This window comes from Sciurus carolinensis, chromosome 16, assembly GCF_902686445.1.
Source record: "Sciurus carolinensis chromosome 16, mSciCar1.2, whole genome shotgun sequence".
Lineage (NCBI taxonomy): Eukaryota > Metazoa > Chordata > Mammalia > Rodentia > Sciuridae > Sciurus > Sciurus carolinensis.
Window position 1 is genome coordinate 63665246 of NC_062228.1, and position 58128 is coordinate 63723373.

Below are 58128 nucleotides of genomic sequence, written 5' to 3' on the forward strand. Positions count from 1 at the left end.
CCTGGACAAGCAGAGCTCCCTTCTCTGCACCCCCTTTGGCAACCAGCAGGTGCATGGAGGAGAGCGATCCCTTCCAGGAATCCTCTCTGCTGAGGGTCTCAGGGGGTTGAGGGCTAAGGAAAAAAGATATCAATTACTTAGGACAATCCTGTCTCAAAAATAAAAGGGGTTCGGGATGTGACTCAATAATAACTCTCCCCTAGGTTTCATCCCCACTATGAAAGGAAAGAGAAGGGACCTATTTGTTGCTGAAAGTTTGGTCCTTGTCCCCTCCAATCCCAAAAGGAGGGCACGGTTTTATTGCTTTACTAGCAGAGGAGAAACACAGGGGACCCCTCTCCCACTGGCTGGTATTCTGCTTTTTTTTTTTTTTTTTTTTTCTTTTCTGCAGTGCTGGGGATCAAACCCAGGGCCCTGTGCTTGCGAGGCAAACACTCTACCAACTGAACTATCTCCCCAGCCTGGAACAGGGACTTTTAAAGAGGTGATTCAAAGGCTCCATTCCATGTGTTCTCTGTAGGAGTGTAATTCCCTGTTAATTTGGAAGATAGTGATTTCCCAGATATTCTGGTACCATCCCCACAGTCTGGATTACTTCATTCCTATGGTGGGTGTGTGCTCAGGGACAGATAACTGTCTAGGATGGGAAGAAAGGAAACCCTGCTTCACCTCAGATTAGGGATGGGGAAAGATCAGGGAGGAGCAGGGAGAGACAATGAGAAAGAAACATGTCCATTTTAAAATAAGTTGCAGTGGCAGAGTAGCAAGGGGTTTATTCAAAGTACAAAGTGGACACTGTTACATTTCCCCACTGTCAATTTCTACACTCCATTTCTATGGAAAAGTGGGCAACCACATCTCCAAACTGTTTCCTGATGAAAGGGAGTGAAGTTGGGGGAAGTAACCCAAAGTCTTGTTCTCTATCAGGTGAGGAGTGGCCAGTTAAGGGCATTCAGCATCAGAGTAGTCCAGAGGTCCACAGTGGCAGATGGCAGGTGACTGGACAAGGCATCCATAGGCAGGGATCTTGCTAAGACAACAATGAAAACACCACAGCATTACTTTTTAGTAAATAATTGGCACAAAAACAATTAGTATTTCAGCCAGTCTCTGAAAACCATGAAGACAGTAACTCACAATCTTATTAGTGAAAAACAGATCAAGTCCATCAATGTAAGAGGTTAGGAAGGTTGATAAGACTATGAAATCAGACTCAAATTAACTCAGGAGACCTTTAACTCTTTGACTCAGGAGACAAATTAACTCTTGTGACCTTTATTATTAGGCGCTCTCACACAAGAACCCTTCCGTTATAGCCTCCAGCTTTACTTATTTTTGGTAGGGCTGACACAAGTGTACATCTTAAGTTACATTTTTTAAAAAATTGTTTTTCCTTTTAATGTCGATGCAGGACTGTGCTCAGGCTATACTCTCCTGCCAAGTGTTTAAGACCGAGTTGGTCAAAACTGACCTTCTTCCTATCTACTCTTAAGAGGCAGCTGAGATTCCTCAGAGGTCACTGATGGGGATGTGTGTGAAGCCTCCTCACTCCTTTAGGTTTCCTCTACCCATGGTGCCACTTGCCAGGGTGGGTCAGGGTCTGGATGACCATGCGTGGCTTCTTGTAGAAGTATCACAAACACTTCCATCTCCAATGATCCTCTTCTCCCTGTTCTCTAGGGTCCTCTTGATCTCCCTGATCAACTGATCTGGTGACTCACCAGAGTTGCACAGCCGTGGTATGTGTGTGGGGGTCCCATCCTTCTCTGGGTCCTGGCCTTCTCTGGTCCTGGCCAGTATTAGAGGGCAAGGGTCAAAGTATTGGCTGCTTTTTTCTTGGTCTTTTTAATTCCTTGACTTTGGTATCCAAGTTTTTGCTTTTAAATACCCAGCAAGCCAGTTTCACCAGTCTGAAAGGGGGAGTAGTAGGTTATAATTTCAATATCTATACTTTTACAGATACCACTTTCATTTAATTGGGATTAGTGTTAGTAGTGGTCATCAACATTAGATAACTATCTGTTCTGTGGGTGATGGCTTATTATCTCAAATTAACCCAGGTTGGTTTTTATTTTTAGAAGCAGTACTTCTGCAAAACACTAACAGGCAACAGGAATAAAGCATACAAGGAAAATACAAAATGAAATTAACAGCAAAAATCATAGTGTGTGTAATAGCTATGACTAAATAAAAAAATGACTTATAAATTTGACCCTTTTTTTAGTTATATAGTATATCCCCTGTTTGAGATCAGAGTACTCTTTACAACAAAAACCCATCTTTTGATACAACTTACATGAGCTGAGAGTCTAGCCTATTTTGGAGCCATTTTAACTTGGTGTGAGTGGGAGGCAGTCTCATTTCAGGTAAGGAGGGGCTCTTCACCAATAAAGCCCAGCTTTACATCTGACACATGAATCAGAGAAAGACTAAGAGAGCTTTTAACTTTCTTTTCTGGAAAAAGTGACAGAATGCTTCCACATTTTACAGTGTCACCTTTAAGTCAATCAGGATCTCCTTATCTTCCAAAGTGCATTTAATTCCAATTCCAGTGTGAAGAGTAACACAAAATTGTACAGATAACTTATTTATAACACCAAATGAAATGAATAAATGCAAACCAAATGTGTTATTTTAATACTAATCCAAGACTTTCTACACATAATTTTAGTTTAGAGAACACCAAGTTGGCAAAATGCTCCCTTAAGCTTTACATTTAACTAAGTTTAACTTTTAACTTTTATTGTTACCAGAGTGTATGGTAACAATAATCACAGGTCTGCATGGGTTGACAAAAATCAAAGGATAGCCTTAATAAGAGTATTCATTTAGGAAACTGTTAATGATCAGAAATTGACTTAGTCGAAGCAACAGATATAAGACGCCTCTTCAAATGGCAGTGGGGCCCTTCTGTGTCAGATGCAATGAATAAACAAGAGCACTTATTAGTTATCTTGCCAGTAAACTTACATAAACCTTCATTTTATAAGCTTTTACATAACACTTAGACAAGACTTAGACAGATAGAGCTCTCAGATGCATACATATACCTAGTCACATATATTTAGGTTGTTAACTATATTATAACCTAAATAAGTTGTTTGTTTAACCAGTTACAAAGTAATCACATATGACTTTAAAACAGGTACAAGGGGCTAGGGATACAGCTGAGTTGGTAAAGTACTTGCCTAGCAAGCACAAAGCCCTGGGTACAATCCCCAGAACCACCCCCACCCCCCAAAAAGAAAAAACAAAAAACAGGAAAAAAACCCACAAAAACAGATACAAACACTAATTCCTTTAAGACTTAGTTTTCCCAAAGTACTAAAACCTAACAAATACAAGAAAATTATCTTGATAGATAAGAGCAGATCAATGTTTCAGACTTTGCTTCATATCAGTACATTAAAGTTCAAATAACTTCAACTGATTGCTAATTATGGACAATTTAATTGCAAACACAGCTTTTGAGATTTACCTTTCACAAAGCTTCTGCAACTTACTTAGACATTCTCAACTTTACATCCTTAGTTTTGTCCTCTTTCATTTTGGACTTTAGCCCAAGAATATTACTTTACCAGACAAAATATTTTCTCATTCAGAAACATTTCTTTTACCTTTCAATTTTTTGTACTAAAGCATATTTCCATACCTATAACTATTATCTTTTCTAGTTTAGAACGCTTTCTTAAATTCACATTCTGAAACAATCCTTATGGATGTTTTCTGTGCATTTAATTTACACAACAAATTTCATCCCAGGAGAGGGTTGGACAATCCAGCATATACAAAAATTGAGCCTTAATCTTTTTTATCCCAGGTTGCATTCAAGGGATTATTTTTGAGCCTGACCTGTCTCCGTTACCATTACTACAATACCATCAACTTGAAGTGAGTTCCGCACATTCAGCTGTACCAGAGGCTCCTTTGAGGTCTTTTTCTTATATTAGGCACATTGATATTCGATGGAGGAGCCCTTTCCATCCTTTTCTTTAAACTTCCTTGAAGATCCCTTTACAGAGGCTGCCTACAAAGCACGGGTTGGCCTTAGTTTCTGTCTTTTTCTTTTTCTGGGTACAGTTACTTATTCTGTCAATCTCCCCAGGCATTTAGTTGGATGTATTTGAGTAACAGTTGCTTTGCCCCAGTGATGAATATCCCCTAGCCAAGCCAACTCTGGTGTCCTGTCAGTTCTTAAAAGAGACCTTTCATGTCCCCAGGTCATAAACTGACAGTGCTGGAACCTACTACCACATCCTTTGTAGCCAGCAGCCTCCCGCCCCTGGGGGAGGGATGGGGGACAGAAGGGGCTGGAAGGCAGGCGGAGCCCAGGTTCTCTTTGGCCATTTTCTACAGCTCAGGCAGCCTTCTGGGGTTTTCTCCCCCAGCTTAGGACTGGTGTCCCTGACCCACAGTGAGAAGATCTGCAGCCGCCTGGGGCCAGGCTGAGAGCAGTGCTGGAGTGGCGGCACGGGGTTAAAAGATCTACGTGGTTCTAACCCCTTCTTCTGGGGTCCTGCTGTCCTTGCACACCAGGGGCAGTGCCTCCGTCCTGCCCTTTACTGGAGGAACAGCTCCTCTGGCCCGACCCCAGGCAAACTCACCCATCTCCTAACTCTCCTGCAGTTGGCTCTCAACAGGGTCACCTCACATCCTCCGCATAGAAGTCAGGTTCCTTAGAGGGCCAGGCCTGTCCTCTTTATGTCTCACACGCTGGCCTTGTCCTGGACCCAAAACCAACGGGGCCGACCGTGACTAAAGCCTCCAAAACCACAAGCCAAAAAACCCCTCACTCTTTCCAAGTTGCCTGAGGTACTTTTTACAGTAACCAAAGGTAACACCATCTGGTGGCCAGTGTGGAGGCTCTAGTGATTCTTCTGTCCTGATCTACACGCCCAGTGATGTGTGTATCCAGTTCAGATGTGTAAATTGCAGGGCTCACATGTGTGAACCAGTTCATTTATGGAAAATCACCAAGTGTTTAATTGAAATATAAACTCAAGACAACTGATAGGATAAAACTAGAAAGCACAGAGATGTAAGCACTGAAGATGCAGATTATAACCCAGTGCCTGGGAGCATTTGACCATTCAGCAGTGGGACTGTCCCCCTGAGAGTAGAGTGCAGAATGACTGGTACTTCACTCTTTCTTGCATGTCTTTACTCTTTATTGCAGCACCAGGGTGGGACCCAGGGCCTTGTGCATGGCACCCCACCATTGAGCTACACGCCCAGCCCTCTTCTTTGTAGTCTGCATGGTTGATGTGAGTACCTCTGTTCATACTGGGAATCAGTCCTGCCTGTTGGACATTTGCCACTGAGAGGAGACTGTGTTCAAAAGCAGCGCTGGTGGGAGTGATGGCCACAGGGAGCAGGAAACATCCCTGAGTTTATAGCTGGAGTCTGGAGGTTGACTTGGCTGTCATGGATGCAGAGAGGCTACCACGTGGAACTGTGGGGAGGTCTGGAAGGGCAGAGGGTGAGACCTCGGGAGGGACGCTGCCTCTGTCACTCGATGGTTCGGGATAGGGGTGTCTGTGGGTATGTTTGAGAATCGGGTGGCCTTGGAATGCAGTGAACTAGTTTTACTTCAGAATGGTAGCACACTGGATTTCTCAGAGAGGGTGGACCTTTGGTTTGATGAAGGTCCCAGCTACAAATGTCCTAAAACATGGGGAAGAGTTGAGTGCAGGAACCAGTGATGGGCAGGAGGTTATGAACCCCAGAACCTTTATCAGCAGATGTTATCCAGCAGTGCTCAAGGAGAATCAAGTCACCTCTCCAAGGCCAAGAGGGTATAATCTTGGGCAGTTCTCCTCTTTCCAAAAAATAAAGACTGTTCAGTTGCACACCAACTCACACAACCAAAAGGACCTCACATTAAATGATTGTTTTTATTAATTAGCTTCCAACACACACACAAAAAAAGACAAGACGAGGGACAGTTCCCTGGATACACAGGAAAGACAGAGGTCAATGGACTCAGGAGGCCTTCTGAGCACAGGGAGGCAACACCCTCCGGGAGTGAGCCTTCACCCAGGGGTGCACCAGGATCTGAGCCAGGGGCAGCCGCTCTGAGGGCTGGAACCTAAGAAGCTTGGAGACCAGGTCCTGAGCCCCCACGGGCATTGAGGGAGGAAACGTCACATCCACCTGATGAGGTCAAGGAAGAAAAAGAGGTTAACTTCTTTGCCCAGTGTTCTCTGCCTTCTTTGAGTCTCTTCAAGGCACTCTTCTGATCTTAGCAGGTCACCTCAGGTGTGTGCTCCAATCCCTGCAGGCTGAGCAGCTATGCCCAACCAGCTCCCTGCCATGAACGCCTGCGGAGGGCCATCCCACCTTGAGGATGCGCCTCTGGGTCTCACTCTGAGAGGCGCTCTCAAAGGGCGGCTTGCCCACCAGCAGCTCATAGCAGAGCACGCCAACACACCACAGGTCCACCTTCTCATCGTACATTCTGCCTTCGACGATCTCTGGGGACAAGTAGTCCAGGGTCCCACACATTGTCTGTCTCCTAGAGGAGGGCAGAAGGGACTGCTGGGTAGAGGCCTAGAACAAGGGACCTCCTGGACAGTCCCCTCACAAGCACTGGGGTTTGACCACACCAGCGTTTAATGTGGACCAAGGTTCAGAGAAAGCAAGTACTGGGACCCATTACCACTGTTTGAAATTCATGCAATTATTTAGCTCATGATCCAGAACTCTTTTGCAAAACTATTCTCAGCATCAAGAAAGATTTGAGGGGCTGGGGAGATAGCTCAGTCGGTAGAGTGCTTGCCTTGTAAGCACAAGGCCCTGGGTTCAATCTCCAGCACCTCCCCCCCCCCAAAAAAAAAAAGAAAGAAAGATTTGAAACAAAGTGATGATACACTAAGGACTGAGTGAATGTATTATAATCTATTCATACAGAAAAATACTCTGCTGGAAGTATGGGACGATGGATTTTAAGTTATTTACATGGAATCTGATTGCTAAAGTTATATATCAACAAAGATCAGAAAATAAAAGTTCCAGTTGGGCCACATTAAGTGCGTGTGTTTAAATTTTATTCACAGTACTGGGGATTGAACCAGAGCTCCACGTATGCTAGACAAGCACTCTACCACTCAGCTATATCCCCACCCCTGCAACTAATTTGTAATTTATCTACTTGAAAAGGCAGTGTTCAGGTACAAACCCAGGTTTGTATCTGAGTTTTACATTTGCAATGAGTTCAACTGGATCATTCCTCACTGGCACCTGGGCCCCGCCCCACCACAGTCTGACCTACCTGAGGGAGGGGGCATGCACAGACCAGCCAAAGTCTGCGATCTTCACCTCACCCATCAGTCCCAGCAGCAGATTCTCTGGCTTAATATCCCTGTGAATCACCTTCTTCTTGTGGCAGTATGTCAGGGCATCTGCCAGCTCCTCCATTATCTGTGAACAAAGCCAGAGCCGTCTGGAAGGGAAGCCTTCCACACCTCCCCGTGAGACAGAATGCTCACTGTGAACCTCGGGGGTGCAGAGGAATCTTGTTCTTGGCAACTCACTCCAATACTCCTTTTAGTGGTGCCACAGGTACAGTTTGGGAAGAATTTCCTCTCCCCCACTTTGTGAGGTAGAAAAGGATGGATGCTGAAAGGGACAGATTCTATTGCCCTCCCACAGCATGTAGCCAGACAGAGAATCTCCAATGAGCCAATCACATGATTTACCAAAAACCTGAGCCCTGAATGAGGGAATAAGAGAATCAGGAGGCAGCATGGAGTCATCCATCCTGAGGGCAAGCTGACCCAAACACTACTGTTGGGATGACCATGGCTGAGGGTCCCTTTCTGGTGCCCTCTAGAAATCTCAAGTTACCAGTTCTACTCATTTATTCAGTAAATCCCTCATAGCCTTTCAATATGTGTGTTTTTTTGTTTTCATATTTTGTATAACATAGTGAAGCTAGATTCTGTTGATTACGAGAAATGAATCCAACTTTATACACACAATATTCTGGAGACACACTGGGGGTAATTAAGGTATGAAAACACATCTATATAAGATATACAGATAAAATTCAGAAATGATCTTTTGAAAAGCAACCTAACCAACCACAGAGCCCCCACACCCACCACAGGCCCGCAGTAAACCCAAGGCCCCCAGAGTTCAGGGTCCCCTCACCGTAGCCGTGCGCTGCTCATCTAAGGGGCCGCTTTTCTGCAAAAAGTTGTAGAGCTCACCCCTGGGAGCATATTCCAGAATCAGGTATATCCGGCGAGCATCATGGAAATAGTTGTACAGGCGTAGGATGTTTGGGTGTCTGCAGGAGGGATGGAGGGTGGGTCAAACTTCTCCCTGAGCCCAAAACAAGATGCTACTATTATCAGTGACTGGTCACACAAGTGGCAAAGTGTGCTGGGACCAGAATGAAAGCAGGAGCAAGTGACAGGAATCATGGAACAGACATCAGGATTGGGATGTCGACCAGGGGAAGAAACTTTATATAATTTAACCGGAATGAGCAGCACAGAAAAATCAAAGTCAAGGGATACTAAATGGGGGTAGTGGGAAAGGCAGAGTTCAGATGTCAGAGCAGGAAGAAAAAGTAGGGAGGAGAGCCTGTCCTTACTGAAGATGCGCCTGGATCTCGACTTCCCTGCGCAGCTGGTGCTCCAGTCCCGCCTTCTCAAGCTGGGACTTGAAGAGGACCTTCAGGGCCACGATGAAATGGTTCTTCTTCAGTCGAGCCAGGTAGACGTTCCCAAATTTACCTTTGCCCAGAGGACGTCCGATTTCAAAGTCATCGATTGTGAAGTGCCTCCTGAGCGGATAGGTTGTTTTTTTGTTTGTTTGTTTGTTTTGGTGCTGGGGATCGAACCCAGGGCCTTAGTGCTTACAAAGCAAGCACTCTACCAACTGAGCTATCTCCCCAGCCCTCCTGAGCGGATAGGAAGAACGGAGTCCCAGTTCTGGAGACGGTGGAGTGGTGTAGGGGACCCGAATGCTCCTCTTTCCCCTCTCTCTTCATCCTCCCATCTCCAGGGCCCAGCCAGGGGTGTTTGGTTGGCAAACGGCAGCGCACGTCCAGGAGCCAACACTCCGCTCGTCACCGCTCTTCACCCTGGGACGCCCTCCATGCCCCGTCCGGACGCCAAGGCAAAGGCACTCACCTGGATGGGTTGCTGGGTTGCATTTGGCCTGCTGCAGCTCCTCAGAAACGAGAGCAGATGGAAAGGAGGGAGGGAAAGGGAGGGCAGGAAAGAGAGGGGTGTCAACTCTTTCTTCAACACACCCCGGACCTCCACGGACTGGCCCTTTCGCCCCTGCCCACAGGTCCTGCAGTTTCTCTCCTCACCTGTGAACCCGCGCTGTACGCGAGAGGACCGCCGCCTCTGTTTGGAAGCTGAGAAAGGTGAGGGTAAGTCAGTGCCCTTCTGTGCCTTTTGAAGCTGGCCGTCAGGGTCCATGTGGTCGTGAAAACCTGCCAGGAGGCAATGCGAACCCCGACCGAGGTCTCCTGCCAGGAAGCCCTGAGCGGCTCAGGATCAGGCCTTTTATAGTCGCTGCCCCAGCCTTGGGGCGGGGCTGATGGTTCCTCATTCCCATTGGTCGAAGCCTCTGCCGCCATCGGCAGCGTACCCAATGGAAGACAAGAGGTGGGGCGGGCGCATCCCTCAGAGCACGTGCCAATGAGACAGAATGGGTGGCCTGGGCAGGGGCGAGGCAGCGGAGGCAGGCTGTGAGCACGGGGGCAGGCCTGTTGGGGTCACCCTGGGAGTGCAAGTCCCAGCCCGCCAGGTCCTGCTGTCCGCTGCCGGTGTCTTTGCGAACCCTGTAATCAGTTTGCATTGTTGGTTTCACATGTAGTAAAATCAGGGCACATATTTATTTGTTTGGCAGGTGTGGAGTCTTCCAGAAACATTTGAAATCGAATAGTTTTAGACGTGAAATGGAATATATCGTTTAAGTATAATTGGAAAAAAGAAAAGAGTCTCCCTAACCAACAGATGATAGAGCCTGAGAGCTCCTGTTGGGGAAAGATCATTAAAAACGCTATCTTATCCCCCCCTCCCCCCAAAAAAAGTCTTGCCACAAATGTAGTAGAGAATGAAAGCAGGTTCTTTTGGTTTGGTTTGGGTGGCGGGGATGGGGGGGTGGGCGGCATGTGGGTGTTTGGTGTTGCAGGTTGAACTCAGGGCATTAAGCAATCTCAGCACTCAACTACATGTCTCCTCCTTTCTATTTCTGAGTTTTGGTCTTACTGAATTGCTGAGACCTGCCTTGATCTTGTGATCCTTCTGCCTGGGCTTCCAAATTAGCTGGGATTACAGGTGTGCACCACCACACCCAATTTAAGAAAAGTTGTCTTATTGAATAAACACTGAAATCAGAATGTGATTCATATCCCAGGCTATACAGTAAGACACTGCAAAGACAGTAAAATCTCACCCTTTCATATGCTCAAGCAGACACAGACCATCGTTTGCTGTTCGCAAATAACAGTCTTCAAGTGAGGGAGTTGTCATATAGTTCATCCTAACTTAACGGTGACTCTCAGTTTTCTCATGAGGGAAAAAGAAACTTCTTTCTTTACGATAGCTGATAGTTTGCAACTTGAATCATGGTGCCCAGGGAAGCCAGGCTCCTTCCCTTACACAGATACTGAGAGATAATGTGCTGCCTCCCTCCATGTGTCACAGAGATGAAAGTAATTCTGGGTTGCAAAACTGGTAAGAGGCTTCCAACAAGATTCACATACATATCACAGCTACTCTGGAAGATGAGGGAGGAGGATTCCAAGTTGGAGCCCAGCAATTTAAGAACTTCAGCAACTTTATGAGACTCAGTCTCCAAATAAAACAGTAAAAGGGCTGGGTATGTAACTCAATGGTAAAGCATCCCTGGGTTCAATCCCCAGTACTGGAAGAAAAAAAATACATTCCCCCGCCCCCCAGCCCCACAATCCCATAGGGGCAGAGAAAGAATTCACAGTGGCAGGGATTCTAAACCACAAAGTTGTGTGTGTGCGTGTGTGTGTGTGTGTGTGTGTGTGTGTGTTGCCGAGGATGGAACCCAGGGCCACCAGTGGTGCTGTGTGACTGAGCTACACCCCTGTCCTCACTTATTCATTTAGAGATGGGGTCTCACTGCATTGTCCAAAAGATCCCCCTGCCTCAGTCTCCTGAGTAGCTGGGACCTCAGGTGCAGGGCACAGCTCAGCTGGGAACCATTTGCTGACCTTATTTAAGTCACGTGGAGACAGAGGCTTTGAAACGTTCCACTGGCTGACAGTAGGCATTGGCATGCAGGTCTACAGCACCGTAAATGTCAGGACCAGGGAGATAAAGCTGGGTGTCGGTAGGCAAAGGGGTAACAGACTCAAGAATGCATATGAGGGAGAGCAAAGCAGGCCAGGGACAGAATCTAGAAATTCTAGCACAGCATAGGTGGCCAGCCACGAATGAGCCAGGAGGTTAAAGGGGGAGTGATATAGGAGAAGGATGTACAGAACCAGGGAAAGGGTATGTCAAGGGTGGAGGAAGTGGTCAACAGGGCAGGACAGCCCAAGAAACACAAGGATGTATGTAACCGTGTCCCCTAGGCTTTGAATGTAGCCCTTGCATTTCTGCCACTGCAACTTATTTTTAAATGGACATGTTTCTTTCTCTTTCTCTCTCCTTTGCCTCCCTAACCTCTCCCCCTATCTAAATCAGTGAAACAGGGTTTCCTTTCTTCCCCATCCTAGGCAGAGTTCTGTCCCTGAGCACACACCCACCATAGGAAGGAAGTAATCCAGACTTTGGAGATGGACCAGAATATCTCGGAAATGACTGTCTCCCAAAAAAGACAAGTGAATTGCAACTCCAACAGAGAACACATGGAAGGGAGCCTTTGAATCTCCTCTTTAAAAGTCTCGTGTGTCTTTTGTTCTGTCTTCCACCTTATGAAATAATCGTGAGGGAGCCGACGTGTGTCCATGGCTCCCTGCGCCTTGTGCACTGTGTCACAGGGCACGCTGCAGATGCAGGGTGAGGCTGGGTGGGGTGGTCTGCAGCCTGCTCCCAGTAACTGGGGAGGGTGAGAGAGAAAGTCCCAGGGTCAAGGACAGCCCGGGCAGCTTAGAGAGACCCTGAGCAACTTAGAGAGACTGTATCACCAAATACAAAATAGAAAGGGCTGCACATGGAGCTCAGTGGAAGAGCACACCGGCTCCATCCCAGTACTGAGGACGCTGGGCCCTGTGACACAGGTGAGCAGGCAGAGGTCCAGAGGAGAGCATGACCTGCCTCAGACAAGCTCATGACGCCCAGCACCTGCAAAGGGCTCAGCACACAGGCAGCAAGGGCTGCATGGGACAGAGAGGACACTGAGCTGCCTCCTCTCCCCTCCTCAGGAACAGGGAGGGCCAGGCACAGTGGAACACGGCTATAACTCAGGAGTCTGAGGCAGGAGGATCAAAGTTTGAGGCCAGCCCTGGCCATTTAAAGAATCCCTGTCTCAAAATAAAAAATAAAAATAAAAAGGGCTGGGGATGTAGCTCCGTGGTACTCAGTGCCCTGAGCTCAATCCCCACCCCACTACCACACACACACACACACACTCACACACACGCGCGTGCACACACACAGGGAAAAAAAGAAAGGAAAGAAAGGAAAAGGAAGAAAGAATGCAGAATGCCCTTGGTCATGCATCTGGCCCTCGCCACTCAGGTCTCATGTCCACTGTCTCGTCCCCGGTTGTGAGCACCTGCTACTCACCCCATTCATGAAGGGGAGATCTGTCACCCCACCTGGTATGAGGTGGCTGGCAGGGGACACCCAGCACTGGGTGGATGACACTGACAACAGTTCATTGGCCACATGCAGTGGTCCTGCTTACCCACAGGGGACTCGCTCCAGACCCCAAGAAGGAGCCTGAAACTGCAGTTAGGACTAAACCCTATATATTCCAGATTTTCCCCCTGTACACACATACCCATAATAAAGCTTAATGTACAAATCAGATGCAGTAAGAGATCAACAAGAACCAACAGCAAAATAGAATGATTATAACAAGATTCTGTCATAAGATTCACGAGGCACATCCAAACTGCCAGCACTGCTACTCTCGTGCTTTGGGGCCACTGCCCAGTAAAGTAAGGACGACCTGAACACCAGTACCGCAGGGCTGCAGTGGTGGCTCTGATGACTGAGCGGGCTCGAGAGGCCTGACGGGGAGGTGGCACACACAGGGTGGACCGCTGGACCAAGGGCGGTTCACATCCTGGGTGGAACGGGAGCGTGGCCTCAGACTTCTCCATGCCGCTATGATGCGGGCAACTGAAAACTTAGCAATTACTTATTTCTGGAAAATTCCAGTTAATATTTTCAGACCATGGTTGACTGTGGGCCACTGAAACCACAGAAAGTGACACAGAGAAGGGCGACCCCTTAGGCCCATGGCCTGGGGGATAGGGACGCCGCCCACCAGGAGGAGTCACACAAGAGTCACACGGTTACCTGGGGACTGAGTGGACCAGCAAGGGCAGGTGCTGCCTGGCTCTCAAGAGAGAATGGGATTGGCTTGTTTGAATGATTTCCTGGGCTGGCAGGAGGGAAAGCTGTTGGGCTGGCCACCAGGCAGGGTGCGGCTGGTCCCCACAACAGGAGAACTGGCCCCTGGGAGCCATCCCTGCCCCAGGGCCCAGGTTTCACACTTAACTTCTGCCACTCATTATCTGAGGTCACAGTGGCTGTCGATTTCCTTGCACCTGCTCCACACAGCACTGGAACACAAGCTCAGGGGCGAGGACAGGCTGGGAGGTGAGGCGAGTCCCGGTCGCTCCGGGCAGGGGGTGCTCAGGGGAGCGAAGCAGCCTGGAGATGTAAGAGTAGCTACTGTGGCCTCTGCGCTTGCTGATCCCCCAAAGTTTCTCTTCCAGTTACTCCAGCGGGTGGTTGGTGCTCACTTGGAAGTCCATCAGCAGGCCTTGTGGAAGTCTGTCCCGACACTCCAAGGAAAGGTGAGGCTGGCACCAGGTGCCCATCAGTCACGTGGGACCACCCACCTGGCTGAGGGTTAACGCCACCGCAGACGGACTTCCTCCTGTGCTTCAGGTCAGGCAAGCTCTGTCTGTGGGCACGTGTCCCCACACTGGTCATCTCAGGGCTGGATGATGGCTACGAGGACCTCCCCCAGTGAATCCTGAGCAGGGACCAAGGGGAGGGCCAAGCCCTCCATCCTCAAGGGCTCAAGAGTCTGTCACTTAGCCAGGGGTGGTGGTGCACGCCTGCAAATCCAGACACTCTGGAGGCTGAAGCAGGAGGATCCCAAGACCAAGACCAGCCTGGCCAACTCTGAGACCATGTCTCAAAATAAAATAAGAGAATAAAAGAGTCTGTCACTTTATCCAGATGAATTCCCTGCAATGAGCTCTCTGGCCCTTAGCCGTCATGCTGGTGGGGCTACTGACCAGGACTGGGGTCCACACACATCCCAGACCTGCCACTGGTGTAGGGAGCAAGCCTGCTCAGGATGGCTTTGGCAAGCTGTAGTTCACCCTCTGGGGCTTGTGAAGGGCCAGCATTCACCATTCACGAGGACCGTGGTCAGCATCCACTGCTGAGAGAATCCTGTAGGTGGGGAGGAAACGGGGCTCTGGGTGCTGGGATGTGGCTCCCGGGAAAGTGCTTGGCCAAATGCAGAGGATCTGGGTTCCATCCCAGCACCCAGAAAACAAAACAAAAGCAAATTAAATTAATTTTAAGAGACGATTTCATTAAATTCAATACACCTCAAGTATTATTTCAACTTGTGAACAATATGAAATACTATTGATTAGGTAATTTTTAGTTGTTTTTTTTTTTTTTTGTACTAGGGATTGAACCCAGGAGTCCTCCATCACCTGAAACACATCCCCCGCATGTTTTATTTGAAACAGGGTCTCACTAAGTTCCTTATGGCCTTACCAAGCTGCTGAGGTTGGACTTGAACTTGTGCTCCTCCTGCCTCAGCCTCCTGAGTCTCTGGGATCACAGAAGGGCTCCACTGTGCCAGACACTAATTCACATTTTTTCATACTCTCTTCAACATCTGGTGTAGCTTACACTGAACGCACACCTCATTTCAATTTCTAAATTTTAACTCATCATACTTGGTTCATATTTAGGTTTCATAGGAATTCGAGTTGAAAAACGAGACTCACATACACAAGTTGTTCAGTGGCTTGCACCAACTCTCAAGTTTTATCTCAGTAGAGTCTCATTAAAATTGCAGGGTGTGGTGCAGGCCTGTGATCCCAGCTCCTCCGAAGGCTGAGGCAGGAGGATCCCAAGTCCAGGCCAGCCTGGGCACCTAGCAAGAGCCAGTCTCAAAATAAGAAGCAGGGAGAGCTGGGATGAAGTCGGTGGAGCAGCCCTGCGTTCCAGCCCCGCAGCTAAGGAGTAAACACTGAGCTAGGGTCCAGTCCTTCTTGCACTTGGCACATGGCAGGGCTCAGTGTCCCGGGGCCCCTGGCAGCCCCACGCTGACAGCCCAGCTGAAGTGCCAGCAGGCAGAGGAGGGACAGACTGGGCCAGGAGCTGTGTGGCCCAGCCCTCAGCTGGAGCTCCCCTCTCTGCCCCCGCGGCAGGCAGTGCTGGACAACCTCCCTCTGGCTGGAGAGCCTCAGTGCCCGTCTGTGTGTCGCCAGAGTCTGTTTCCCCTCCAGTGCGCTCGGGCCCTGGTTTCCACTGGGGCCTGTGTGCCCCTCCCTGCCGGGGCCCTGGAGCAAGAGCCTGGGCAGGATCCAGTCTGTGGGCTGAGGTGCAGGGGCTGGCAGGTCACAGCCCTGAGGGGGACAGCGGCCCACAGTGTCTGGCCCAGAGACCTGTGTCCTCCAGGCAGTGCAGAGCATGAGGGGTTCCGCTGTGCTGGCTTGTGTTCAGTGGTGTTGGTGGCTGGGGATGGAACCCAGGGGCCTGCACACACGAGGCCAGGGCTCCGCCACTGAGCCACCCCAGCCCCATTAATATCATGTTTAACTGACTCGTCACCATCGTGTACATTCAAGGGATTCCATGTGCGATTTGGATACAGGTACACATAGTGGGACGACTGAGGCAGACTAATTAGCATGGGCACACAGTGTTCACGCAGCAGTTTTGTGGTGAGACATAGGAAATTCCCTGTGAAGTTTGCATCATTGCCAACTAGAGTCACTCTGCTGCACCATAGGTCTCAAGACTGTTCCTCGGGCTGCCTGACACTTGATGCACTTGGCCACATCCCCCTCCACACCCACCAGGCTCTGGTCGGCTGCCCTCGCTCCTGCCAGGCAGACTCCACACACAAGGGAGATCTGCAGGGCCTCTCTGTGCCCACATTCTTCACTTAGCATGTCCTCCAGGTGGTCCCTGTTGTCACAAATGTCAGGAACGGGTGCCAGGAGCCAGCTCCAACAACTCAAAGTGTCCCCGAAGGATGGGTGGAGTTGGCAGAAGAATAACACGAACCCCTGGAGCAACTTGAAGCTGCTCAGATTTATTTAGCTCTTCTTTGATAGTATTAAGTAAAGCAGGATTAAACAAGATCCAAGTTATAGAGAAATTACCACAAGATTTGTCATTAACCGCACTCTCCAGCAGGTGTCTAACAGAGTGGGTACATTAAGGCCAACTTTCTATATTTACTGAAAGTTACTCCCATAAGCAAATTACAGTGAAAGGTACTTTCCTCTTTTCACCCCACTGGCCTTTGTTCACCCTCTGGTGTCAGACCTATTGTCAGCATAGTGACTCTATTTTGTTTTAAGCTAAATTTACCAAACTGCTAAGCAAAACATGCACTAATCTTTAGCTCATATTATTATGTTTTTGATTTAACCTTAAAGGTCTACTCTATTACCTAAACAAGCTCAGTTAGACTAAGTTAAGTTATTTACTGCCAAACAAGCAGTGTGAGTGCTTCATTTTTATCCTAATATTCTTTACGTTATTGATTCATCCTCCACCTACTGTAATACATATGTGAGACCTAAGCCAGCGTAAACCACTCATAACCAGTTAACATGCAATGAGGGCATTTGATCTTAAGATAATGTTTTTCTAGTTGTTTGCATATGCTGTTTATTTGTTCTTTAGTCCTACATTTCCAGGGTGGCCCTTGACGTCCAAACCTTTGAAGGAAGGACAAATATTGGACATTTGTCCATTTACCATTAATATTAACTATTCATTCACCATTTTCATTGTACAGTCCTGTATAGGGAGGAGGTGGCTCTGTTGGAGGTGGGTCCTTATACTTATCTGCTTGTTTCCCTCTAGGTGGGTTCCATAAATGTCCCCCAATCTTGTAAGCTAAGTAGGGCTGTCCTGGCACTGTGGGGACAATAAGTCTCCTATTCTGTTTGTTAGGCTGTTTACTGGTAAAGCATTACCTGGGGCAGGTGTGGTCAGCATAGGAGCAAGCAGTTCCTGTAACCGTAGTTTATGAAGAACTCCTCAAACTCTGTACCTCAGACTTATTATGTGTGATTCTGGTGCTTTTTTTTTTTTTTTTTTTTTTTTTTTTTTTTTTGGGTGCTGGGGATCGAACCCAGGGCCTTGTGCTCTGGTGCATTTTTTAAAGCATTCCTCATCCTCCCCCAAGCTCCGCAGACTCATTGAGGTAAAATTCTTATCACAACAATCAGGGCATATGATTTGCAGTTGCATAGTTAGAAGTATGATAATTACAAGAAAACGTCCAATTCCTAGGAGAGATGACAGCAGCAGTTTCCTGGAATGGTGGCCTTGCTGAGTCCTTCCCCATGCTCGGACCTTGTCAAGCAGCATGGCGGAAACAGTCCCTGCCAATCAGGGCTGTCAGTGGCGTTCCATGGAATCCTACCATATTTCATTATGTGCTCATCTGAGGCTGGGCACTGAAGCTGGCTCCTTTTTTTTTTTTTTTTTTTGAGAAAAAGGAAAAGGATGGTGTGTTAATTTGCTAGCAAAAGAGAAACACAGGGGACTCCTGTCCCAAAGGCTGTGATTCTGCCCCTCATGGGTAACAGGGGATTTTAAGGAGGTGGTTCAGAGAAATTGAGATTATGGAGCAGTGATCAGGAAGGAAACACTTAAGTGTTAAGTTAGAGAAAAGAAACACTTAAGTGTCAAAGCGACAAGGGACATAGTCGGAGGATCAAGTGAACCCCTGCTTCAATTTCCCACTGCCGATCTCTACATTCCATTTCTATGGAAAGTAGGAAGCAACATCGCCAAGCTACTTCCTGCTGAAAGAGGTGAAGTTGGGGGAAGTGACCCAAAGTCCTGTCCTCTGTTGGGTGGGGCGTGGACAGTTAAGGGCATTCAACATCATAGGTTCCCAGGGCAGATGGCGGGCGACTGGACAAGGCCTACATAGGGCAGGGATCTTTTTTACCCTTTCTTCTGTCCTGTTATCCTTGCACACCAGAGGCAGTGATTTTGGTACCTTAAACTTAGTTCCTGAGGGTTCAGACCCCTTATCATGCAACTGCATAAATGCCTGTACAGACAGTCTCTTTCATATGTTTTTCCCATGACAGACCAACAACTTCAATGTCAAGATTGCATAATAAAAACCAAAGACTGAATATTTTCCTGATAAGTGCATGACAATATATAATGAGGGGGGTGGTGGGGGGAAGAGAAGAATGAAGGAACTTTGGATGGTGTAGAGGAAAATGGGGTGGGAAGGGGTGGGGGATGGAAAAACAGTAGAATGAAACAGGCAGTATTACCCTATGTAGATGTATGATTACATGAATGGTGTGAATCTACATTGTGTACAACCATAGAAATGAAAAGTCCTTCCTCATTTGTGTACAATGAATCAAAATGCAGTCTGTAAAAATAAAAAAATTTGAATAAAAAATATACTAAAAAAAATTATATAATAATCCAGAAAAACCCTTCAGAGGCCAGATTGTGTTACAGTAAACCCTCTGTCTTTTACACAGGCTTATCCCTATAGGCGACCCATGCAGCCAAGATCGCTCTGCTCAAGAGACTACCAGTAAGATCAATGCAGCATGGTCCCTGTCTTAAAGGGCCAGTAAAGACAAAAAACAGATGAGAGAGGATCACCGAAACCAGGGCTGAGAGATGGGACTTTTAAACAGACCTGCAGGTACAAATTTCTTCCACTTACTTTACCTTTGATGGACCAACTCCAACTGTAAGATTGTACAATAATCTAGGAAACTATTTAAAATCCAGATCATTACAGTAAAGAACATTATCTTAGACAGACTTATAGGTGGCCCTCTCTTCAACTGACTTTACCTCTGACAGACCAACTCCAATTGCAAGATTGTACAGATAGAGAGAGACAGAGAGAGAGAGAGAGAGAGAGAGAGACAGAGAGAGACAGAGAGAGACAGAGAGAGAGACAGAGAGAGAGAGAGAGAGAGAGGCAGCCAGACAGGAGGCCCAAACCGAGGCCAACAGATGGGAACCTTTAAATTGACCAGCCAAGTTCTTCCCAAAGACGACCTATAGACTCACTGCAGTACTGGCTGTGTCCTAAAAGGGGCAGTAGCAGATACACACAAAACACACAACCAGACAGAATCCCCAAGTCTGAGCCAACAAACAGGTGAGCACCTAGAACAGATCAGAAGGGAGTACTTATCCATAGGTTCTCAGAGTCCCACTGAACTCTGACTCCTACACCACGGGCACCACAGCTATCCCCCAAAAGAGGGACCAGATGTTCCCACAAACAGGAACAAGTGTGTGGAGTCAAGTGTCTCAGCCTGCACATCCGGGGACTTACCAAATGGCCAAGGGTGTCGTGGCTTCCCTGAGTTTGGTTTCCTTTTTTTCCAAGTAGCGCAAATGATGGAACAACTTCTGCAGTTCAGAGAGACAAGGCAGAAGTTCCCTGAAGCAAGAAGAGCTTCAGCAGCTGCTGGGAGGGTCCCTCAGTTCCTCCCTTACTCACAGCAACGGCTCCTCTGGTTTGGTCTGAGACAAACTCAGAATTTCTCCAGCAGTAGCCTCTCAACAAAGTCACCAGCCACTGTGTATCCTCAGCATGGAAATGGGGTCACGTGGAGTGCCAGACCTGCCCAAGAAAGCTGGAATGGGGGCTGCTCTCAGGTCCCATCTGGGGTGCCAAATTTGTCTGAAAACTCAGTCCTTGTACTTGATGCCAATCCAATAAGGAGGAAATGGTTATGAGAAAAAGGAAAGAGAAGATTAATTGGTTTGCTAACACAGGAGAAACACAGGGGACTCTTGTCCCAAAGCTGTGATTCCCAAGGCTGATTGCTTATCTTGGCATTGTGAAGAGAGCTGAGGTCACCCCATTCACTGTCCTAGACTATTTATAGATGTCCATGCAAGCAGGCTTTCCCCCAGTGATGTACAAGGGTGATGTGTGTGTGCAGCTGCTGAATTTCCAGGTCGGATTCCATAAACAACAAAGACACTCACTTTATATAAGATAGTGCTTATTTAAAAAATAATACAGAAGCAACAGCAAAACCAAAAATGCAAATGCAAGAGTGAGAGAAGAATATATGGCACCAGATCCAGGAAACACCAAAACCTGAAGCCATGCAGCTGGGGAGTCCCAGGGAAGCTTTTCAGGTCCCAACTGGGAAGCCCCAGGCAAAGTGTCTTTCCACAGGTGAGACTCCAAAGTCCTATTCCCAGGGGGGCTCCATAAATACAAGTCAGAACAGAAACTTGTGTTCCAGCAACCTGTATCACCTGGTATGCCCTCGAGGACACTTCATGTCCCCAAAGACTGGCCAGATTCCCGCAAGGGAGGAAGGGATGGTCTCCAGATACCTGATTGACTCAGTTCTCCTGGGAGAGTCACACCCACAAAGAAGGCAGCAATCTGTAGATGCTCCATCAAGGGTGTGGGAAGGTCTTAGCAGGCACATGTAGAGGGAAGATCTTTAATGTTTTCCTTAACCCTCGACCCCCTGAGACCCTCAGCAGAGGATTCCTGGAAGGGATCACTCTCCTCCATGCAGGAATGCACCTGCTGGTTGCCAAAGGGGGTGCAGAGAAGGGAGCTCTGCTTGTCCAGCTAGTCAGGGGTTCTGTTGGGATGCAGGCTCTGTTCAGCATCCAGCCAGCTCCCTGGAGATGATGCTGACTGAGTAGGAGGCACAGGGTGTGTTCTTACCTACAAGGGCACGTTAAAGCCTCAGCTTCCCGTGACTAGGCAAGGTGTCCATAGAGAAGAACCAAGGTCCTCAGACTCCGTCTAGAAAACGGTTCCAAGGACACTGAAGGACAGGCAGGAGCTAGACCCAGAGTTGATTCCTTGCTGATGAGTCTCCCACGGATCCCCCCTTGCTCCCCTCTAGATCCCCGGGAAACCTACAGGGACTATATCCGCAGGAAATTCCGGCTGATGGAGGACCGCAATGCGCGCCTCGGGGAATGCGTCAACCTCAGCCGCAGGTACACCCGGCTGCTCCTGGTGAAGGAGCACGCCGATCCCATGCGGGCCCAGCAGAAGCTTTTGGACACAGGCCGGGGACACGCGAGAGCCATGGGACACCAGCCCAGCCCCATCCAGATAGAGACCGTCTTTGAGCCAGACGAGGAGCGCCCAGAACCACCACGCACCGTGGTCTTGCAGGGGCCAGCGGGGATGGGGGAGTCCATGCTGGCCCACAAGCTCATGCTGGACTGGGCGGACGGGAGGCTCTTCCGAGACAGGTTTGATTATCTTTTCTACATTAACTGCCGGGAGCTGAACCGGAGCGCGGACGAGCAGAGCCCGCAAGACCTCCTCTCCGGCTGCTGGCCGGAGTCCAGGGTGCCCCTGCGGGAGCTCGCCTGCGCCCCCGAGCGCCTGCTGCTCATCCTCGACGACTTCGACGAGCTCAAGCCTGCTTTCCACGATCCCCAGGGACCCTGGTGCGTCCGCTGGGAGGAAAGACGTCCCACCGCGCTGCTCCTTGGCAGCCTGATTCGGAAGAAGCTGCTGCCCGAGATGTCCCTGCTCATCACCACGCGGCCCTCGGCCTTGGAGAAGCTGCACCGCTTGCTGGAGCACCCCAGGCACGTGGAGATCCTGGGCTTCTCCAAGGAGGAAAGGGAGGAGTACTTCTCCAAGTATTTCCGCAGTGCGGAGCAGGCCAGCCAAGTCTCGAGTTTCGTGAGGGACAACGAGCCCCTCTTCACCATGTGCTTTGTCCCCATGGTGTGCTGCGTCAAGCAGTAGCTGGAGGGCGGGGGCCTCTTGAGACAGCCTTCCAGGATCACCACCGCCATGTACATGCTCTACCTCCTGAGTCTAATGCAACCCAGACCAGGGACCCCGACCCTCAAACGCCCTCTTAACCCCAGGGGGCTGTGCTCTCTGGCAGCAGAGGGCCTGTGGCATCAGAAAATCCTGTTTGAGGAGCAGGACCTCCAGAAACACGGCCTGGATGGGGTGGATGTCTCTGCCTTCCTCAATACCACCCTCTTCCAGAAGGACATAGACTGTGAAAAGTCCTACAGCTTCATCCACCTGAGCTTCCAGGAGTTCTTTGCGGCCATGCACTACGTCCTCGAGGGTGCAGGGAGTGGGCCAGGCCCAGGCCAGACCCTGGCTGGGCTGTTGACTGAATATGGGTTTTCAGAAAGGAGTTTCCTTGCGCTCACGGTCCGCTTCCTGTTTGGGCTACTGAATGAGGAGCTGAGAAGCCACCTGGAGAAGCATCTTTGCTGGAAGGTCTCCCCGCACGTCAAGATGCACCTGCTGGAGTGGATCCAAAGCCAAGCTGGGAGCCAGGGCTCCACCCTGCAGCAGGGCTCCCTGGAACTCTTCAGCTGCCTCTATGAGATCCAGGAGGAGGAATTCATACAACAGGCCCTGAGCCACGTCCAGGTGGTGGTGGTCAGCGACATTGCCACCAGGATGGAGCACATGGTCTGCTCCTTCTGTGCCAGGAGCTGCAAGAGGGTCCTGGTCCTGCACTTGAATGGAGCTGCCCACAGTGCCGACCAGGAGGGCAGCTCCAGGCGGACTTCCAGGACATAGGCACCCTCAGTGCGATCGTAAGTACCCTCGGGCTGGCCTCCAAGTTCACACCCTCACCTAGTGGTTCTCCTAGGGGGATTTGCAGCCTTCATGTCATTATTGTCAAGACACTTGGCAATGACCTGGACACATTGGGAGATAATTGGGCAGCAGAGTGACTTGACTGACATCTAGTGGTGAGAAGCCAGCGGTGCTGCAGAGCATCCCACAAAGCACAGGCCAGTCCCAGAAAGATGTGGCCCCAGAATAGTAATGCTAGAGCTGAGAACCTGCTCCTGAACAACTGGCACTGGGATAGACTGGGGTCGATGGCAAGGAGAATATTCCACAAGAAAGGCCTCCAGGCACGGGGCACGCACGTGTAATCCCAGGGACTCATGAGAGTGAGGAAGGAGGTCACACGTTCAAGACCAGCCTGGACAATTTAGTGAGAGGCTGTCTCAAAATAATATAGAAAGGGCTGGGAGTGAAGCAGAGGCAGAGCACTTGGCAAGCAGGTGTAAGGCCTTGGGTTCAAGACCAGTGTCGCAAAATGAGAAGAGAGAGAGAGAGAGAGAGAGAGAGAGAGAGAGAGAGAGAGAGAGAGAGAGAGAGAGAAAGGAAGGAAGATAGGAAGGAAGGAAGGAAGGAAGGAAGGAAGGAAGGAAGGAAGGAAGGAAGGAAGGAAGGAAAAGCAAAGCAAAGCAGCAAACAGGGCAACAAGCCATCCAAAGAGTGAGAGTTCCAGAGAGGGGTAAGTGCTTGAGGAAACTCTGCCAGGATGATGGAGCAGGCGGTGGGGGTGGGGAGGTGGACCCTGCAGCTGCTCACCAGGTGGGAGGTGCTGAGGAGGCGCAAGTGGTGAGGGAGGAGAGACTTGGTTCTGTGTAGTCCCAGCTCCTCAAGGGCCTGGGACAGGAGGATGACACGTTGGAGGCGAGGCTCAGCAACTTAGTGAGACCCTGTCTCTAAGTAAAACAAATAAAAGCTCAGTGATTAAGTGTCCCTGGGTTCCATCCCCAGTTCAGGGTTGGGGACGGGGGTCCCTGGGCTCCATCAGAGAGAGAGAAAGAGAGGGAATGAAGACAGGAGGGGAAAGCAGCATCTGGGAGGATCCAGCTCTCCTCTGCCCCACTCAGCAAGGGAGCCAGCTCCATGTCAGTGCTGAGAACTTCAGGCTGGCACTGAGCTCCAGCCCTCCCAGGCAGCCCTGCAGACGTCTACTAGGGACATCAGTGGTGATGAGCGGGAGACAGCTGTGGAGAATTCAGGAAGGAGGGATTGCAGGAGGCGGGAAAGGCGACCCCGGGCTGCAGGGGAGGCTTGGGCTGCCCAGCCTCTCTGACTTGGGCTCATTTCCAGCAGTCAGACTGCCTGGCTGCTGGAGGCTCTGCCCCTCCTGGAATCATGATTCTAACTAGATCCCTCACTGGAGAGAAAGGCCGCACACAAGTGTCACGTCTTTCTCTCTCTCGCTCTCTCTCTTTTTTTTTAGGGCCGAGTGTCAAGGACTTTAAATTAATGGGCAGGTGGAACGTCCATCCCCCAAATGCTTGGGACCAGAAATGTCTCAGATTTCAGGTTTTTTAACTTTAGAATATTTGCAAGTACATAAGGAGGAAGCTCAAGGACGGGAACCCAGTCTAAGCACAGAACCCGTAGGTTTCACTGCGCCTCATTTTCCTCCCTCTGCAGTGCTGAGGGCGGCCCAGGGCCTCAGGCGGCTCAGGCTGGCCTCCTACTCACCAAGGCCCAGCCTGCACTGCTCTCTCCCCCAGGAAGTCTCCCAGTGAGTCGGTGTTACTCTTAGTAAACCTGCAGTCTTGTCTTCCACATCGCTACTGGAGCGTCACAGTTGAACATAGCAACCGGTTCTGTTGCCACCTGTCCGCATGTCGCACCACACGACAGTACAATCTGGCCAATATCACTCCCCTGTGCTTTCCCCTCCCGGCCCTCTCACCCCTGGGCCCCTCTCCTCTCCTGATCTCCCTTCAATTTCCCTGAGATCCCCCACCCCACCTTTCTCTTCCTTTTCCCTCTCCAGCTTCCACATGAGGGAAAACATGTGACCCTTGACGTTCTGAGTTTGACTTATTTTGCTAACATAATGTTCCCCAGTTCCATTCATTTTCCTGAAAATGCCATAGTTCCTTTCTTCTTGATGTTTGGATAAAACTCCATTTTTGTGCACGCACGTGCCAGTTCTTATCCATTCTCCCTTTGAAGGACGCCTGGGCTGGTTCCGTAGGCCGCTGTTGTGGACTGTGCTGCTCTAACACGGGTGGGCCTGCCTCACTGTAGCATGATGGCTGATCTTCAGGGTCCAAACTGAGGAGCGGTGCAGCTGGGTCACATGGCGGTTCCCTGCCTGGTCCTCTGAGGAACCTCAAGCTGATTTCCTTAGTGCTTGTACTGATCACAGCCCCCCCACCGTGTGAGAGTGGTCCCCTTCCTCACACCCTCCCCAGCTTTCCTACTGTCTGTATCTTGATGGCTGCCACTCTGCCTGGTGCCCACACTCTTCATAGCGCACCTGCCTGAGGCTGGTCGCTGGACGTCAGCCGTGGAAGTTTCCAGTTGTGGCTTCATCCTGGCCCTGCAGAAGTTTTGTATTCTGGAGTCTTTTGGATTTTCCCATTGGGGATGCCGAGCGCGTGTGTGGGGGACAGTAGGAGTGGTGACTAGTAGCCTGGTCTCTGCCGGGAGCAGTGGAGCACTCCTATAATCAATTCCAGTGACTCAGGAGGCTGAACAGGAGAATCGCAAGTTCAAGACCAGCCTCCACAACTTAGCACTATCCTGTCTCAAAATGAAAAAATACAAAGGGCTGGGCTGCAGCTCCGTGATGGAACGCTCCTGGGTTCCACCTGCAGTGTCTCTGCCCACCCACTCCTCCCAATAGCCTGCGCTGTGGAATCCAGACTCCCATTGGGTGGAATTCCAGCTCTGCTGCTCACTAGCTGTGTGACCTTGGGCAAGACGTGTCTCCCTGTAGAATCACTTTTTCTGCTTGGAAAATGAGAATTTTAACGTCTATCCATTAGATAGGGTGATTGTTGTTATTCTTTTTTTTTTTTTTTTTTTTTATGGTGCTGGGGATTGAAACCCAGGGTCTTGTGCTTGCAAGGCAAGTACTCTACCCACTGAGCTTCATCCCCAGCCCCATGTGTTACTCATTTTTTGCTTTTGCAATGAAATCAATCAGAGGGAATCTGTAGATGAAATCTTCTCCATCCCTGATCCAAGGATTCGAGTCTGACTTGCTTGCTGTTCACTAGCTGCAGGTAACTCAGTTAATTCAGAAGCTCAGTTGAAATAGAAATGGCCAGGTGCAGGGAGTTGACACACTCTTATAATCCCAGCAGCTTGGTAGGCAGAGAAAGTAGGATTGCAAGTTCAAAACAGCCTCAACAACTTAGCAAGGCCCTGAAAAACTTAGTGAGTCCCTGTCTCAAAATAAAAAATAAAAAGGGCTGGGGAGGTGGCTCACTGGATGAGGACCCTGGGTTCAATACCTGGTGAAAAAAAAAGAAAGAAAGAAAGAAAGAAAGGAAAGAAAGAAAGAAAGAAAGAAAGAAAGAAAGAAAGAAAATGAAAAACAAAAAAAGAAAGATTAAACCATGCATTCTTGTATATAACAAAATGCTGCTTTAAAATAGACATGCCAGGCAGCGAATGCATCCCCAAGACAGAGCACTGGACTAGCAAGAGGAGGCCCTGGTTTGATCCCCAGGGCTGCACAAAAAATAAACACTAAACGAAAATCTATGTAATTGTAGAATGACAAAATCCAGCTACTCAATATATTACCTTAGAAAGCTATCATCTTTATGGTGAGATCATTTAAAATCTACTCTTAGCATTTTTCAGGAATATCATTTGTAACATTATTAAAAATCAAATTCACATACCAGAAAATTCAGTCCGTGTGTCAATGTTGAAGCATTTTAGCATATTCACAGTTATGCAAACTTCATTACCATGTTCATAACATTTTCCTAACTCCAGAATGAAACCCCATACCCATAAGGAGCTCTCCACCACCACAACCCACCAGTCCCTAACACCAGAATGTCCTTTTATTTATTGGCCCTGGGGATTGAACCCTGGGGTGCTTAAGGACTGAACCACATCCCCAACCCTTTTACTTTTTGGAGACAGGGTCTCACTAAATCGCTGAGACTGTCCTGGAACTTGCAATCCGCCTGCCTCAGCCTCTGGCCTCACTGGAGTACGGTGTGCACCACCACACCCCACCTGTTTTACTTGTGCATTGCTGGGCCCAGGGTTTCATGCATGCTGGCAGGTGCTCTACTGTCGCTCTCGCCAGCAAGAACGACCCGGAGACGTGATGGGTGGCAAACTTCCCTATTAACAGCTGATTCTTCTTTTTATTTCTTCTTTTTCTGGGAAGTTCTTGTCACTTATATAGGTTATATCAACTAATTAGAATATTCACGATATGTGGGGAAAAGATAGACGTATATGGGTATAACTTGAAGCACCTAAGAATCACGCAAGAATCATGCAGAGGCCTTGACCAATTACTGAGACTTCCTCAAGGTGAAGTTAGTTGTATACGTGCAGAATAGCAGTTTTTCAACTGCACTGGCAGCTTGCCAGGCGCCATCTTGGCCAGGCTCCACCTAGGGCCAGGGGTCCGTACGCAACCCCGACAGTTCCCCCTTTTTTCTTTTAAAAGAAAAGCTCGGGACCAAGCCTGTCTTAGGCGGAGTGGTCAACTACCGTCCTTACCCGTCATCGGATAACTGCAGAGCATGCTACAGCTCCTGTCTTAGGTCGGTACGGAGTTACCTACTACCTTACCCATCTGGTCAATGGTCCAGCCTCGCGAGCCACACTTGTGGGGAGCTGCCGGCCTCTAGGGCAGCCATGGCCTGATGGAAGATGATACGATCTCTCGCTTGACTCTGACGCACACGCATGATAGTGCGTGAGAGGAAGATAACAGCAATGATCATAAGCATGCATAATGCTCCCATACCAGCCCACTGCTTAATAAAACTGAAAGAGGAGGATAACCAATTTAACACTTCAGACATTGGAGCTACATCAACTCTAGTAGCATTAAGGCTAACAATTTGAGATCTAAGAATAGCAGTAAGATTATCAAATTCATAAGACCAGTTGGTACGTAGCTGAGCAGACAAGATTCTAGACAAGTTTGCTGCATAGCTGAAGTTATGGTAAGCTACAGGTGTAACGCACAGTCCCGCCAGATGATAAATACATCCCACGTTTAACAGTTCCTGTAAAATGTCCATTTGTTCTTGAAGTAAGTCCACTCGCTGGTTCATAAGGAGTATGCCTGCTGTTAGATGTTGGTTTAGGGTCTCTTTAGTCTGTAAGGCTGCAGCTATATTTTCGGCCAAGTGATTGACTGCTGTTGCTGTAGGTATGGCAGTTGCTAGTGCTGCTGTTGCAGAAACCACTATTGCAGTGACCATAGCCGCTGTGATGTCAAATTCTCTCCTGTTTCTTGATAGTAACACTGGCAATTTTGCATCTGTAACAGAGACTGGGACTGGTAGGAAGGTAGGAACACACATTAAGTCTGCCAGCAGGAACCTAGAAGCATTTTAGCACAAATCTAAAGTACAATTGAAAGAAGCAGTTGTTTTGTTACATAGTTGAACTGTTCCTCCTAAGAGACTAAAAAGAGGTAGTAAGTTAGTTTATTCCGTGGAAACACACAAACTGAGCCACAGCTCCAGTAAAGCACCGAGTTACCCTTATTACTCAGAGTTAAAAAACCCCAAACAAAGAGACAAAGAGAAAGTTTATCTTTAGGGGACCTGAAGGTCTCCTCTATTCCCCCTTTTTGTTTATAAAGAACATTTTTGAGGGTGAGATGTGTATGTTCAACAATACCTTGTTTTTGTGGGTTATAAGGTACATCTGTGGTTAGAGTTATTTTAATTTTAGTGAGGAATTGGTTCTTACCAATTTTAGTTTTTAAAGAAAAATTTAGACTTTATAACGTAGTACAATCTTTAACAGTTGTTTAATCATAATTGTATAAACCCCTATTTTTAAGACAATTGTTCTAAAGAATAAAACTTAAGAGACACAAAGTTAAGAATGAATTGGTGTTTTTAAGAAAACTTTGTTATTTTACCATGTCATTTTACCATATAGATTAAACTTTGGCTTATATCAGAACATTAGTATTTCACCTTAGGAAAAACCTTAAATAGCTTTAGCTGTTTTACATACATACAACCAACTTAGTTACACACAGATTTGTTGAAGCTTGTCCTTTGTTACACACAGACTTTCTTATCCAGAAACATTTCCTTTTACCTTTTACTAAATATATTTCTATACCCAGAACCTTTTATTTATTTATTTATTTATTTATTTTTATCTGTTGACACCTTTTAGTTCACATTTTGAAACAACTCTTATGAAATTTCTGAATTTAGATAAATCACCCTATTTTAATAAGATTAAATATTTTGTTGTTTATAGTACCCTAATTGAAACACAGTTGAAACTTTTGGGACCCTTTATATATAGAATTCCACTTGTTAGGACATAACTTTTAGTAACCTTGTTTTTAGTTTAGTGATGGCACAAAGCAAGTTTAACCCCTTTTTATTTACCAACCTATGAAAACACCAATAATGTTTAAGTATGATACCCCATGGAATTTGAGGAGTTAAAAGTACTTGATGTTATTTAACAATTAGCATTTTAACTTTGTAAATTAACCAGACGTCTCTACAAACACATTTGAGTAATCCCATACATGTTAACTCCAATTTATTTATTTTATAAAAACCAAGATATCAGACAAGTGTCCTGAACAGGATCTGCTGCCTCTTTCCTGTTGAAGAAAAGTCCTAGAAGCAATTGATATTAGACATTGTTTAACATTAACATTTCATTAGTTTGACCACCTGGAAACTTGCAAGTTATTTTTAAAAATATTTTACTTTTATTAGTTTACCCAATTTAAATTGAACCTTTTTAAATCACGTGAATAAAAGTATTTGGATCCATTTTTAAATTTTAATTTTAAGAGCTCTCAGTTTTGATGCAGATAAGACATAACACCAGACAGTACGACATACAAATAACACAAAATCAAAGGCCTTGTAATTTATAGGTAAATGTTCATTGCAATGAAACAGCTGTTTAAAAACTTCAGTTGAATAAAAAATAGAACTGATCAAAAATAAAATCATTAACCTAGGTATGTAGGATCAAAATTATGAGCTCAAAAATACAGCATTAAAGAAAAAACAAAACAAGAATCCTGAAGAATAAGTTAGTTTTTTGTAGCGGCCCAGGAGTTAAAACGGACACTTTTTTTTTTTTTTTTTTTTTCTTCTTTTCTTCTTATCTTTAGGTTACCCCCCTTTTCTCCTTGAGACGCTGTAGTTACATTCCAATGTGGCAGGGGGAGGGAGGATCACCCAGGACTTTTTAACCCCTTTTTTGCCTGGTTGAGAAATCAGGTTAGGTTTGAATGCAGAAAATCAGAAAACATTATTTTTTACTACTTTTAAGGAATGGAGCTGCTGAGCTCTCTGCCTAGGGGGACCCTCCCCTAAACTGATTTTTCTCTTTGTGCTCTGTTTGTGGTTTTATTTGTACTTTCTCCCTTTTTTTTTTTTTTTTTTTTTTTTTTTTTTTTTTTTTTTTTTTTTTGTAACGCCTTTTTTTTGTCTTCTAGCTGCTGCCCTATGCCCTCCAATTCCCTTAATGCCTGTTGACTAATTGAACCAGCTTGAGAACACTTTGTTTCTTTACTAATTTTATTTAACTCCATCTCTGAGAGTCCCTCTTCGCTCTCATCAGAATCTGACTGAGCGCTAACAGAGCCCTTTTGTGACTCTTCTTTTACCTTTTCTAACACTTCCTCTCCCTGCGCAACTGCCTTTTGTAAAGCCTCCCAAGGGGAACGCAAACAAGTTCTGACTAATGACCAAACTGCTAACGTCCCTGGGAGCGTTACCGGACAGCGCTTTAAATCTTCCCCCGGGTGTTCCCACTGTGGGATAGTTAACAATCCTTCTTCCAGAAACCAAGGTGAAATCTCCTCTACCTGATTTAAAAATGCCCAAGCAGTTTGTCTTTAAGGAAGTGCCGTTAGCTTTAAGAATTTCTTTCAAGGGACCTTCCATTCTATATCTAGCAACCTCGTTCCCCATTTTTTGAGGAAACTTTCACCTCTCGTTCCTAGGAACTTTATCACAATCACAATATTATCGTCTCTAGGAAACCTCCCTGTCCACTGACAGATCTGGGTGCACACTTTCACCGATCCGTTGCTCACCTCACTCACCTCTCCGCGGCACGTAAGATTCCCGGGGTTCAGCACCACTTGTCGCTCTCGCCAGCAAGAACGACCCGGAGACGTGATGGGTGGCAAACTTCCCTATTAACAGCTGATTCTTCTTTTTATTTCTTCTTTTTCTGGGAAGTTCTTGTCACTTATATAGGTTATATCAACTAATTAGAATATTCACGATATGTGGGGAAAAGATAGACGTATATGGGTATAACTTGAAGCACCTAAGAATCACGCAAGAATCATGCAGAGGCCTTGACCAATTACTGAGACTTCCTCAAGGTGAAGTTAGTTGTATACGTGCAGAATAGCAGTTTTTCAACTGCACTGGCAGCTTGCCAGGCGCCATCTTGGCCAGGCTCCACCTAGGGCCAGGGGTCCGTACGCAACCCCGACACTCTACCTGCAGAGAATCCCCAGAACTGCTGCCCAGGAGCTGACCTGGCTCTTCTCCTTCCTTCCGCCCCAGGCTGAAGAGGTGCTGCTTCTCCAGCTCTGCCTGCCAGCACCTGGCCACAGCCCTCACTGCCAACAAGAATTTAATCAGGATGGATCTGAGCAGCAATAGCCTGGGGCTCCCCGGCATGACCTTGCTCTGCGAGGGGCTGCAGCACCCCCAGTGCAGGCTGCAGATGATTCGGTGAGTCCTCCTCCCTGGCAATACGTGTTTGGTTCATCTTTTAAAATGAACATACTCATCTGCACTGACAGTGTACATATACTGGGGTCCAGTGTGATATTATATACGTACTTGTGGGGTCACTGATCAAAGTAGCCTGGTTCTCCACCCTGCCCTGGGATTAAGCTCTCAAACCATGAGTCCTCCAGGCAAGCTCTCCACCTCCTTGGCTGGAACAACACCCAATGCTGGAGACCCCAGGTCTGTTCCTCATCCCCAGGCCTCACACCACTGCCCTGAAGCTAGGCACTCCTGAGGGCCACGCTCTGTCCTGTCCCCACCCCCTTCTGCCTGCAAGGAGTCCCTGGGCGACCTGCCCACACAGAACCCACATCCTCCTACTGTCCTGAGCATGGAAACCCCAGAATGCCTGATCGAAGAGCCTTGGTTGTGGGGTCCCTATTTCCCTCAATGCCACCCGCACCCCACTGCTTCCGAGAATGCCGCTTGTCCCTTGAGAACCAGCCTGACCCTCTGGGGCTCCTCCTGGGCAGCACACTGATACCGCCGAATACCAGTGAGGAGTTCTGCCCCCTCTAATGTTGAAGTTTGAACACGAGAGGAGCACGCCAAGGCAAGCATATTAAGCAAGTTTTATTTAAAAGTAATAATTTAAAAGTAATAATACAGACATCTCCCGGGAGGCAGAAGGGGGCCATGACTGATGTTCTAAAATGCCCAGAAGCGAGTGCACCCTATTCTTTTATAGGTTAAGGTCTCTTGTTTTCCAGTTCTCTCTCCCCTTATCTCTCCTTCCTGCCTATGTGACTAGGCCCAGTTTTGCATAAAGTGAGAAGAGATGGTCAGGGGGAGGGCCAAGGTGATTCCGGAAGGTAAGGGCCCAGGGGGCATTAATTAGCAGCTCCATGCTTGCAGTCCTTGATAAAGGCAGGTAAATTTGGTAATCAATGAGCTCCGGAGATCCTTGACATTCCATTGTTCCATGGGCAGTCTCCAACTTCCAGAGGCAGATGACTTTCATGGCCTGTACTTCCTCGATTTGACCGGATCCCGTATTTCTACACTAACTGCCTGTCCTTAATTCTGGCTTCAACGCCCTACATGCCAAGTGAGGCTGGGACCCTGCGACCGGGTTGCTTTAACAGAGCTCGCTGTCACGGTCAGGCCCAGGCCGAGTTCTGCTTCTTCCACGCTGGGCTCATCTGACCCTTGCAGCCTACAGAGGCAGGCCTGCGACCATGCAGAGCTCACGCAGCACAGGAAACGCACAACTGCAGGTCCAGGGCAGGAGGGTGGCCAGCTGCATGCACAGGCAGGGCTGGGCTAGGATCCCCTCTGCAGGAGGGTGAGGGCCCTGCGGTGGTGCACAAGAGGGGGCTGAGGATGTGGCTATTAGAGCATTTACCTGGCTTGCATGAGACCCCCAGCACCACAAAATAAAAATAAATAAAAATTTAAGGATAAAATACACAACAGGATATACACAGATTACACGAACACCAAGTCATTTTATCTAAGTGACTGAGCCTGCCGGGTACTGTGTCCCCAAGGAGTCGAAGACCAAGTCCCCAAGGATTGAACCTAGGGGGTCTTAAACAGTGAACTACCCCCTCCCCAGCTGTTTTTATTGTTTATTTAGAGACCTGGGCTTAGGGCCTCCCTAAGTTGCTGAGGCTCCTCTTGAACTTGCATTCCTCCTGCCTCAACCTTCCAGATTTCTGGGGACACAGGCATGCACGGGTGCGCCTGGCTACAGTGCCTTTCTCCTTGTTGTTGCAGATGGACACAATACCTTCCTGGCATGCAGGACCTGCCCTCCGTGCCCAGCACTGCCAAAAATTGAGGACGTCCCCAAACAAGTGCCTGGGGCGGCCTTAACCGCTGCTTCTTCCCCAGGCTGGACAGCTGCGGCCTCACTGCCCAAGCCTGTGAGGACCTCTCCTCCACGCTGGGGCGCAACCAGACCTTGACGGAGCTCTACCTGACCAACAACGCGCTGGGGGACGCGGGCGTGCGGCTGCTCTGCCAGGGCCTCAGACGCCCGCGCTGCAGACTCCGAGTGCTCTGGTGAGGGGTGTCTCCGGGCTCTCTGGAGGGCAGGACACGGGGTTTGCAGCTGGGAGCCCGGGTTAGGACTCACACTTGCAAAATCAATCTAGAAACCTGGAAGTACTTGAGAGCTTGCAATCCCAGCGACGGGGCACCTGCGCCACCTGCTGGCTGAGCCTCGCTCCACTTCCCGAGTAACCGGGGCCACCGAGGCTCAGGGGGACTCCCTGCTCTGCCTGGGTTCAGGGGCCTTCACTTCAACTAGGTGACTATTTGTAAGTTATTCGAACAGTCGGCACCTTCAATGCCGTGCCTGTGTAATCCGAGGGAAGGAGTTGCTTCCTACTCGGACGGTTCTGAAGGAGACCATGTGGGCAGGTAGGATGGGGAGCCGTGCCAGTTGTGGTGCCCTCCTGTGATCCAGGTCTCAGGAGGACCGGGCAGGGTTGAAGGCCCAGGCCAGAGCAGGCCTGCTGGAGTGAGGGAGTGAGGCAGGGGATCCCAGTCCAAAGCCAGCCTCAGCAACTTCATGAGGCCCTAAGCAACTTTGGGGGACCTGTCTCAAGATGGAGAGTGATACATGTGGGCATGCGCCTCAGTGTTAAGCAGCCCTGGGTTCAATCCCTTAGCAATAAAGAAAGTTCAACACAGCCTCAGCACTGAGACCTTGTCTCAATAAGAACATAAAGGACTAGGTGATGTGGCTCCAAGGCGGGAGAAGGAGGGTTCCTGGTTTGATTTTGCAGTCAATCCCCAAAACTGCAAAAAAGGAGAAAAATCAGAGTGGAGTAGGGCCTGGGGTGTGGCTCAGTACCTAGAGACTGAGGGAGGATGGCAAGGTGGAGGCCAGCCTCAGCCACAGAGAGCACATCTCAATACAAAGGGTTGGCCACGTAGCTGAGTGGGTTCAATGCCCCACCCGACCCCCCACCAGGACTAGCAGAGAGCACAGAATAAGCCTGTTCTCTAGCAGTGAGGGTCAGTGGAAGGTGCTGGAATTCCTCACCACAGAGGATGCACTCCGTGGGCTGGGCGAGCAGCAGGTGGAGGGGGCTGGCTGCAGAGCTGGAGGCCTGGATCCCCCCAGCACACCAGCTGAGACCTGCCAGTGTGTCCCTGTCACAGCAGGGATGGCAGGAGCGTGCCCACTGTCTTCCTCAGGTTGTTCGGGGTGGACCTGAGCGAGACCACCCACAGGCGGTTAGCAGCCCTGCGCAGGTCAAAGCCCTCCTTGGACCTGGGCTGCTGAGGGCGCTGCCTGTGCTCAGGAAGACGCAGCCATGTCCACTCGCCACCCCCAGGACCACTGTCCCTCAAGGACTGCAGACCAGAAGCCCTGTCAGGTTTGGAGCCTGTGAGCGGCCTGTGATGGAACGTTCACGTCCTTACACAGGGACGTGGGGCACGGATGGGGAGCCCCATTGGAGGCCAGCCTCAACTACCTACCCAAACCCTGTCTCAGCAAAAGCTCAGGACTGGGCTGTGGCTCAGGGGTACGAGCCTTCTGGCTTCAGGCCCCAGCAGCAACCCCTAACGGGGGCGTAAAACCCTTCAATGATCAGGAGGCTGTTTTGGCCTCAGGAGAATGCTTGGCCAACTCAGGAGACCCGGTCACCGCCGTGGTGGATGGGAAATTCACACCCACAACTCATCCCCAAGTGCACACTGTGCACGTGGGCAACCCAGTTCAAACTTCCAGGGATGTGCAAGATTCACCAGACCAGCACCAGGAGTTCAAGGAAGCCATTTATTAAAGACCATGTTCGGCTGGGTCACAGGGCACCCCTGTAATGCCAACTAGTTGGCGGAGGTTAGGGGATTCCTAGTGCAGAGCCACCTCCCATGCACATCTCAGCAGTGGAAAGCCTCCTGCATGTTCCCATGCTCCCAGCCTTTCTGGGGGCCCAGTGGCAATCGGGATCCAAGGCACACGGGAACCCAGAGAACATCTGCAGCCTGTAAAAACCCTGCATTCCCTTTGCAGCTAAGGGTTAGGATTAGGAATTTGCACAATGGAACATTCATCTGAAAATCATTGGCCACTAGGAATTATGCATGTGGAAAAGAGGCTAGAATTACAGGTGATAGCAGGGTCCCCAGTAATGACGACTATAGGGGAAGCCATATTCCCTCATCACCCCAGCAGAATACAGTCTCTCTGACCAGGATTTTCTCTACCCCCACTCCTGACCCTCTTGTCCACATGCTGACTGGGCATGGTGGCTCAAGCCTGTAATGCCCAGAGACTCAGGAGAGACCCAGGGAGGCCTGTAGCAATTCCAGGCCAGCTGGACCACGGAGCCACATTTCCTCTAAAGGGCTGGACATGTCCCTTAGGGGTTAGCACCCCTGGGTTCACTCCCAGGAACCAAAGAATCATCTTACTATGGGGGCATGCAGTCTTAGTTTGTAGGCTGGAAGGTGGTGCAGAAGTCAAGGCCATCCAGAAGCGTGGCTGCGCAGGTCACCTCAAACAGCGACACTCTAAAGAGAAGCACTTTCCAGTCGTCACCAAGGCAAGTGCCTCCCTTTTGAGCCTCACTGTCTGAGCCTTCAGCTCAGGGACACTGGTTCCTTGAAGCTCCCAGGCTGTGTCCATGCTGCAGGAATGAACTGAAGGCTGGAAGGATCACGATTCTGATGGTCCAGCTCAAAACACAAAGTAGCAACGAGTTGAATTCAGTCCAAACCTTGACACAAAGTAACAGTCAGACCTGAGGCATCACAGGCCTCAGCCCCAGCTGCCCTGGGGCTCAGCCCCCATCACGAGTTTACCAGCATGAGCAACTCGGTGCAACAGACTCGGTACCGGTCTCCCGGGCTCAGTCCCCAGGAAGGATGAAAGGGTGGGATGGACAGTAAGGTCACATCTGGTCACGAATTGAATCAAAGAGCAAAAGACTCCTGTAGATGCTAAATCAATGTGATCAGGAGGCCCTTGAAATGGGGATGTCCCTGCATCGCCCGGCTGGCCTTGGTGCATGCCCCCCACCAGGACCACTTTACAAGAGGCTTCCGCTTCATAGGCAGGTCTGCAGCTGCCCTGGAAGCACTCCCTAGCTGCCCCCAGCTTTGATGTCCCACTACAGTGACATTTCCCTTGCCAGGGGAATGCCACCTCCTCTGTGGCCCAGGACCTTGGCCTGCACAGGAGTCATTAGTCCCAGGTCACGTAAGGCGCCCCCCAGTGACACTCAAATGTCTTAGCACTTTCCATGCAGGTTTCAGAAGAGTGCTCCCACATTTGAGTGGCACCGCTGGGCAGCTCGGAGGCCACTGGCTGGAAGCAGCGCTGCTCAGATCCAGAGCCCGACCTGCGCAGGAGCAGACGCGGTTGGCCAAGACGGAGGTCAGAGGGCACCTCTCCTGGCCTTCCCAATCGGTAACACTCAAACCCTGGCGGCAATTTTCTCCGTAGCACAGAAAGTGCCCCCACAGTTTGAGAGCTACAGGTTGAGCTGTCTCAGAGCCATCAGGGAGGTTCACTGCCAGGCTCAGAGTCCATACCCGAGACCCAGCGAGTCGGAGGCTGAGGCAGGAGGCCAGGTGCAGGTCAGCCAGCAACTGAGAAGACACCTTCAGACAAGTCCGTCTACTCACCCAGCTGACACCACACCTAAAGCACGAGTGGAGGGCTCCAGAGACCTAAAGAGAAAAGAGAAGCAACATTAGACCAGCCTGGGGTGGGCCGTGGGTCCTGGGGTCCACAGAACACCTGCCCGGCACCTGAGGCAAGGCTATGCCCCACAGTGTGGAGGAGGGAAGCCAAGGAGCCCGCTCATCGGGCTCATTCCCAGGGCTTCAGGGATTGCTGAGAAGGATTCCAGTCCCAGGGTTCTCCACAAAAGCCAGCCCAGAAGCAATGTCATAAAGGAGGCCTGGCCTGGAAATGGCCCTAATGTCCCCAGCAGAGGCTCACCAGCCATCCCCTCCACGTGCACCCGCCCTGCTGGGCTCTTAAGTACTGCAGGCCCCTTTGCCTCAGGACAGGGAGAGCCCTAGAGAGCAGGGCCCCACCCTCTGGGCCTCACCTCCCCTACCCACCCTGCGGCTGTGGGTCCACCTGCACTAATCACACTCCCCTCACAGATTGAAAAGTCCGTGTTTTTAATACCCAGCACCAGGCAGGTCTGTAGTGGCACAGGCCAAGGCGAGAGGCTCCCAATTGAAGGCCAGCCAGGGTAACGTGGACCCCGTCTCAAAATAAAAAATAAGAGTGGCTGGGGATCAGCTCAGTGGTAGAATATTGCTAGTATGGGCAACGCCCTGGGTTCCATCAACCAGTGCTACCTAAAAATAAATAAGTAAACTGATGAATCAATCAGTAAGGGCGGGGGATGAGCTGGGTGGTAGACTGCTCCTGGCTACAGTCCCCAGAGCCTTAAGCAAAGGACCCTTGTGCTGCTTACCAATTGTAAATAAAGTGACTACAGGTGAACTGCCCGAGGAGCGTGATCCCCACGCGGGGCACTCCACTTTATCTATTAGATTTTACGTTTTGTGACTGGGTCTGAGCCCACGGGCACCTAGCCTCTAGCCACATGTCTGCCTTCTTATTTATTTTGAGACAGGTCTCACTAAGCTGCTGAGGGCCTCCCCGAATGGCTGGCTGGCTTGGACTGTCCATGTCCTGCCCGAACCTCTGCAGTCCCTGTGATCACCCGCGTGCACGCTGCCCCCGGCCTAGCCGTGTCTGTCCGTGTTCCTCACCCTTGTGGGGCACATCACATCAGACGCTGGGCTTGTTGCTGGGCTTGGGGAGGTCAGGGAGACCTGGACTTGATACTCCAGGGCTGGGGCTTTCGCTCTGGAGTTCCCTGTCTGCCCAGGAGAGACTGCAGAGCTGCAGACTTTGTGGATGTGAAGGCTGCACCGCAGGTTACCTGGGTAAGCCCACAGCCCGCCTTCTGAGACAGGGTCTTGCTGAGCCACCAAGGCTGGTGGGAAGCGGGTGAAATTCCACCTCAGCCTTCTGATCCTTGGGATCACGGTGCATGCCTGTGTCACCAGGCCTGGCTCACAGTGACTCTTTTTGAAAGTGACTTGCATACAAGAGTGGAAACAGGTCTGTAATCCCAGAGTCTGGGGAGGCTGAGGCAGGAGAATCGGGAGTTCAAAGCCAGCCTCAGCACCTCGGTGAGGCCTAAGCAGATCAGGGAGACCCTGTCTCAAAACAAAATATAAAAACAGGCTGGGGATGTGGCTCAGTGGTTAAGCGCCCCTCCATTCAATCCCCAGTGCCCCGCCCTAATAAAAGGGGAAAAAAGTGGAAATATTTCTGACATCCTCGGCATAAAAGACCCAAGTTGACTTTGTGGCATTGCAGAAAACCCAGAAGGGGAAGGAGGGGAGCAGGTAGAGTTTGAAAATGGGTGTGCTGAGCTGGTGTGGAGGGGCCCTCATCCCAGAGACTCAGGAAGCTGGGCAGGAGCTCCAGGATCCCTCTTCCAAAATACAAATTAAAAGGGCGGGGATGTAGCTCAGTGGAAAAATACCCCGGGGTTCAATCCCATGTACCAAACAAGAAATCAATTTCAGGAATTAATAAATAAATAAAGACGGGGAGGGAAGAGGAGAGGAAAAGGGGAAATAGTGGGGAATGATACCGACTAAACTATATGGCTGCACTGTGCGCTGTAGGAATATGGTGCCAGGGACCCGCCATCGCCCGTGACTTAATGCACCAATACAGAGAAGGGGAGAAAGCAAAGAGAACCAAGGCGTTCGAGTCAGTGAGTCCAAGGGGGCACAGCTCTGCAGACCTGGCCCTCTCTGGTCAAGGAGCCCTTCAGGCTGCGGGAGCTGCGCCCCACCTTTCTGCCTAAGCCCACAGCATTTGCCAGGAAGGGTCAGCAGGATTCCATGAGGGGCAGATGAAGTGTTTGGCAAAGAAGGCAAGAAGGCTGTGTCCCACGAGGGTCACCTTCTACAGGCTCAGGTCCCAGACGGGGGTCATGACAGGAGGACTCTGCCATCCGTGTGTCTGCGCCAGGCTCGGGGGTCCCCTCCAGCAGCCCTGCCTGACCCCAGGCTGCATCCTGCTTCTAGCAGGTGGAGGGATGGTCTCCTGCCACACGGACACAGTCCTTCCTTCCAGTCCTTCCGAGGCCTGCAGAGTTGTCACTCTGTGACCACAAACTCAGGGGCCCCCTTCATTTCCCAGGGATGCCCTCAGCTTGTGGAAGGAGTGACCTCCCTGAACGTCCCTCTTCCTGGCCTCAGAAGGACAGCTGCCCACAAATTCCTTTTTTTTTTTTTTTTTTTTTTGGTACCGGATGTGAACTCACGTGCACTCTGCCACTGAGCTACATCCCCAACCCTTGCTAAGTTGCCTGCGCTGGCCTTGAACTCGCCACCCCCCTGCCTCAGCCTCCTGAGTCACTGGCTTTGGAGGTGTGGCCACCACACTGGGTCTCCTGTGTGCTGTGAACCAGCTCTAGATGACTTCTGATACTGAATACAAAGTAAGTGCTCTGAAACTTGTCCTGCTGCTGTCCAGGGACCGCCCCCGTGAGACACTGTACGTGTCAGGGACAGACTCATCCTCCAGCCCGGGGCCCTGCAGCCTCTCAAAAGAGCAGGAGCACAACACTGCACAATCTCCCCCATGGAGGCCCACCCTCTCTCTTCCGTGTTCCCGGTACTGCCCAGGCCCCTGCCAAAGCACTGAGCAGTATTGTCACCTGTGGGATGGATGCGGGCAATGGTCTACCATGGAGGCAGAACCCCAGTCCCGTATCTTTCATTTGAGATGGGGTGTTGGGGCCAGGCTGACCTCCACCTTCCTATCCTCCTGTCTCAGCCTCCCCCTGCAGCTCAGACTACAAGCATGTGCTGCCACACCCAGCAAAGGTTTTTTTTTTTTTTTTTAATTGAAATTATGACAGAGAGAATAAAATCCAAAGACCTGGCCAGTGAGGGTGGACATCCTGAGGTTGTTGGGGACAATGGGGGATGAGAGAGACTGAGTTTCTTCTCCTCAGAAATTGTTCCTGCAGCTGAGCAGCATGGAGTTGCCTCTGGTCCCATCTCAGGACTCAGGAGGCTGAGGCAGGAGGAGGCCAGGCCAGACCCGCCTGGGCGGTTTTACAAGACCTTGTCTCAAAATAAGAAATCAAAAGGGCTGGGGCTTAGCTCCCTTGTGGAGTGCACGTGGGTTCAAACCCCAGGGGGCGGGAAAATGTCCCTGCAGAAGTGAAAGGACCTCATTTGCAAGTCATCCCATGTCCTTGTCCTTGTCATTGCCCTGAACTCTGCACCCACCCACCCACCCACCCACCCAGTCCCTGGCTGTGTCATTCTCTTCTGTCAATAATAATAACAAAGCTGACTTTTGTGAAGATCCACTTTGTGAATCCTCTTATGCACAGTGTTCCTGGCTGTGATCCTATCTGTCCCAGGCTTCTGCTCAGACTCTGGGTGGTGATGATCCTCTTCTTGGGTCACATGGAAGCCACCCTTAACCCACACTTCCTCCTGGGGAGGGAAGGTAGGAAAGGGCAGGAACAGGCTCCTTCCAGACTGGGTGGACTGCTTCCACTTAACTTATGCTGAGCACCTAAGGGGTGCTGGGCTGCATCCCAGGTGCTGTGGATACAGTAGTTCATAAAAAGAAGGAAAAATAACTTCCCCTGCTGTAGGCCCAGCTGTGAGATTGCTGGAGCACAAGTGCCACATGACACTTTTATTGTCAACTTACTTTTTCAGTGTGGGAATCCAATTCAAGGACTCAAGCCTAGCAGGCAAGAACTCTACCACTGAGCTCCCCCACTCCGTTTTATTGATTTCTTTGGGTGCTGGGGATGGAACCCAAGCGTATGGACCACTGAGACACTAGCCCAGGCCTCTTTGTATTTTATTTAGAGACAGGGTCTTGCTAAGTTGCTAAGGGCCTCACCAATTGTTGAGGCTGGCCTTGAACTCCTGATCCTCCTGCCTCCAACTCCTGAGCCACTGGTGTTCCGGGCGGGCACCAGGCACCCAGCTGCACATGTTCCCATTAGTGCATTAGAGTTGTACATGTGATGGAATTCACCTTTCCTGCCTCAGAATCTGAGCAACAGCCTCAGCTACTCAGGGGATCCTGTCTCAAAAATCACAAAGGGCTGGGGATGAGACCCAGTGGAAAAGCACCCTGGGTTCAATCCCCACTGCAGAACAAAAGAAAGAATCAGAAAGGAAATGAGGCTCCCAGCTGATCTGGCCATGCCTCACTCTTAGGAGTGGCCTAATGCTCTCCGCAGGACGTCTGCTTTCCTCTTGGACTCAATCCAACACCAACCTCAGACAAGGTCAGTGTGACGCATGGCAGGATGAAAACAAACTGGACCTTTTCCGAATGCTGTTTAAACACACAGAGAAACAGCCTGACCTTGGCGCCCCCAGAAGACCCAAGCTTGGAACTGTGCCTCCTTTGGGACAGTGCAGCCCTGGAGGGTTCAGCCAGCCACCCAGCTCCTGAGACCCGCCTGGGGGTACCCCAGAACAGGCCCCTCCTTCCTAACTCCCTTCCACCTACACACCAGAGTCCCCTGGTGCATGATCCCCTTGCTGCAAGAGACAGCCCAGAGGGTCACACCACAGGTGTGACCTTTGGCTGAAGGGCATCCCTCTGGCATTGAGAACCTCCTGCAGATGAGGCCAGAGTTCTGTGCATCCATGTGAGGTTACCAGGCTCTCCTGTCTGCTTGTGGAATGCCCAGCTGTCAGTCAAGGACTGGGGTATCAAACTGTCTGAGAGCTGAGAATTTTGTCTATTTCTTTGGTACTTGGAATTGAACCCAGGGAGTCCTCTACCACTGAGTTACATCCCAAGATCTTTATTTTATTTTACTTTTTCATTTTGAATGGGATCTCACTAAATTGAGGTGACCAGCCTCCAACTTGTGATCCTCCTGCCTCTGCCTCCTGAGTATCTGAGATTCCAGGCGTGCACCCAGAAATCTGTCCTTTGAAAGGGTTGAAAGAAAAACCACAAATAATAGAGTTTGTGACACATGAAATTCAAGGCCTGTGAATATATGACAGGCACATCCCTTGTTTTCCTGTTGTCCCTGGTCACTTTCCATAAATGCAGAGTGGGACGCTTGTAACCAGGGGTATGTGACCTGCAAAGCTGCAGCATCCCAGGGGTGTTGTGGACCCGCCTGTAATCCCCGTGGCCGGGGAGGCTGAGGCAGGAGGATCATGACTTCAAACCAACCTCAGCAATTTAGTGAGACCCCAAGCAACTCTGCAAGACCCTACAAGAACAAACGGGGAGGGGGCTTGGGGTGTGGATCAATGGTTGAGCACCTCTGGGTTCATTCCCTACTACCAAAAAATAAAAAATATAAAAACCCTACAGCATTCATTCTCTTCCCGGCCCCAGGGTGAGGCTGACTAGGTCAAGATCTGCTCCACTCCTTGTTTCTTTGCAAGGCTGGGATGTGACCCTGGGCCTCCACTTGCTACAGGAGCAGTCTGTGCCTTTGCTACATCCTGTCCACTCTGGTTTCTCTCCTGAGCTGCCTGTGGAGACTTGGTTCACCACCACCACAGCCACGACCATCTCCACAGGGGAGACAGACAGAGTCCACTCCAGAGTCAGGAAGGCAAATGGGGATCCGTAGGCAAGGAGCAGCGAGGCTACAGGGTAGAAATTGGGGAGAGGAGACTCAAGGGTGCAGGATCTTGCCAAACCTGACCTGGCAGGATTCTTGGTCTTTCTACATCGAGGTGGGGGATGGGAAGGTGGTCAGCCCTCAGGAGTGATCAGATAACAAGAGCAGGGACACACCTGTCCAGATCTTTGGTAAGACTGGGCTGGGTGGGTCAAAGACAGGAAGGCGGCCGGGTTGAGGCTTAGCAGAGGTCAGGGGGCATGATTAAGGTTAGGTCAGCGCTGGGGATGGAGCTAGTGGTGTGGAAATAAATAAGGGAAAAGAACCCCAGGGTTTAGACCCTGGACAGTTCAATCCTAGTACCCCCTCAAAAAAAAAAAAAAAAAATGGGTCAAACACCGGGTTTTGCTTTGTTTTGAATTTTTGGTGCTGGATATGAACCCACAGGCACCTAACCACTAAGCCACATTCCAGCCCTTTTAATTTTTTTATTTTGAACCAGGCTCACTGAGGCTGGTCTCAAACTTGCCATCCTCTTGCTTTGGCTCCCCAGTCACTGGGATGGTGGGCAGGCAGCACTGCATCCAGCAAGCAGCAAGTCTTTATCAGACTCTGTCCCCAGATACGGTGCTAGTACCAGTATTTTTGAGACGAGGCCTGGCTCAATTCCCACAAACGTGCCCTGTCCTGTAATAGTGTCCACTTCATGCTTTGAATGCAGCCCTTGCTGCTCTGCCACTGCAGCTTATGTTTAAATGGACACGTTTCCTTCTCTTCCTCTCTCCCTGCCCCTCCCTAAGCTCCCCCTCCCTAATCTCAGGGGAAACAGGATCACCTTTCTTCCCCCTCCCAGGGAGAACAACCTGTCCTTGAGTACACACCCACCATGGCCAAAGGTAGTCCAGCCTGTGGGGAGGGCCCCAGAAGATCTCAGAAATGACTGTCTCCCACATTAACAAGTGACTTACACTCCAGCAGAGAGCGTGTGGAATGCAGCCTTCCAACCACCTCTACAGAAGCTGCCTGTTCCCCTCCATGGGCCCAGTCGCAGCCTCTGACAGGAGTCCCCTGGGCTTCTCTTTTGAAAGCAAAGCAATAAAACTTTTTCCTTTTTCTGAAAACTGTCCTCATTATCGAATTGACATCGGGAAAGAACAGAGCTTTCAGTAACAGCAAAGTGTCCCTGGGTTTGATCCCCAGTACCAAAAATTACATTAAATTAAAAAGGTCCAGAGGGCCGGGGGCAGTGGCGCACAGTGGTAATCCCAGGGCCTTGGGAGGCAAGGCAGGAAGATCAAGAGTTCTAAGCCAGCCTCAGCAAAAGCAAGATGCAACTCATTGAGAACCTGTCCCTAAATAACATACAAAAGAGGACTGGGGATGTGGCTCAGAGGTCCAGTGTCCCTTGAGTTCAATCCCCAGAAACCTCTCCCTGGCAAAAAAAAGTTGTAGGAAAATGATTTTCGGAAATTCACTTTGGCACCTCTTAATGTCCTGAAGGGGCTGAACCGAAAATAAGTGAGTTCAACCCCATGTGACGGTCCTTTCCAAATTACTACAGTTACAAATTGAGTAACAGCATTTAGCACAGGTCATCTGATCGCCTGGGGTGGGACTTGGAGCCATTTTAAAGTCACCGATGTTCTTAGGACCACGTGCTAATAGCTTGTAGGTCAGTGTTTTATTGGCCCCACTTGAGAAGAGTTAAATAAGACATAGAGACAGACATGAAGGGGCTTGTGGCCAGCGATCGGTGGAGCCGGGCTTGAAACCAGGACGCGCAGGATCCAGGCTCTCGCGGCCCCTGCGTGAGAGGTCGCCCCGCCCTCTGCTAGCCAGAAGGACAAGCATTTGCCCAACGTGGCCTCGCTGCGCGCGCCCCCTGCTGGCCGGGACGGAAGGCGCGCCTTGGTCTCTGCCGCTTAGGGAGCAGGGCGAGCCGCCCAGCACCTGGGAGACTGTGGCCTTTGGCTCAGGTCAAGTTCGGTTCAGTGATCTGTGTGGATGAAGGCTTTGCACCTGCACCGATTTTTACCGGACCCGTTCAGTTCTCCTATCATCCTAAGTCCTTCAGCGTCAGGGACCCAAGCTGGGTGCAGTGGTGCAGGCCTCCCACCCAGAGACTCAGAGGCTGAGGCAGCAGGGCTGCAAGCTGGAGGCCCCCTGGGCGACTTAGGGAGACGCTGTGCCAACATAAGGCCTGGGGATGAAGCTCAGTGCCCGAGCTCCCTGGTTCTGTGCCAGTGCTGAAGGAAGCGCTCTCCGCGCTGGTGGGGGCCCAGGGACGGAGCCAGTGACCTTGTCTGCTGCCTTCCTAAGTGTCCCAGGGCAAGCCTTTGTCACATCCCCAATGGTCTCCCTAGGTGGCGCCCAGACTCCTGGGATGACTAGCCAGCACCCAAGCTCTTGCTTGTTCTGCTGGGTCTTTTCCAGAACAGAAGAGCATCCTGACTTCCACCCAGGTAATGAGCCCTTAATGGCCTGAACAACTGCTCTCTTACCAGGGCTGCAGCCTGGCCCGAGACCTCACCCTGGTCTTGTCTTTTCCGTACTAGGGATTGAACCCAGGTGAGCTTAGCTTGAGCGACACCCCCAGTTTTGTGTATGTATTTGTTTGGAGGCAGTCTTCCTAAGTTCTTGAGGCTGGCCTCCCCCTTGCAACCCTAATGTCTCAGCTCCCAGAGTGGCTGGGATCACAGGCAAGGCCACCACGACCAGCTTCAAAAACATACTCAAGTCACTGCAGATTGCACACTGAGCCGGCCTGTGTCAGACTCACTATTATGGGACACAGCGTTGGCAGGGAGCCAGTTCTGCCACACAGCAGTGATCAGGAACCACTGGGCCCCTGGAAGCTGGAAGAGCGTTGTCAAGTAAAATACAACAGAGCAAAATTCAAAATTCAGAAACACTGTGAACTCTGAGCATAAATAAGCATGTCCCTAGCCTGTGGGGGTGGCACATGGCCACAAACCCAGAGACTCGGGGAAGCTGAGGCTTGAGCATTGCCAGTCCAGCCGGACACCTCAGAGAGCCCCTGTTCAAAGTCAAAAATGTCAGAGGGCCAGGATGTGGCTGGGTGGAAAAGTGCCTTTGGGTCCGATTCCCAGGTTTTTTTTTTTTTTTTTTTTTCTTTTATGATTTCAATTATTTAAATTTTGAATCATTTTTAATTTGCAAATAACTTCATGTATTTATAGGGTACAGTAAGATGTTTCAATATAAGATACATTACGACTCACAGAGAGAAGGCAACAGTAATTCACAGGGTTAAGTGGAATGCAGTCGTTGCCCAGGATCTGCGTGAAAACCAGCAGGAGGGTAGCAGGAGTGTGAGAGGCTCCCAAGTGTTAAAGCTGTTACTGGGGTTAAGGATGCCCCCCAGCAGACTCTCAGGGGGAGTTGTAATTGGTGGGTTCAAAGCAAGCAGGTGTGGGCTCCGTGAGGGCACCCTACGACGAGGGCGCTCACCGTGGAAGATCTGCAGTCCAGCAGCCTGCGGAGGCCTACTGACAGTCAAATGGGCTGTAGAGGGCTGTCCCCTTGGGAAGTGGTCAACAGCAGGTGATTGCATATAGCAGATATCTGGACTGATCACACCCAGGACGTAGTAGCAGAGGGAACTAGAACCTGTGTCAAGGGCGACTGTGATGGGCCGACAGATGTGGCTCCATGAGATTGTTCTAGGCCAGACTCTAAAGGAAATGACTAAACAGACTCCATTGTGCTGTGAGACTCCATGTTATGTAGGAAATAAGCTTCTCCCACAGGAACACCCCGCCTCTGTCCCTATCATCAGTTACTTAGCGTGACATGTTAGCAATACAAAATGACTATTCTTATGTAGTAAAGAATTGCTCTCTTTTGATTCCTATTGCTCCTAAACATGTACCATGTGAACAGTGATTGTGTGGATGTTAGTAACCATTCTTTAGTTTGTACCTAGGTAAGGGTCGTTTTGACCCACTTCCCCCTCTGTCCATGATCTCATGATGTTAGTTTGTAATTTCGAATCATAGCAATAGACACTTATGATTGATGTGATTTTGGTATAAGAACCCCTACAACCCTGTGGTCGGGGCTGTTCTCCCAATGGCCATTTTGGGGGCATTGTGTGAGACAGTCAGCCGGCCAGCTTAATAAAGACTCTCAAGTTTGGACTTCTCAGTGGAGATGGGTCTGTTCTTCAGTTGCGCCCCATAACAGTGACTAAGCCCTGTTTCTGGTATGACAGATTACATATTCTACTTAACAGAGAGGCTGAGACAACATAAAATTATAAAATTCCCTACAACTCACCTCCTGGTCTCTAGCATAACTCTGGGTACTGGGATTGAACCGAGGGGCACTCAACCATTGAGCCACATTCCCAGCCCCCCCCTCCCTTTTTTTTTTTTGCGGTGCTGGGGATTGAACCCAGGGCCTATGCTTGCAAGGCAAGCACTCTACCGACTGGGCTATCTCCCCAGTCCCCAGTCCCCCTTTTTTTTAATTAAAATCTTTTTTATTTTTACAGACTGCATTTTGATTCATTGTACACAAATGGGGTACAACTTTTCATTTCTATGGTTGTACACAATGTAGATTCACACCATTCATGTAATCATACATATACATAGGGTAATACTGTCTCAGTCTACTATCTTTCCTTCCCCCATCCCCTCCCACCCCATTTTCTTCTACACCATCCAAAGTTCCTTCATTTTTCTCTTCCCCCATCACCCCCCCTCATTATATATTGTCTTGCACTTATCAGAGAAAACATTCAGCCTTTGCTTTTTTGGGATTGGCATATTTCACTTAGTATGATAGTTTCCAACTTCATCCATTTACTGGTAAATGCCATAATTTTATTCTTCTTTATGGCCAAGTAATATTCCATTGTGTATATATACCACAATTTCTTTATCCATTCATCAACTGAAGGGCATCTAGGTTGGTTCCACAATCTAGCTATTGTGAATTGAGCTGCTGTAAACATTGATGTGGCTGCGTCATTGTAGTATGCGAATTTTACGTCCTTTGGGTATAAATTGAGGAGTGGGATAGCTGGGTCAAGTTTTCTGAGGAATCTCCATACCGCTTTCCAGAGTGGCTGCACCAATTTGCAACTCCACCAGCAATGTATGAGTGTGCCTTTTTCCCCACATCCATGCCAACACTTATTATTGTTTGTGTTCTTGATAATAGCCATTCGAATTGGAGTTAGATGAAATCTTAGGTTGGTTTTAATTTGCATTTCTCTAATTACTAGGGATGATGAGCACTTTTTCATATATTCATTGATCACCTGTATATCTTCTGTGAAGTGTCTGCCCAGTTCCTTAGCCCATTTATTGATTGGATTCTTTGTATTTTGGGTGTAAAGTTTTTCAGGTTCTTTATAAACTTTGGAGATTAGCGCTCTGTCTGAAGTGTGTGTGGAAAAGATTTTCTCCCACTCTGTAGGCTCTTTTGATTGTTGCCTGTGCTGAGAAAAAGCTTTTTAGTTTGAATCTGTCCCATTTATTGATTGTTGCATTTATTTCTTGCGCTATGGGGGTCTTGTTAAGGAAGTCTGGTCCTAAGCCAACATGATGGAGATTCGGGCCTACTTTTTCTTCTATTTAGTGATGGGTCTCAGGTCTAATTCCTAGATCTTTGATCTCTTTTGAGTTGAGTTTAGTACAGGGTAAGAGGGGCTAAATTTCATTTTCTTGCATATGGATTTCCAGTTTTGCCAGCACCATTTGTTGAAGAGGTTATCTTTTCTCCAGTGTAAGTTTTTAGCACCCTTGTCTAGTATGAGGTTACTGTGCTTACGTGGGTATGTCTCCATGTCTTCTATCCTGTACCATTGGTCTACCTGTCTATTTTGGTGCCAATACCATGCCGTTTTTGTTACTATTGCTCTGTAGTAGAGTTTAAGGTCTGGTATAGTGATACCTCCTGCATCACTCTTCCTGCCCAGGATTGCTTTGGCTATTCTGGGTCTCTTGTTCTTCCAGATGAATTTCATGATTGCCTTTTCTGTTTCTATGAGAAATGTCATAGGGCTTTTAATTGTAATTGCATTAAATCTGTATAGTACCTTTGGAAGTATGGCCATTTTGATAATATTAGTTCTGCCTGTCCAAGAACATGGGAGATCTTTCCATCTTCTAAGGTCTTCTTCCATTTCTCTCTTTAATGTTCTGTAGTTTTCATTGTAGAGATCTTTCACCTCTTTGGTTAGATTGATTCCCGAGTATTTTATTTTTTTTTCAGGCTATTGCGAATGGAGTTGTTTTCCTCGTTTCCCTTTCAGATGTTTCATCGCTTATGAATAAAAATGCTTTAGATTTATGTGTGTTGATTTTATATCCTGCTATTTTGCTGAATTCATTTATGAGGTCTAGAAGTTTTCTGGTGGAGTTTTTTAGATCCTCTAAATAATCGTGTCATTAGTAAATAGTGACAGCTTGTGTTCCTCTTTTCTTATTTATATCCCTCTAATTTCTTTAGTCTGTCTAATTGCTCTGTCCAGTATTTCAAGGACAATGTTGAATAGAAGTGGTGAAAGAGGGCATCCCTGTCTTGTTCTAGTTTGTAAAGGGAATGCTTTCAGTTTTTCTCCATTAAGAATGATGTTGGCCGTGGGCTTAGCATAAATAGCCTTTACAATGTTCAGGTATGTTCCTACTATCCCTATTTTTTCTAGTGTTTTGAGTATGAAGGGGTTTTGTATTTTGTCAAACACTTTCTCTGCATCATTTGAAATTATCATATGATTCTTAACCTTGTCTATTGATGTGATAAATTACATTTATTGATTTCCAGATGTTGAACCAGCCTTGCATCCCCGAGATGAACCCCACTTGATCGTGGTACACTGTCTTCTTAATTGGTTTTTGTATGCAATTTGCCAAGATTTTGTTAAGGATTTTTGCATCTATATTTATTAGAGATATTGGTCTAAAATTTTCTTTCCTTGTTGTGTCTTTGTCTGGTTTGGGTATGAAGGTGATACTAGCTTCATAGAATGAGTTTGGAAGGGTTCCCTCCTTTTCTATTTCCTGGAATACTTTGAGAAGAATTGGAATGAGTTCTTCTTTGAAGATCTTGTAGAATTTGACTGAGAATCCATCTGGCCCTGGACTTTTCTTGGTTTGTAGGCTTTTGATGGCTTCTTCTATTTCATTGCTTGAAATTGATCTATTTAAATTGTGTATGTCCTTCTGGTTCAGTTTGGGAGGATCATATGTCTCTAGAAATTTTTCAGTGTTATCAATATTCTCTATTTTGTTGGAGTATAGATTTTTCTATATTATTTCTCATTATGTTATGTATTTCAGTGGTGTCTGTCATGATATTTCCTTTTTCATCATGAATTTTAGTAATATGAGTTTCCTCTCCTTCTCTTTGTTAGTGTGGCTAAGGGTTTGTCTATTTTGTTTACTTTTTCAAAGAACCAACTTTTTGTTTTGTCAATTTTTTGAATTGTTTCTTTTGTTTCAATTTCATTGATTTCAGCTCTGATTTTAATTATTTCCTGTCTTCTACTACTTTTGATGTTGTTCTGTTCTTCTTTTTCTAGGGCTTTGAGCTGTAACTTTAGGTCATTTAGTTGTAGACTCTTTATTCTTTTCTTGAATGTGCTCCATGCAATGAATTTTTCTCTTAGTACCACTTTCATAGTGTCCCAGAGATTTTGATATGTTGTATTATCATTCTCATTTACTCCTAAGAATTTTTTAATCTCCTCACTGATGTTTTCTGTTATCCATGTTCATTCAATATCATATTATTTAGTCTCCAGGTGTTGGAGTAATTTCTGTTTTTTATTTTGTCAATGATTTGTACTCTCAGTCCATTATGATCTGATAGAACACAAGGCCGTATCTCTATTTTTTTGCATTTCCTAAGGGCTGCTTTGTGGCATAACATATGGTCTATTTTTGAGAAGGTTCCATGCTGCTGAGAAGAAAGTGTATTCACTCATTGATGGATAGAATATTCTATATATGTCTATTAAGTATAGGTTATTGATTATGTCATTCAGCTCTATGGTTTCTTTGGTTGGTTTTTGTTTGGAAGATCTATCCAGTGGTGACAGCGGTGTGTTAAAGTCACCCAGAATTATTGTGTTGTGGTCTATTTGATTCCTGGAATTGAGAAGGATTTGTTTGATGTACATGGATGCACCATTGTTTGGGGCATAAATATTTACTATCGGTATGTCTTCCTGATTTATGGTTCCCTTAAGCAGTATGAAATGTCCTTCTTTATCCCTTCTGACTAACTTTGGCTTGAAGTCCACTTTATCTGATATAAGGATGGAAACCCCCGTGTTTTTTACTGAGTCCATGTGCGTGGTAGGTTTTTTTTCCCATCCTTTCACCTTTAGTCTGTGGATGTCTTTTTCTATGAGATGAGTCTCTTGCAGGCAGCATATTGTTGGGTCTTTCTTTTTAACCCATTCTGCCAGTCTATGTCATTTGATTGATGAGTTTAGGCCATTAATGTTCAGGGTTATTGTTGAGATATGATTTGTATTCCCAGTCATTTGGGCTTATTTTTGTTTTTTAACGACTTAGTTTCTCCTTTGATTGATTTTTCCTTTAAGGTAGTTCCTCCCTTTGCTGACCTCCATTGTTGTTTTTCATTTCCTCCTCATGGAATATTTTGCTGATAATATTCTGTAACTCAGGCTTTCTATTTGTAAATTCTTTTAACTTTTGTTTATCATGGAAGGATTTTATTTCGTCTTCAAATCTGAAGGTTAGTTTTGCTTGGTTGGCAACCATGTTCTTTCAGATCTTGAAATATGTTGTTCCAGGCCCTTCTAGCCTTTAGAGTCTGGGCTGAGAAATCTGCTGCTATCTGTATTGGTCTCCCCCTATATGTAATCTGATGCTTTTCTCTCGTGGCTTTCAAAATCCTATCTTTATTTTGGATGTTAGGCATTTTCATTATAATGTGCCTTGGTGTGGATCTGTTGTGATTTTGTGCATTTGGTGTTCTGTAAGCCTCTTGTATTTAATTTTCCATTTCATTCTTCAGGTTTGGGAAATTTTCTGATATTATTTCATTAAATATGTGGTTCATTACTTTGGTTTGTATCTCTGTGCCTTCCTTAATCCCAATAATTCTTAAACTTGGTGTTTTCATGATGTCCCATAGTTCTTGGAGATACCGTTCAAGATTTCTTACCATCTTCTCTGTTTGGGGAACTTTATTTTCAGGATTAAATATTTTGTCTTCATTGTCTGAGGTTCTGTCTTCCAAGTGATCTGGTCTTTTGGTGATGCTTTCCATTGAGTTTTTTATTTGGCTTATTGTTTCCTTCATTTCAAGGATTTTTTTTTTTTTTTTTTTTGAGAATCTCTATTTCTTTGTTGAAATGATCTTTTGCTTCCTGCAGTTGCTCTTTCAACTGCTTGTTGGTATTATCATTCATTGCCTGCATTTGCTCTCTTATCTCATCCTTTGCTTCACAAATCATCTTAATCATGTATAATCTGAAGTCCTTTTCTGACATTTTTTCTACCATACTGTCATTGGATTCTATTAATATAGAATCTAGATTTGTTTGGATCATTTTCTTCCCTTGTTTTTCCATGTTGTTCATGTATCCTCTCCTCTAGCAGTGGAGATCTGGGGTATTGCAGTTTCCCCCCTATAGGCTTATAGTGGCCCTATAGGTTTCCAAAACCTTTTCTTTAAGGGGGAGATCGATATAGCAGTGCCCAGTTCAGACAGTATGCAACCCTAGACCAAATAGCCCCTATGAGTACATTAACAATATTGTCATAATAAACAGAATGAGTTCAATTATTATCTTCAGTATAACAAATAGATTTGCAATAAGGTCTACAGTTTCTAATGGAGGACAAAGAGGATGTGGAAGGGTGTAGGATGTAGCTGTTAATGGGATAAGAAAAGAATATATAGAAGTTCTATATCGTAGAAAGAGTGAATGTGTAATAAAAATAAGTTGGTTGTTAGCATGAGAAAAGGGAGAAAGAGACTCTGAGGAAACAGGTAAACAAAAGGAAAATAGAGCAATAAAAATAAAGAAATAAAAATTTAAAATTTTTGAATAGAGACATATGACTGTAACACTCATATAGCATTCAAACCTCCCAGTCTTCAGTAGCCTGATGCATGAGAGGTACCTGACAATGAACTTCAAGTCTCCAGCAGGCATCTCAGGATGGGATTTGCCCCACCTAAAGATGGGAGATACAGCTTCCAGGATTATCCAAGATGGCCGCTCTGGCTTCCAAATGTGTTGGCAAATGGGGAGCTGCAGCTCGGGGTGTGGATGTGGTTGGCTGGAGGTCCTGGATGCAGGGTGCGGTTGGTCCAGCAGGGGTCCTAGAGGCAAGGAGTGGTCCTTCAGGCTGAGGGTTTCTGGAGACGGGGCTTGTTCAATCCAGCCGGGGGTCCTACAGGTCCTGGCTGTTGTCTCAAAATGTCGGCAGCCATGTGTGACAGTGGACTTCCAGGCAACAGCAGGCAGCTGGTGCTCCACTGGTGGTCTGCAGTCAGTCTTCTGGCTACCAGCAAATGATTGGCAAGTGGACCTTGGGTGTGGGTGACGGGTGGGTGAAAGACGGGCAATGGGCAAGCAAGAGACAGGCAAATGGCGGATGATAGGCAACAGACAGTGAGCAATCTGCATTCAAAAAGCAGTCGATATGCTGGCAGACTGCAGGTGATCACAGTGGACAAATTGGGTAAACAGCAGGGGATCAATAACAAGCAAAAACTACCTCACCGAGAAACAGATATCCTCTGCTTGAAACCCGAGTTATGGAGCAACAAGGAACGCAGCCTTCCTCTAGTCTGCCATCTTGGATCTCAATTTCCAGTTTTTTAAAAAAAGAACACAATAGCTTAAGGATGCAGCTCTGTGGTTGTTAGGGCTCGTCCAGCACCAGAAAGTTCCTGGTGCAGAAAATAAAGTCCCACATGTGTGCCACAGGATGGATTCCCTCAAACTACAAACCGTCCTTTGCATAAGCATGTCCCTGGAGTGCAATTATGTGGGACAGACTTCCTGAAAAAAAAAAAATCATCCACTGTGTACCTGAAAGTTGAATGTCAGCGGGCAGCACCGAATGGTGGCTCTCCCTGGCCACCCTGCATCAGGCAGCCCCCTGGCCCTGCGGCCATGCCTCTCTTCCCGGGGTCTGTGAGCTTCCTTCCCCCTTTGCAGCATGGGGTGGAGCCCGGGGCCCCCCATGCCAGGCAACGCTGGACACTGGCACACGCAGCTCTGTTCTCTCTAGAGACGGGGTCTTGCTAATTGCTGAACCTGGCCTTGAGCCTGCCAGCCTCTCTGCTCAGTCTCTGAAGCCCTGGATCACAGGCCCGGCACCTCAGCAGGCTCCCAGGCAGGACCTAGGGCTGTGACCACGTCCACAAAGCCTGGGCTGTCAGGGATCCGATTCTCAGGCGTGCTGCCAGGTGCAGGCCTCCCCACAGCCCTGAGTCTTGTGGAAGGGCCAGTAGAGCTGGGTATCGGCCAGCTGGTGCTGAACTGGGGTCTTGGACATGGAATCGGGTATCCGAGAGGCACACCAGGGAGGCTGGGGGCTGTGGGTGGCTCAAGCCCCTTGGTTCAGATCAACCCCAGAAAGACCTCCGCTGCCCAACCCCAGGGTCTCCCTCAGCCATGTGCCCTGCTGCCCCCGCCAGGGTTTCAGCCTTCACTGCCCAGGGAGGTCACCTGCTTCCTGTCAGGAAAATGGGGTGTTCTACCTCATGACCACCCCAGGTCTGGGCTCCCAGCTGTCCGGGCCACCCGTGTCCCTTGTTCTCAGGGGATATTGTGCCCTCTTCGGGTGGCCTGTTCCACCATGGGGATCAAACACTCCACGGGGAGACAGCAAATGTGCAGTGCTGCGTTACAGAAGGCAGGAAGGGCCCTGCTGCCGGATTCCACTAGTGATCAGGTGGAGGGCAGGTGGGATGGGCGCAGGGACAGTCCAGGACTAGAGGTGTCCCTGGCCTTGAGCAGTCACCCAGTTAAAGCAGAACCCACCCTGTGTGTGGCTAAGCCACTGCGCGACACCCATGCCTCCCCATCCACCAGGGAAGGCACACTGGCTGCCTCCAATTGTCCCCGGAATGTTCCATTAGCCAGTTCTACAGGCACCCCCACCCCAGTCCATGTGGAAGTTTGTGGGGGGAAAACCAATGTGAGCACAGGGTCATCGGGCTTTGATAAGGTGGTGCTGCTTCACCAAACAAGACCCAAACACATGGAGAACGGGGAAATGCACTTTATTAGGATTTCCAGAACACATCAGAATCAGGGCCTGAGTGGACTAGAAGGAAGATCCTGGACAAACCTGGACAAAGGAATCTTGACCCTCCTAGAAAAAGCAAATTAGGTCCTGGAGCTCTAGACAGAGTCTGAGGACCTTGGTTCTTCTCTATGGAGACTTTGCCTAGTCACGGGAAGCTGAGGCTTTAACGTGCCCTTGTAGGTAAGAACACACCCTGTGCCTCCTACTCAGTCAGCATCATCTCCAGGGAGCTGGCTGGATGCTGAACAGAGCCTGCATCCCAACAGAACCCCTGACTAGCTGGACAAGCAGAGCTCCCTTCTCTGCACCCCCTTTGGCAACCAGCAGGTGCATTCCTGCATGGAGGAGAGCGATCCCTTCCAGGAATCCTCTGCTGAGGGTCTCAGGGGGTCAAAGGCTAAGGAAAGCATGAAAGATCTTCCCTCTACATGTGCCTGCTAAGACCTTCCCACACCCTTGATGGAGCATCTACAGATTGCTGCCTTCTGCTTGGGTGTGACTCTCCCAGGAGAACTGAGTCAATCAGGTATCTGGAGACCATCCCTTCCTCCCTTCCAGGTTCTGGCCAGTCTTTGGGGACATGAAGTGTCCTCGAGGGCATACCAGGTGATGCAGGTTGCTGGAACACAGCTTTCTGTTCTGACTTGTATTTCAGGAGCCCCCCTGGGAATAGGAGTTTGGCGTCTAACCCATGGAAAGACATTCTGCCTGGGGCTTCCAGCTGGGACCTGAAAAGCTTCCCTGGGACTCCCCAGGTACATGGCTTCAGGTGTTGGGTGTTTCCTGGATCTGGTGCCATATATTCTTCTCTCACTCTTGCATTTGCATTTTTGCTTTTGCTATTGCTTCTATATTATTATTTAAATAAACACTATCTTGTATAAAGTGAGTGTCTTTGTTGTTTATGGAATCCGACCTGGGAAATTCAGCAGCTGCTCACACACATCACACTTGTACATCACTGGGGGAAAGCCTGCTTGCATGGACGTCTATAAATAGTCTAGGACAGTGAATGGGGTGACCTCAGCTCTCTTCACAATGCCAAGATAAGCAATCAGCCTCAGTGCCCAGAGTCAGATGAGCACGTAATGAAATGTGGTAGGGTTCCATGGAACGCTGCTGAGCCATCGGCAGCCCCAATCCTGTCATTTGTGACAACAGGGACCACCTGGAGGACATGCTAAGTTAGAACATGGGGCACAGAGAGGCTCTGCAGATCTCCCTTGTGTGTGGAGTCTGCCTGGCAGGAGCGAGGGCAGCCGAACCAGAGCCTGGAGTTGTGGAGGGGATGTGGCCAAGTGCACCAAGTGTCAGGCAGCCCGAGGAACAGTCTTGAGACCTATGGTGCAGCAGAGTGACTCTAGTTGGCAATGATGCAAACTTCACAGGGAATTTCCTATGTCTCACCACAAAACTGCTGCGTGAACACTGTGTGCCCATGCTAATTAGTCTGCCTCAGTCGTCCCACTATGTGTACCTGTATCCAAATCGCACATGGAATCCCTTGAATGTACGCGATGATGACGAGTCAGTTAAACATGATATTAATGGGGCTGGGGTGGCTCAGTGGTGGAGCCCTGGCCTCGTGTGTGCAGGCCCCTGGGTTCCATCCCCAGCCACCAACACCACTGAACACAAGCCAGCACAGCGGAACTCCTCATGCTCTGCACTGCCTGGAGGACACAGGTCTCTGGGCCAGACACTGTGGGCCGCTGTCCCCCTCAGGGCTGTGACCTGCCAGCCCCTGCACCTCAGCCCACAGGCTGGATCCTGCCCAGGCTCTTGCTCCAGGGCCCCGGCAGGGAGGGGCACACAGGCCCCAGTGGAAACCAGGGCCCGAGCGCACTGGAGGGGAAACAGACTCTGGCGACACACAGACGGGCACTGAGGCTCTCCAGCCAGAGGGAGGTTGTCCAGCACTGCCTGCCGCGGGGGCAGAGAGGGGAGCTCCAGCTGAGGGCTGGGCCACACAGCTCCTGGCCCAGTCTGTCCCTCCTCTGCCTGCTGGCACTTCAGCTGGGCTGTCAGCGTGGGGCTGCCAGGGGCCCCGGGACACTGAGCCCTGCCATGTGCCAAGTGCAAGAAGGACTGGACCCTAGCTCAGTGTTTACTGCTTAGCTGCGGGGCTGGGACGCAGGGCTGCTCCACCGACTTCATCCCAGCTCTCCCTGCTTCTTATTTTGAGACTGGCTCTTGCTAGGTGCCCAGGCTGGCCTGGACTTGGGATCCTCCTGCCTCAGCCTTCGGAGGAGCTGGGATCACAGGCCTGCACCACACCCTGCAATTTTAATGAGACTCTACTGAGAT

General features: G+C 48.8%; 2 protein-coding genes across 2 annotated transcripts; one reads left to right on the forward strand and one right to left on the reverse strand.

Moving 5' to 3' along the window:
* Positions 1-5982: 5982 nt before the first annotated feature.
* Positions 5983-9163, reverse strand: Aurkc (aurora kinase C). Its single transcript, XM_047529764.1, has 6 exons — positions 9141-9163; positions 8600-8791; positions 8152-8290; positions 7271-7419; positions 6340-6514; positions 5983-6153 (listed from the first exon to the last, which is right to left on the reverse strand). Exons 1-6 carry the CDS (start codon positions 9161-9163, stop codon positions 5983-5985), a joined length of 849 nt encoding a protein of 282 aa, XP_047385720.1.
* A 98-nt stretch (positions 9164-9261) lies between these two features.
* Positions 9262-35233, forward strand: LOC124966218 (NACHT, LRR and PYD domains-containing protein 12-like; the record flags this gene model as incomplete). Its single annotated transcript, XM_047527260.1, is given in 6 exon segments — positions 9262-9382; positions 13892-13972; positions 21281-22931; positions 31722-31892; positions 33789-33961; positions 35102-35233. Coding segments are annotated over 6 exon segments (2286 nt in total), but the record flags the coding sequence as incomplete, so codon positions are not given.
* Between the last annotated feature and the right edge of the window lie 22895 nt (positions 35234-58128).

Bases quoted from the DNA above. Each gene is read 5' to 3' on its own strand.
- Aurkc (XM_047529764.1), bottom strand. From the start codon at position 9,163: ATGCAACCCAGCAACCCATCCAG. The intron at 7,420-8,151 runs GTGAGGGGACCC...CTTTGTTCACAG, and splicing joins ATGAGCAGCGCACGGCTACG to ATAATGGAGGAGCTGGCAGA. The intron at 6,515-7,270 runs GTAGGTCAGACT...GCCCTCCTCTAG, and splicing joins GTGCATGCCCCCTCCCTCAG to GAGACAGACAATGTGTGGGA.